Genomic DNA, 72,089 nt, shown 5'->3' on the forward strand with positions numbered 1-72,089 from the left:
TCATCACCATCGAAGCCATCATCATCACCCGCATCCTCTAAAGCCTGTGGAAATGGAGAAGAAGATGCAATGAAGTCACCCATGACAGCCTGTCGTCGTGTGATACAACCAACACGAGTGTTCACCTGACATAACTCATTACTGAGAGTGTCAAGGTGAGCATCCATCTAGTCCTACCAGCACACATGATTTCAACATAGTAAACACACATCTAAAATGCAAATGTGATGCAATGCGTGAACATTGAAGATCATTTAAACAAAACCCACCCCAAAATTTTGCAAACACCTCATCAATTTTGAAAAAACCCCAAAATTTTTCAAAAACCCCAAAAGTTAGGTCAAAAAGAATGAAATGCATGATTAATGTGAGAAGGAAGATCATACTAGAGGAAGAAAACACTCTTGAGGCCGAAGATTGAGTGGGGAAGAGATTTAGAGAGAGAGAAAAGTGTTTGGGGAGGTGAAGAGTCAAAAACTGTCGAGAGAGATCGGAGAAAATGAGAGAAAAATCGCGCTGAGCTTTATATAGGAAACCACGATTCTCAATGGATCAAAAGGTGTCGAGAGGTGTCGAACACTAAATCCCGACAAATGCAGCTGTCGAGGTGCTATCAAGAGGTATCCACAACAAAGTGACCTTGATGGATCGAGAAGCTATCCATCATCTATCGAGGAGACAGAAACTTTCTCGATGGATCGAGAAGATGTCGAGAAGCTATCGAGACAAATTCTCAAAAACTTCGATGGATCGAAATTCCGTTGTCTTCTATCGAGAAAGGAAGATCAAGAGGCTCGATAGATAGCCTAGCTGTTGAGAGGTATCAAGAAGTTGTTAAGATTGCTCAAAAACATTTTCTCAAAAAAGAGAAAAACACAAATATGAATGCAATCAAGCATGCTACTCAATCAAAGATCCAAACAACTTTTTAATCTCTCAAAATCATCTCTTAATAAGAAAAAAAATGACAAGCATTTAGATCCAAAACACAGACACACACACACACACACACACAAAACAAGTTTAACCAATTTTATATTTCAAAAATAAGTCAAGACAGTTTAGTGAGTATACATTAACACATGTATTCCTTATAATGGCCAAATCACATTGTACCTACACATGTATCAAAAGTAACAAAGAATATTGCGTGTTATGTGTGAGAAACATCGCAAGATTGCATAAGTGTGTATATGTTATGATGATTTGAGATATGAGAAAATCACTTTAACTCACACACAATCATAACTGCTTGATGGAGACTATCACCTTCTAGATACATCCTATAACTCCCATATCTCCTAGAAGACACACTTGCCATCATATATAAAGTATTTTGATTCTTTTTGCTTTTATTTTTCTTTGCACATTTTATTTTGTAAAGCATACCATGCATGGGCATACAAGAGAGAGAAAAGAAATACCTAATGATGTTAAGCTTTTGACATTACACTTTTACTTAATCTTACTCATTACAAACACGAGCCACAAAGCTCACTTACTTAGTTGTGCATAGAGATGCTCATCTAAGCTACAAAAGATACAAAGTTTAGAAAACTTTATTTCAATGGTCATCCAAGGTACACAAGTACCAACGTACACAAAATACACACTGTTTTTGTATTTTTCTAATTTTTCAAAAAAAAATTATGAAAAAAATAAAGCAAAAACTGAAAACAAACAAACAAACAAAAACATGTTAAACAAAGCAAAGCATAAAACTAGATGGACACAAAACAAGAAAGCAAAATACGCAAGTAATGGAAGAAAAAATAAGAAAGGGAGAGAGAGAAAATAAAGTAAATCACTTAGAGCCTTTTTCCTTCCATACCTTGGCAGAATCTTTACGTTTAGCAAACCCTTGATCTGGTGGTAAGGGGGAAGAATTGAAACCGTTCAAGTTCAAAAGGAACATGAGGGCTTTAAATAGATCTTCAAGAGGAGCAAGAGAGGATGAAAACTGATTCTGGTTTTCCAATGAGATCATGTTGTTGCTTTATTGAGTGGCTAACCACTTTTAGCAATTAGGTCGAGTCTGTCTAATCGCTTCACATTGATGACAGAGATGTTACTTTTTCTGTTTAGACTTTTAAGTATTGCCCTTCTTAGCCCTAGGGTTTTTAGCCTCTTTCTTATCAAGCTTAGGAGGTGCTTCTAAGATAGATTTACCCTTATCTATGTTCTCACTAGCTAAAGCAGTTTTGACATCATTGTTCTCAAATTTAACATTATTAGTAGGTGAAACAAAAATAGTAGTACTAGTAGAAGAAATATTAGGAGAAGAGAAATCATACCCTATATCGGTTCGATTAGAAGCAAATTTCTAAAAGTTGAGCATCTCGCCAAGCTTTGCACTTGAAGTCCTCTCCAACTAAGCTCTAACTTGGAATAACTCTTCCTCACGCTTCTTGGTCTTCTCAGCTAGGAAATTATTCTCAAATCTTAGTGCTCTAATAGTCTGATTGGCTTTATTAAACTTCGTGGAGATTTCTTCTCGTTCAAGCTCCACATCATTGAGCTTCTTGGTGGCCAACCTATACAACTTCTCATGCTTTTTCGAGACTTTGTATAATTTTGCATAGGCTGTGTGGATGTCATCTCGTTCATCCTTCTTTTCAAACTTGGACTCCACCAAGTCCTCTTTTTCATTCACATCTTCAACAATCCCCTCAGTAGGATTTACAATGGTAGTGAAGGTATTTAGGATTCCATCATCCTCATTATCCAAATCATTCTCAGGCTTAGTTTCACTCAAGTTAGCAGTAAGGGCCTTGCTTTTCTTAATGGTCTTGAGATAAGTTGGGCACTCTTGTTTCATGTGTCCGAAGCCTTGACACCCAAAGCACTTTGGTCTTGAGGGAATAGTGCTTGAGCATCCTTCTTCCCTTTGTCTTGGCTCTTGAACCGAGATGAACTGGACTACTTGCGGTCTTTGTCAAATCCTTTAGCATTGGCATTCTTTTTAAAATTTTTGAATTGCCTTGTAATGTGGGATTTTATTTTAGAATCTTCATTATCTAAAGATTCATCTGTGCCACCGCTCTTGGCTTTCAATGCCATGCTCTTTGCTCAATTTCCCAATCCTTGTCAAACCCAACTCATAGGTTTGAAAAAATTGCCAACTAGCTCTGTCAAAGGAATTTTGTCAATAATCTTTAATTCCTCAATTGCGGTGATCTTGGCATGAAATCTCTCAGATATAGATCTAAGCACCTTTCTAACAATCTTGGGTTCAGGAATAGTTTTCCTAAGATTAAAGGCTAAGTTCACTATGTCCTTGAGTTTGGCATAGAACTCATCGAATGACTTATTCTCCTCCATCTTGATCTCTTCAAAGCTTGTAGTAAGCCTTTGAAGCTTCGAATCCTTGATAGCCTTAGATCCTTTATAGGTTGTCTGGAGGATGGTCCATGCTTCCTTCACAGTTTCAGCAGAGGATATCTTCTTGAACTTCTCATTCATGACCGCACTAAATACAGCATTCAATGCCCTGCTAATGAAGTTAGCCGCCTTGATCTTAGTATCATCCCAATCGGCTGACGCTTCCTTTGGCTTGGTCCAGCCTATCCCTAAAACTTACCACACTTTTTATCTAATGATTGCAAGAAGGCTCTCATGCGTACTTTCTAGTATGCATAGTTATTGTCATCAAATAGAGGTATAATTAGAGACTATCTTCTATGCAGGACAAACAAGGGTCAATGGATCACACAACAAAGATTAACCCTAATCAGAGTGTGCTTGCTTTGATACCACTTGATAGGCCAAACTATATTGACCATTTCTGATGAATTAACCAATTAATTAGCCAAGTTAATTAATTAATCCGATTAATATGCAATACATTTGATAGCACAAAAAAATCACCAACTAAGTTAATATACAATAGAAAATAAACATGACACGATGATTTGTTTACGAATGGGGAAAACCTTTAAGGCAAAAACCCTACCGAGTGATTTTAAGGTCACTACTCCTGAGAATCCACTATTATCACAACAAACGGTTACAAGTAAAGGAATCCTAGTACCTTATACCAACCTACAGTTGAACCTTTACCCCAATACACAATTGAACTTGTTCTGTAGTGACAATCTCTCCTTTCAATGCACGGCTCCCAGTATGTAACTGACCAATCGATGCATAGATCCAAGTACATGATTAACCACCAACTTGAGAAGGATGTTAGCTGCAAAGTTCTTCAATTCATCAACAAGATGAAGATCACGAAACTCCTTGGTTACAAAATCCTATGGTGTACAAACGCAATAGTTTCTTCAAGAGAAAGATGAATTAGGGCAAATTCTATCTCTAGTCACAATTTGCTTAAACAGAACCTTTGCATCAAGTTTCATCCACTTAGACGGCCCTTAAAATAATCCTTATATATGTTTAGGATTGTGAGAAAAGAAAACCTAAACATATACACATGGATATGCGTGAAATCAGATTTGAAAAACTGAGTTTCGTAAATCTTGATAGATAGGTTATCTATCGAGTAGCTATTGAACATCGGACAAAAGCTGCCTTGCAAACCTCGATAGATACCATCTATCAAGGTAGCTGTCAAGCTTTAAAATCCAGGACTTCTTCACTTAATTCTTGGACAGATTTACATGGCTTTAACACTTGGACTTGAACTCTTATTCTTTGAAGTATCAAACACATCTTATATCTATTCAATTACAAGTAAAGTGCGTTTTGTCATAGGATTAGCCAATTCTAAATTACATATGTTCCTAACATGATTCACATATGTCCTAACAACAATCTCTGTTGTATTTGTATAAAATATAGATTTGTTTCAATTTCTTAGAGGCAAGTACATTGCTTTTTACAGTTCCGATCTAGTGAATTTAAGTGAGAGTGCCACTTACCAATACATATATATAAGATAAGAGTTGCACTGGCACTAAAATCTATAAGATAGGAGTTGTAAATGAAAACAGAGATAAGAATACTAGCAAATATATGCATTAGGCGATGACTCGTTCTGCTTTTATTCTACAGAGGGAATAGAAAAGAAACTGCAATTAATGAGAGGAAAAAAGGAATTAGATAAGGCCATATCATGCAACTTTAGTCTCTCTTGTATTTGTATAAAAGACAGATTCTCATCAATTTTTTAGGTGTAAAAAATTAGAAATTGATGGTTTTAAATTTCAAAAGAAACAACTAATATGTATATATTTTTTTATGGTTTTGAAGAAACTATATCTATAGAGCTGGAAAAAATCAAATAGAATGCCTAATAATTTTTCATCATAAATTGATTCATCAATAAATAAATATGAAATAAAATTTGCATAAAACTGTGATTTGGTAAAGATTTACAGCATTAATTCAATTGTTACACATACACAATCAAAGGAAATAAATATGTCATCCAAAAGAAAAAAAAAATCGTAAATACAAAATAAAATAACTTTAGAATAACCTTTTATAACTCATTATCTTTGTTCTTCTTAGTGAATTTTTGTAGGTAAACTTAAAATTTAAGATATTAAAGTATATTTTTATTCACATAGCTATTTTATGTTTCCGTAAAAATATTAATTGTTGAATTTAGTGTGTTAGTTTGTGTATATGCATATGTTAATGTTTATGGTGTTTTTATGCTTTTTTTTTTTTCAGATATGTCAGTGTTTATGTTTATGTTTGGGTGTGCATGTGGCCCTACCACTGGTATTGGATTTTCTTTTAAATTGAAAGCAAAAAGGCTGCTCAAATGATCATAACCTCGAGAATCATAGGCAATGCCACAATGGGAATGCTTTCAAGATGCGTTCAAGAGAGGAATATTCAATGCAATCTCTTCTCAACAGATTTCCTAATCATCTTCTTAGAAATGGTCCTAGGATTCAGCTTAAAAACAGCTTCCTTCTACCATTGACAAAGTAACAAAGTGATCAAATGTGATTAGTAAATAGTTCATAGCAATGTGGGTACCTCAAACTACATTTGGAAACTCCAAACTCTAGATCAGGATATCAATGTCATCTTTCCTACCCTGAAATCATTGAGAAGTCAAGCAAAGATTATTAGTCATGGGTACCCAGCTAGAACCATTACCATGGCTCCAACGATGTAAAAGATATCCACAATTTGAACTGATCTAATCTATCCATACTTATTACTTGTCCACGCTCCAATGACAATCCCTAAAACCGCGGTTATAATAATACAATTGCAATAGGTGCTATGTCATTTTGGAGCCATCTTTCATACATAGAATTAGCAAAATCATTAATTATGTAAAACATAGCCACAAGACTTGTCATACATAGAATTAGCGATAAAATGTTAAAATTTATATTTCACAATTGGATAATATTAATTTGGGGAAGAAAGCAAATGGAGAGAATACATTGAAAATTTTAGATAATAATAATATAATAAGGCCAACAGTGTGCTATTAGGAAATTTGAGGAACCAAAAGCACTCACTTAGCAAACTTTTCAAGTTAGTGCTTTTGGTCCCCAAGTTCAAGTTTTTGTGAGTTCAGTCTTATTTCTCAGAGATTTAATGCCTATAGTATATCCCTTCAAATTGAAGTTTATCATGTGAGCTTTCTAGTTGAAGTAAAATGTTAGTTCATATCATCATATGTTACAGGTAGGTGCGGTATTAATTAGCAATTTTTGGAATTGACCTTAAAGCTTTAATACACCTAAAATTTTGTGCTAAAGAATGTTAAATCATCCTTAAGATGATTTAAGGGTTTTCTTTGACGTAGATAGGACTAATGGTGGACATAAGAGAGAATAGAGGAGTCAGTATTAAAACCATATAACATGCTGGAAATGTCTATTATTTGTACCAATGGTTTGAATATTCATTCTGTTCGTTGAATACAAACAAAAGTTTTAAGATTTTTCTGAAAGTGTTCAAAATGAATAAATAACCACAACATGACTATGTCAATAACACATGCCAACTATCGACCTTGAACCATTGTAACAGTAACATTGTTAACAGAGCATTCTATTTGGCTGCGTTGAGAGGAATCTGTGTCTGATGCAACCTGCCTTTCAATGAAGGCTGGTTTCATTGGAAGAGGTGGATCAACAATCTCACTTCTAAGCATGGAAATAACATCAGATACTGTTGGCCGATCTTGAGCAAATTCTTGCACACACAACAGCCCAACTTGTATGCATCTTAAAATCTCTATTTCAAAGCAGGGCTCATATATCATCGCGTCTATTAATGATATAGCGTTGTCTGTGTTCCACAATTTCCATGCCTAGAAAAGTGAACACATGACAGAAATTATAACCAACAATAAAAAAAACTTATTAAAGAACAAAAAGCAATGATATTTAAAAATAAAAATAAAAATGAGGCAATGAAATGACTTACAAGTCCTAAAAGGCTTTGGGACTGCTCATCATTATAAAAGCTACTGTTTCTTCTTCCACTAACTATCTCTAGTAACAACACTCCAAAGCTAAAGACATCTGATTTCTCTGAAAATCGGCCTTCCATTGCATATTCAGGAGACATATAGCCACTAAATATTAACAACAAAACACATCCAAATCTTGTCATCTCAAATATTAGTATTAGTATCTAATTGAAATGATCAAGTCAAGAGTTACTTACTAAGTTCCAACGACCCTATTAGTATTGGCCTGGTCTTCATTACTTCCAAAAATCCTGGCCATACCAAAATCTGATATTTTTGGATTTAGCTCTTTATCCAACAATATGTTACTTGCCTTTAGATCTCTATGAATAATCCGTAATCTAGAATCCCTATGAAGGTAGAGTAGACCTCGGCCAATTCCTTCAATAATGTTGAAGCGTTTTTTCCAATCTAGCAGTCTTTCTTTGTGTGGATCTAAATAAATTAAACAAAAGAAACGTTAACAGGAGAAAGAAAGTGATGATTAAATCTACAAGGTGATGAACATGAACTTTGCAAAAGTTATTTTGGTGGAAGTCATCAGAAAGCTATTTCAAGTGAAGTCTGTCCAGAAAATTAAAATGTGTAAAATATTTTTGTAATAAAAAATGATACAAAAATTAACTAACCAAAGAGAAATGCATCAAGACTTTTGTTTGGCATGTATTCATATAACAACATCCTCTCTTCTCCTTCAACACAGCAGCCAAGGAGCCTAACAAGATTCCGGTGTTGGAGTTTAGAAATTACCACCACCTCATTCATAAATTCTTCTAACCCCTGTGCAGAGGTTCTGGAAAGTCTTTTTACTGCAATTTCTTGTCCATCTGACAGTTTTCCCTAAAAAAAAAAGGGTGTTCCTAATTTTGCTTGAGGTTTTCTAATTTTTTTTTTAGGGGTAAAAAATATAAAAAATTCAATAATTATTATATATAATTTTTTTTCCATTGTCTCATAATATCCTATTTCTGTCAATACAATTAAAAATATATATAAATATATTTTTGCAATAAAAAATAGTTCAAAATTAACTAACCAAGAGAAATGCATCAGACTTTGTTTGGCATGTATTCATATACAACATCCTCTCTCTCCTTACACACACAGACCAAGAAGCCTAACAATTGATTGTGTTGGAGTTTAGAAATTACCACCACCTCATTCATAAATTCTCTAACCCCTGTGCAGAGGTTCTGAAAGTTTTTTACTGCAATTTCTTGTCCATCTGACAGTTTCCTTTAAAAAAAAAAACCAAATCATTAACTATATATTCATTGAATTCGATAACACACACATGCATAACATTTATTTTGTTATACTCAGTTTACCCACATCATGGACAATCTCATTATTGTTTTTCTTCCCTATTTTTGCTATAGTTTTATTAATATTTAAATTCAGTCACATCATCCCTATCATTAATATTTATGTGTTCTCTCGTTTTCATTTTAAAAATTAAACATATAATATTTTACTTAAATTTAAATAATAAAATTGTCCTCATGAAACGTTGCAATGTATCAAAGGAAAAATGGAACACAAAAAACACATGCCAATTTAGAAACATTAAATTTTAAAAAAAGAATTGATAAGGATATTTAGCCAAAAATAACATAAACAAATTAATAGTTGTGGATATACTAACTTAAAGCATTTCGTTGTGTTCTAATAAGTATTACTGTTACTCAAAAAAAAAAAAAAAAAAAAAACCTTAAGCATGGGTCCATGACTAGTAAATCTTTAGAAGAGAACCATTACCCGCTACACGGGGGAATCCACCCTAACCAAGCTTGTTAGAGAGATTGAAGTTGTTTGTTGCACTCGCTAGCTTCTCAAAATTGAATAGTGGTAGTTCCTGGACTTCAACTTCATTCTTGTTGTCACTAGGAAAAGTTTTCTGTGATTTCCCTTTGTTGAACAACAAGAACCCCTTTTCTTTCTTTTTCCTTGCTGATTTACAGTACAGTTGTGAGTGATTATCCACCTCCACAGTAAGAAAGTGCAAATTGGAATAGAAACTGCTCCTATGATCGCAGTAATTGTGACAACTATTACACTAATTCAGAAATATAGTTAATTAAATATGGTTTTTTTTTCCGGTTTATTTACTTATTTATTTTGGTCAAGTAGATTGTATTTTACAAGGAATTCATTAGATTGGGGAGCTGAGGTGTTATGTGGGTTGGGTTGAAGTTGGAAAACAAAACAACTCCCAAGTTCTGAATAGGCAACACGAACGTTGAAATCAATTCCGGCGCTAGAGAATTTCTGTGCGTCAATTAATCTTCCTGTCCATGACAAACAACCAGTGCCAATATTTAATGCGTAAGCTGTACAAGAGCAATTCTGTAAGCACTGCTGTTTGCAATCAGGTTCAAGAACAGATGAGGAATCTGCAGAGTCTGGGACTTCATCATATTCAATGTCAGAAACCCATCCATTTTACCGATTTCACCACCGGTGGCAACCTCTTCACACTGCAACGGCGTGCTCCTCACACATCCACTAGTCCAATTCCCTCTATTCCATTCTTCTGTGTTATTTGGCTTAAACCCCAGTAAACAGCTGCAAATTGGCGAACTCTGTGAATTGCAGCTACCAAATGCCCCACACCACACTTACCATAAACATCACACTCACTCTGCAAAGCTTTCCACACGACCTCCCAATTGTTCTTGTCATAATTCCAAATTATGTCCTTTGTATTTCATTGCACATTGAGGGATAAATGTATCAAAGAATAGCTCCCATCAGAAAAATAGAAGAAATTGTTCCTTCTTCTTGATCATCGATGAGACTTAATCCGTTCAGAAGTCCTGAAAGCATAGATGGTATCCCAATAAAGAGCTGACCATTCCATGGACCACTCTGCGCCAATATGGGCTACCATCTTTCCAAATGAATACTTGAGGAAGACTAAGAGCTTGAATACTAACCGAGAAGCTTCCAATGGATGGACAGAAAGGCTTTTCCAGGAAGTGAACTGGACTTTGTTACTTGTTATCCGGTTAGTACTCATTTTCATCATGGACAAGAGAGTATCACAAGGACGTTGGAAACTCTGCCATATGATTGTCCCTGTAGTGTTTTGTTGCAAGACAAGGTTCCCTGAATGCAAAAGCTGGGCAGTTGATTTAGGAACAGAGGTTGTAACATTCTTGATCAAATTACCCCCTTTTGTCCATTTAGTAGCACCAGAAGTCCTACCACAGATATAGTAAGAACCCCAGAAGAATCATGGAGGGGTTTGTCTCTGTTAGCTACCCATGCAACAGCGAACACGGAAATATTGTTATACCATATTCCGAGGTAACGATTGGTAGAGCTTACGGGGCTGAAGAATCCCAGTTTGAAACTACTCCCATTGGAGATTATATAGTCAGGGTCTTTGATGGGTTGAGAAGATGTGATAGTCTCTGGCAGAAGCCGCAGAACCAGATTCTAAACAAATGCAACGAAGGATAAACAACAAATTATTCTTGCTAAGAAGTCCCATAACTTGTTCGGGACAGCAGAGTCTTATTCTTATAACAATTTGCAACTTTGGTTCGGTAGTTATCTGAGACACAGGCTACCCAAGTACCCATAATATTACTTTTAAAAGCCTTGCTTCATATAATTTTAAGGAAAAAACCAAAATTACAATAAACAATGATGTAGGTTTATCTGTCATTGTCTCAAGATTAGAAGTTGTACTGCAGATCAGAGAAAAACACACACACACACAGAAAACCTATCGAAAATCTTCTCCGACAATTAGTAATCAAAGCGGTTCGTTCGTTCCATGCAGTATTAAACATGGTTTATCTGTCATTGTCTCAAGATTAGAAGTTGTACAGAGGATTAGAGATTCAGAAAAAGAATTGGTCAACAGGCTAAACTACGTAAGTTGCTTTTATATATTGCTTTTCTGGGTTGTTTACTAGTGAAATTTTTTTCATTTAGTTCAGGATTTTATTGCCTTTGGCTTTGTCAAGCAAGGAATAAGTTGAAGTATTTTATTCTTACTAACAAGTCCCATAACTTGCAGAGTTATCTTTGGATTGTTAGTTATCTGCGACAGAGGCTGTCCTTCAAATAAATTAAATAATAAAAGAATAAAAATAATAATAATAATAAATAAATAAATAAAATCAGAGAACACCTATTAGATTCAGAGTTCTTCTGGGAAAATTAGTAATCAAAGGGGTTGATTCCCTGCAGTATTAAACAAGGTTTATCTGTCACTGTCACAAGATTTGAAGTTGTTTAACATTTTGATATGCGGATCAGAGATTCAGAATCAGAAATAGAATTGGACAATTGGGCAACTAGCCATATGTAAGATAATGTTGATATTTGAAATTGAACATTAGAACATGTACATTATGTGTTTGAAAAAATGTACACACACACACACACACATATATATATATATATATAAGAATTAGAAACCTTAATTGAAAATATCTAAAAAGTTGAAAAAATTTCAAGTGCATTTTCTCCAATCTAGCATTTAATAAATAAATAAACAATTTCCAAGTTTCATATTGTAACATCCCAAAATAAAGAACGTTTCAATAAAAAATTTAAAAACAGTCATTACCATAAATTTTAATCTTGTCAGGTACATAAAATATAATGAATGACATAATATAAAACTATAAACAAATTAGTTCTTTTTTTCTGCTTTTTGGGTAAATATGGACAAATTTTTTCCCAGAAGTAAAAGAGGGACTAGGGCCACTAGGGAACCAAACCTGAAGCCCATTAACATCAATAAGAACCCAATACAAAATAGAGTTCCCAAGTTATACAAAGATAGGCCCAACATGTGCTCAAGTGAACCAGTCTGAGCACAAGATGGGCTTGATAATGGCATAGATTACAACTTTGGCATTACATTCAAAGAGAACAGATTTGCATCCGTGATTAGCAACAATGGTCAATGGAGACCGCTAGTAAAGGCTGCCTTAGCTTCAGCTTGAGCAGGGGAAGATGCGAAAATCTTTTCAGTGACTCTTTTATTAGGCACCTAGATGATGACATCTTCAGATGGGTTTGGTGGAACTTGGATTTTATGAATGGGATTGGCCGTGGAGTGAATTTTTTTGGAAGAGAATAATTGTTCCATTGCTTTGAAGCAAGGAGAAGGAGGATGAGGCCTGTTACTTGGTTGATTTTAACTGTGAAGTGAAGTTGAGGATTTTAGGGACCCGTGAAACAGTCAATATATTAGTATTTGAGCCTGATCCAATGAGGCGGCAAAGACTGTTGTTAAGCAATGGAATAGAGTTTGTGAATTCCTTTCTAGATGGGAGAAGCTGTTTCTTCAATTTTGAAGATTGGAATGGGATACCACTAAAGATATTTGGATTTGAGAATATGAACCCATGTCTTACTCTGCAATAGAAGCTACTGATGACTGATAAGCCAACTTAGAGATCAAGGCTTTCTTTAGATCATCAGTTCTTCTGAGCTGAATAGCTTCAGCTGATTTAGGTTTACAAAGTGAAGACCATGCTCATAGGTGCTATCTTAAAGGCTGAAACCCAGAAAAAATCACGGAGTATGTTTTCTCTTTTGTGTAAGATATTCTACCGAACTAATATGAAAGTTCAATTGCTATTGGTAGGTGCCATATTAATTAGCAATTTTGTGTCAAAGAGAGGTAAATCATAAGTGTTCCAAGAAGAGAATATGGTTTAATGGCTTACTTCTTCATAGATTGGACTAATATTGGAAATCAAAGAGGGAACAAAGGAATCTGTATTAAGTATTAACACCATATAAGATTCTTCCGAAAGTGTCCAAAATGAATATGTAAACACACAATAGTGTCTATTATTTGTACCAATGGTTTTGAATATTCATTCACATTGATGAATATTAGCAAAATGTTTATGATTCTTATGAAAGTATTCAAAATGAATACACAACAAGAACATGATTATGTCGACAATACATGCTAGCTATCGACCGTGAATCATTGTAACAGTAACATTGTTAATAGAGCATTTTGTTTGGCTCAGTTGAGTGGAATCTATAATCTGCCTTTCAGTGAATGTTGGTTTCTTTAGATGAGGCATATCAACAATCTCACTTTTAAGTATGGAAACAACAGTGAATACAGTTGGCCTATCTCGAGCAAATTCTTGCACACACAATAGCCCAACTTGTATGCATCTCAAAATTTCCATTTGAAAGCTGGGTTCAAATATCATTGGGTCTATTAATGTTATAGTGTTGTATGCATTAATTCCACAATTTCCGTGCTTTGAAAAATGAAAACAAGAACATAACTATTACTATCAATACCAAAACTTATTAAAGAACTAAAGGCAGTTGAGGTTTTAAAAAAATGAGGCAATAAGATGACTTACAAGTCCTAAAAGGCTCAGGGACTGCTCATCATTTTAAAAGCTAGTGTTTCTTTTTTCACTGACTATCTCTAGAAACAACACTCCAAAACTAAAGACATCTAATTTCTCTGAAAATTGCACTTCCATTGCATATTTAGGAGACATGTAGCCACTAAATTTCAACAATAAAAAAAAAAAAAAAAATCCAAGTCATGTCATCTCAAATTTTTGTATTAGTAGCTAAATTGAAATAGCCAAACAAAAAGGTACACTTACTAAGTTCCGACAATCCTATTAGTATTGGCCTAGTCTTCTTTACTTCAAAAAATCCAGGCCACAGTGGTGACTCAAGGAATTTTTTTAGGGTGTTCCTTAAAAAGTATAAATTAAACAATCTAATAATTTGGTATATTGTTGTTTCATTAATTATAAAATTATTAATTGTTGTTTAGCCTAACATAATTTAATTTGTTTGTCTTTTATAATATATTGGTTAATTAAATTATTGTTTATTGGTTGCACTAGCACATATTCCACGTGCATTTACTTCCCCCAATTCAAATATCTCACCCAGCCCCATGTGCCCATCCACCCCTCACTCCACTCAACAAACAAGCCTCATGCCCCCAATAAAAAGTTTTCAATTTCTATTAAATAAATTGTTTCCAAATAAATTCTTAATAAACCGTCAACAAGGATTGAACAGAGAAATAAATGCACATATAGAAGAAGAAAAAATATTCATTATTGCACTATGTACACAACACAACACTACAATTCACTAACTTTATTATATCTCAACTCCCAGTTCATTTCAAAGTTTCAAACAAACTCAATTTTTACTTTAAAAAAAAAAAGACACTAACAGACAAACATAACAATTTACCATTAAAAAAAATTGCTATTCATATAAGCACAAAAAGACAAAAAATAAGAAGACAAAAATCAACTCATTCAGCATAAGACGTGGGAGGATATCCATCCACCACTAGACACTTCTAGTATCTTCTTTAAGTCATTGTTTAAGTCTCTTAAAAAGTGAAAGAACTCTCTCTCTCTCTCTATCTGTCTTTGTATCAGACAGTTTAAGCTTTTTCTTTTTGGTGCTCGTTGCTCACTTGCTCATGAGAGAGAGAGAGAGAGAGAGATACTAGATTTGGTGCGTTTGGGCTAGGGGTGGGGCTGGCAGCTCTGCTGCTACCATGCCACTGTTGCCTCTCTCTTCACTGCTTTACTTCAACCATCAGCCGTTGAGTCTCTTGGTTAGGCTTAGAGTTAGGGTTTTATTTGTTTGTTTATGTGTGTGTGTGTGTGTGTGTGTGTGTGTGTGTGTGTGTGTGTGTTTTTTAATCTTTGATGGAATGAGAGATTAGTTTTGTTTTAAATTTTTGAGAGGTCATACTATTTTTTTTTTTTTTGGATAAAATTTGGTTGATTGGGTTAAATTTTCTTTAGTTTTACAATTTTGTGATTTATGTTGTTGTGCTAAATTTTTTGGGCTTGCTAAATTTTCTTTTATAGTTTAGATTCATAAATTCTTTTTATGGCCTTTTAAAGTGCCAGTAATATTGTTGGGCTTTTTTGTGGGCTTGCCTTGTTACAACTTTTTTTTTTTTTTTTTTGCTTGAAAGTAGAACAAATAATTTTATTTTTTATTTTATTTTTTTTGGAGGGTGTTCCTAATTTTGCTTGAGAGTATTTCTAATTTTTTTTTTAGGGGTAAACAAATAAAAAATTCAATAATTATTATATATAATTTTTTTCCATTGTCTCATAATATCCTATTTCTGTCAATACAATTAAAAATATATATAACATATATTTTTGCAATAGAAAAATAGTTTCAAAATTAACTAACCGAAGAGAAATGCATCCAGACATTTGTTTGGCATGTATTCATATATCAACATTCTCTCTTCTCCTTTGACACAACAACCAAGAAGCCTAACAAATTTTGATGTTGGAGTTTAGAAATTACCACCACCTCATTCATAAATTCCTCTAACCCCTGTGCAGAGGTTCTAGAAAGTTTTTTTTTTTTTTTTATTGTAATTTCTTATCCATCTGACAGTGTTCCTTGTAAACAAAACTTAAATCATTAACTATATATTCATTGAATTCGATAACACACACATGCATAACATTTATTATTGTTATACTCTAGTTTACCCACATCATGGACAATCTCATTATTGTTTTTCTTCCCTATTTTTGCTATAGTTTTATTAATATTTAAATTCAGTCACATCATCCCTATCATTAAATTATTTATGTGTTCTCTCGTTTTCATTTTAAAAATTAAACATATAATATTTTACTTAAATTTAAATAATAAAATTGTCCTCATGAAACGTTGCAATGTATCAAAGGAAAAATGGAACACAAAAAACACATGCCAATTTAGAAACATTAAATTTTAAAAAGAATTGATAAGGATATTTAGCCAAAAATAACATAAACAAATTAATAGTTGTGGATATACTAACTTAAAGCATTTCGTGTGTGTTCTAATAAGTATTACTGTTTACTCAAAAAAAAAAAAAAAAAAAACCTTAAGCATGGGTCCATGACTAGTAAATCTTTAGAAGAGCAACCATTACCCGCTACACGGGGTGAATCCACCCTAACCAAGCTTGTTAGAGAGATTGAAGTTGTTTGTTGCACTCGCTAGCTTCTCAAAATTGAATAGTGGTAGTTCCTGGACTTCAACTTCATTCTTGTTGTCACTAGGAAAAGTTTTCTGTGATTTCCCTTTGTTGAACAACAAGAACCCCTTTTCTTTCTTTTTCCTTGCTGATTTACAGTACAGTTGTGAGTGATTATCCACCTCCACAGTAAGAAAGTGCAAATTGGAATAGAAACTGCTCCTATGATCGCAGTAATTGTGACAACTATTACACTAATTCAGAAATATAGTTAATTAAATATGGTTTTTTTTCCGGTTTATTTACTTATTTATTTTGGTCAAGTAGATTGTATTTTACAAGGAATTCATTAGATTGGGGAGCTGAGGTGTTATGTGGGTTGGGTTGAAGTTGGAAAACAAAACAACTCGCCAAGTTCTGAATAGGCAACACGAACGTTGAAATCAATTCCGGCGCTAGAGAATTTCTGTGCGTCAATTAATCTTCCTGTCCATGACAAACAACCAGTGCCAATATTTAATGCGTAAGCTGTACAAGAGCAATTCTGTAAGCACTGCTGTTTGCAATCAGGTTCAAGAACAGATGAGGAATCTGCAGAGTCTGGGATATTCATCATATTCAATGTCAGAAACCCATCCATTTTACCGATTTCACCACCGGTGGCAACCCTTTCACACTGCAACGGCGTGCTCCTCACACATCCACTAGTCCAATTCCCTCTATTCCATTCTTCTGTGTTATTTGGCTTAAACCCCAGTAAACAGCTGCAAATTGGCGAACTCTGTGAATTGCAGCTACCAAATGCCCCACACCACACTTACCATAAACATCACACTCACTCTGCAAAGCTTTCCACACGACCTCCCAATTGTTCTTGTCATAATTCCAAATTATGTCCTTTGTATTTCATTGCACATTGAGGGATAAATGTATCAAAGAATAGCTCCCATCAGAAAACATAGAAGAAATTGTTCCTTCTTCTTGATCATCGATGAGACTTAATCCGTTCAGAAGTCCTGAAAGCATAGATGGTATCCCAATAAAGAGCTGACCATTCCATGGACCACTCTGCGCCAATATGGGCTACCATCTTTCCAAATGAATACTTGAGGAAGACTAAGAGCTTGAATACTAACCGAGAAGCTTCCAATGGATGGATCAGAAAGGCTTTTCCAGGAAGTGAACTGGACTTTGTTACTTGTTATCCGGTTAGTACTCATTTTCATCATGGACAAGAGAGTATCACAAGGACGTTGGAAACTCTGCCATATGATTGTCCCTGTAGTGTTTTGTTGCAAGACAAGGTTCCCTGAATGCAAAAGCTGGGCAGTTGATTTAGGAACAGAGGTTGTAACATTCATTGATCAAATTACCCCCTTTTGTCCATTTAGTAGCACCAGAAGTCCTACCACAGATATAGTAAGAACCCCAGAAGAATCATGGAGGGGTTTGTCTCTGTTAGCTACCCATGCAACAGCGAACACGGAAATATTGTTATACCATATTCCGAGGTAACGATTGGTAGAGCTTACGGGGCTGAAGAATCCCAGTTTGAAACTACTCCCATTGGAGATTATATAGTCAGGGTCTTTGATGGGTTGAGAAGATGTGATAGTCTCTGGCAGAAGCCGCAGAACCAGATTCTAAACAAATGCAACGAAGGATAAACAACAAATTATTCTTGCTAAGAAGTCCCATAACTTGTTCGGGACAGCAGAGTCTTATTCTTATAACAATTTGCAACTTTGGTTCGGTAGTTATCTGAGACACAGGCTACCCAAGTACCCATAATATTACTTTTAAAAGCCTTGCTTCATATAATTTTAAGGAAAAAACCAAAATTACAATAAACAATGATGTAGGTTTATCTGTCATTGTCTCAAGATTAGAAGTTGTACTGCAGATCAGAGACACACACACACACACACACACACACAGAAAACACCTATCGAAAATCTTCTCCGACAATTAGTAATCAAAGCGGTTCGTTCGTTCCATGCAGTATTAAACATGGTTTATCTGTCATTGTCTCAAGATTAGAAGTTGTACAGAGGATTAGAGATTCAGAAAAAGAATTGGTCAACAGGCTAAACTACGTAAGTTGCTTTTATATATTGCTTTTCTGGGTTGTTTACTAGTGAAATTTTTTTCATTTAGTTCAGGTATTTTATTGCCTTTGGCTTTGTCAAGCAAGGAATAAGTTGAAGTATTTTATTCTTACTAACAAGTCCCATAACTTGTTCAGAGTTATCTTTGGATTGTTAGTTATCTGCGACAGAGGCTGTCAGCTACCCAAGTATCCATAACTTATAAAAGCCTTCAAATAATTTTAAAAGAATAAAAAAATAATAATAATAATAAATAAAAAACATAAAATCAGAGAACACCTATTAGATTCAGAGTTCTTCTGGGAAAATTAGTAATCAAAGGGGTTGATTCCCTGCAGTATTAAACAAGGTTTATCTGTCACTGTCACAAGATTTGAAGTTGTTTAACCATTTTGATATGCGGATCAGAGATTCAGAATCAGAAATAGAATTGGACAATTGGGCAACTAGCCATATGTAAGATAATGTTGATATTTGAAATTGAACATTAGAACATGTACATTATGTGTTTGAAAAAATGTACACACACACACACACACACACACACACATATATATATATATATATAAGAATTAGAAACCTTAATTGAAAATATCTAATAAAGTTGAAAAAATTTCAAGTGCATTTTCTCCAATCTAGCATTTAATAAATAAATAAACAATTTCCAAGTTTCATATTGTAACATCCCAAAATAAAGAACGTTTCAATAAAAAATTTAAAAACAGTCATTACCATAAATTTTAATCTTGTCAGGTACATAAAATTATGATGAATGACATAATATAAAACTATAAACAAATTAGTTCTTTTTTTCTGCTTTTTGGGTAAATATGGACAAATTTTTTCCCAGAAGTAAAAGAGGGACTAGGGCCACTAGGGGAACCAAACCTGAAGCCCATTAACATCAATAAGAACCCAATACAAAATAGAGTTCCCAAGTTATACAAAGATAGGCCCAACATGTGCTCAAGTGAACCAGTCTGAGCACAAGATGGGCTTGATAATGGCATAGATTACAACTTTGGCATTACATTCAAAGAGAACAGATTTGCATCCGTGATTAGCAACAATGGTCAATGGAGACCGCTAGTAAAGGCTGCCTTAGCTTCAGCTTGAGCAGGGGAAGATGCGAAAATCTTTTCAGTGACTCTTTTATTAGGCACCCAGATGATGACATCTTCAGATGGGTTTGGTGGAACTTGGATTTTATGAATGGGATTGGCTGTGGAGTGAATTTTTTTGGAAAGAGAATAATTGTTCCATTGCTTTGAAGCAAGGTGAAGGAGGATGAGGCCTGTTACTTGGTTGATTTTAACTGTGAAGTGAAGTTGAGGATTTTAGGGACCCGTGAAACAGTCAATATATTAGTATTTGAGCCTGATCCAATGAGGCGGCAAAGACTGTTGTTAAGCAATGGAATAGAGTTTGTGAATTCCTTTCTAGATGGGAGAAGCTGTTTCTTCAATTTTGAAGATTGGAATGGGATACCACTAAAGATATTTGGATTTGAGAATATGAACCCATGTCTTACTCTGCAATAGAAGCTACTGATGACTGATAAGCCCAACTTAGAGATCAAGGCTTTCTTTAGATCATCAGTTCTTCTGAGCTGAATAGCTTCAGCTGATTTAGGTTTACAAAGTGAAGACCATGCTCATAGGTGCCTATCTTAAAGGCTGAAACCCAGAAAAAATCACGGAGTATGTTTTCTCTTTTGTGTAAGATATTCTACCGAACTAATATGAAAGTTCAATTGCTATTGGTAGGTGCCATATTAATTAGCAATTTTGTGTCAAAGAGAGGTAAATCATAAGTGTTCCAAGAAGAGAATATGGTTTAATGGCTTACTTCTTCATAGATTGGACTAATATTGGAAATCAAAGAGGGAACAAAGGAATCTGTATTAAGTATTAACACCATATAAGATTCTTCCGAAAGTGTCCAAATGAATATGTAAACACACCATGACTATGTCAATAACATATTCTAACTATCTACCTTGTACAAAAGTAACATTGTTAACAGAGAATTTTCTTTGGCTGCTTTGAGTGGACTCTCTGTCTAAGGCAATCTGCCTTTCTGTAAATGCCGGCTGCTTTGGACAAGGAAGATCAACAATCTCACTTTTAAGCATGGAAATAACAACGGATACAGTTGGCCTATCTTTGGCAAATTCTTGCACACACAACAGGCCAACATGTATGGATCTCAAAATTTCTGTTTCAAAGCATGGTTTAGATATCATTGGGTCTATAAAGGCTACAATGTTGTCTGCATTCCACAATTTCCATGCCTGGAAACATAAAAAGAAGATTGAAATTCTTAGCATCAATAATAAAACTTATAAGAAAAAAGCCTTGGAGGTTTCAAAAATAATGCCTATGAGATTAGGATGACTTACATGTCCTAAAAGGTTTATGGACTGCTCATCATGATAAAAGCTAGTGTTTCTTCTTCCACTAATTATCTCTAGTAACATCACCCCAAAGCTAAAGACATCCGACTTCTCTGAAAATCGTCCATCCATTGCATATTCAGGAGACATATAGCCACTAAATTTCAACAACAAAACACAATAAAATCTTGTCATCTCAAATATTAGTATTAGTACCTAATTGAATTGGGCAAACCAAAAGGTACTTACTAAGTTCCGACGACCCTATTAGTGTTGGCTTGGTCTTCATTACTTCCAAAAATTCGGGCCATACCAAAATTTGATATTTTTGGATTTAGCTCTTTATCCAACAAGATGTTACTTGCCTTTAGATCTCTATGAATAATCCTTAATCTAGAATCTCTATGAAGGTAGAGTAGACCTCGACCAATTCCTCCAATAACGTTGAAGCGTTTTCTCCAATCTAGCACATTTTTTTTGTGTGGATCTAATGGGGGAAAAAAAGGAGAGAAGAAGAAGAAGAAAAAGATAGAGAGAAAGAAAGTTAGGATTAAACTTACAAGGTGAATGAACATTAAGTTTGCATAAGAAGTTCATTTGGTGGAAGTCAACAGAAATCTGTTTGAAATGAAGTACACTACAAAGAATAATGTTCCATTGTCTCATAATATACTATTTCTATCCGCAACTAAAAAATGTTATCAAACTTAACTAAGCGAAGAGAAATGCATTCAAACTTTTGTTTGGCATGTATTTATAGATCAACATCCTCTCTTTTCCTTCGACACAACAGCCAAGGAGCCTAACAAGATTCCGATGTTGGAGCTTAGAAATTACTATGACCTCATTCTTAAATTCTTGCAACCCTTGTCCAAAGGTTTTGGAAAGTCTTTTAACTGCAATTTCTTGGCCATCTGACAATTTTCCCTACAAAAAAAAACATCAAATCATCAACTAGATATCCAAATTATCAGACAAGAAACCTCTGGATGAGCAACCATTACCCAGTATACGGGACCAAATCCACCCTGCCCAAGCTTGTTAGATTGCTGGAAATTATTTGTTGCACTCGCCAGCTTCTCAGAATTGTATAGCGGTAGCTCCTAGACTTGAACTTGGTTCAGGTTGTCTCCAAACACATTCTCAGTAGGAACTCTTTGATGTGCTTCCCCTCTGTTGAACAACAAGATCCCCTCTTCTTTCTTTTTCCTTGCTGATTTTCACCACAGTTGTAAGTAATATCTAATAAACAACAACTTTTCTTAGTCCATTGTGTTAATTTTAGTCAGAATATTACCTTTTTGTTTAGCCATCTTTCTCCACAAGAAGTAAGTGCATATTGAAATGGAAACTGTTCCTATGGTCACTGTGATTGTGACAATTTTTATCACATGTCCCTCTGTATCTGCTTTTTTTTTTCAAGAATCTGTCCCCCTGTATCTGTAAATCAGGGAAAAAAAAAGTATTACACTAATTCAAACTGTTACGTGGCTTGAAGCCTTGAAATAAGATCCGTGTACAACACATGAATAAATTAGTTAAGAACTCAACTTCCACCTGGATTCTGAGAGTGCGCACCAAGGCAATTGTGCACTGAGTTATTTATTGGTCTACTCTATTAGTTCTTATATGCGGCATAACATATTCAATATATATAGGATTGGGTTCAAGTTATACTTGATGTATTTTTAAGAAATATTATACAACGTAATAACTCTTTTTTAGATTAATAATTTGAAAATCTCATTGTTCAATTACAAATTCTCTATGTTCTTAACATTTATGTCGAATTTCAAGTATGATATTATTTACTATTTGATCAATAAACTCATCTTTAATAAGGACAAGGAAGATCAACAATCTCACTTTTAAGCATGGAAATAACAACGGATACAGTTGGCCTATCTTTGGCAAATTCTTGCACACACAACAGGCCAACATGTATGGATCTCAAAATTTCTGTTTCAAAGCATGGTTTAGATATCATTGGGTCTATAAAGGCTACAATGTTGTCTGCATTCCACAATTTCCATGCCTGGAAACATAAAAAGAAGATTGAAATTCTTAGCATCAATAATAAAACTTATAAGAAAAAAGCCTTGGAGGTTTCAAAAATAATGCCTATGAGATTAGGATGACTTACATGTCCTAAAAGGTTCATGGACTGCTCATCATGATAAAAGCTAGTGTTTCTTCTTCCACTAATTATCTCTAGTAACATCACCCCAAAGCTAAAGACATCCGACTTCTCTGAAAATCGTCCATCCATTGCATATTCAGGAGACATATAGCCACTAAATTTCAACAACAAAACACAATAAAATCTTGTCATCTCAAATATTAGTATTAGTACCTAATTGAATTGGGCAAACCAAAAGGTACTTACTAAGTTCCGACGACCCTATTAGTGTTGGCTTGGTCTTCATTACTTCCAAAAATTCGGGCCATACCAAAATTTTATATTTTTGGATTTAGCTCTTTATCCAACAAGATGTTACTTGCCTTTAGATCTCTATGAATAATCCTTAATCTAGAATCTCTATGAAGGTAGAGTAGACCTCGACCAATTCCTCCAATAACGTTGAAGCGTTTTCTCCAATCTAGCACATTTTTTTTGTGTGGATCTAATGGGGGAAAAAAAGGAGAGAAGAAGAAGAAGAAAAAGATAGAGAGAAAGAAAGTTAGGATTAAACTTACAAGGTGAATGAACATTAAGTTTGCATAAGAAGTTCATTTGGTGGAAGTCAACAGAAATCTGTTTGAAATGAAGTACACTACAAAGAATAATGTTCCATTGTCTCATAATATACTATTTCTATCCGCAACTAAAAAATGTTATCAAACTTAACTAAGCGAAGAGAAATGCATTCAAACTTTTGTTTGGCATGTATTTATAGATCAACATCCTCTCTTTTCCTTCGACACAACAGCCAAGGAGCCTAACAAGATTCCGATGTTGGAGCTTAGAAATTACTATGACCTCATTCTTAAATTCTTGCAACCCTTGTCCAAAGGTTTTGGAAAGTCTTTTAACTGCAATTTCTTGGCCATCTGACAATTTTCCCTACAAAAAAAAAAAACATCAAATCATTAACTAGATATCCAAATTATCAGACAAGAAACCTCTGGATGAGCAACCATTACCCAGTATACGGGACCAAATCCACCCTGCCCAAGCTTGTTAGATTGCTGGAAATTATTTGTTGCACTCGCCAGCTTCTCAGAATTGTATAGCGGTAGCTCCTAGACTTGAACTTGGTTCAGGTTGTCTCCAAACACATTCTCAGTAGGAACTCTTTGATGTGCTTCCCCTCTGTTGAACAACAAGATCCCCTCTTCTTTCTTTTTCCTTGCTGATTTTCACCACAGTTGTAAGTAATATCTAATAAACAACAACTTTTCTTAGTCCATTGTGTTAATTTTAGTCAGAATATTACCTTTTTGTTTAGCCATCTTTCTCCACAAGAAGTAAGTGCATATTGAAATGGAAACTGTTCCTATGGTCACTGTGATTGTGACAATTTTTATCACATGTCCCTCTGTATCTGCTTTTTTTTTTCAAGAATCTGTCCCCCTGTATCTGTAAATCAGGGAAAAAAAAAGTATTACACTAATTCAAACTGTTACGTGGCTTGAAGCCTTGAAATAAGATCCGTGTACAACACATGAATAAATTAGTTAAGAACTCAACTTCCACCTGGATTCTGAGAGTGCGCACCAAGGCAATTGTGCACTGAGTTATTTATTGGTCTACTCTATTAGTTCTTATATGCGGCATAACATATTCAATATATATAGGATTGGGTTCAAGTTATACTTGATGTATTTTTAAGAAATATTATACAACGTAATAACTCTTTTTTAGATTAATAATTTGAAAATCTCATTGTTCAATTACAAATTCTCTATGTTCTTAACATTTATGTCGAATTTCAAGTATGATATTATTTACTATTTGATCAATAAACTCATCTTTAATACATAATTTTAAACTAAAAAAATTTACATTTCAAATATTTAATTAATGACATAGTTATTGATCTTTGATATCAAAGTTTGTGAACATGGAGAGTATATGAAGATAATATAATTAAACGATGAATTTGTCAAAATTCACACCCAATAAAAAAATATTAAGTAGTGTAACATTGCTTAAAGTTATACTAGGTAATAGGGTTGTAAATGAACCAAGCCGATCATGAACAACTCGAACTTGACTCAATAATATGCTCGTTCATATTTATTTGTTTATAAATAAGCTAGGCTTGAGCTTTAGTTTTAGGCTCATTTAATAAACAAGCCGAGTGTAAACAAAGAAATTTGTTCACGAACAAGCTCATGGGCTATTAGGCTTGATACAAAACAATTTAAGAATAGACTCATTTATAAGTTTATATATGTTAGCTAAATATATTCATTACACCTGTCTTACTAATGACGTGGCCAACATGGGACCACTACACATTACCTTAATTTTTTCATTTCCTCTAAACTGACCAAGAACCACTTTAGATTATAATTACATTTAAAAATTAATTAATTAATTAAGTGGGCCACATATGATCCTTCCCTATCAATCATCTAAAGTAAAGTTATGAATCATGTAAGTATTTTCTCATTCATAATGTTTATCAAAAATTTTCTCATTCATAATAGTTACAAACAAGTATTTTTCTAGTTCTTCTCCATCTAACTTGAATGTAAAAATTGTATTTTGAACAATTGTTGTAAACTTTTAATTTGAATAATGACTAACCATAAGTAGGACATGATGCATGATAAAATTAGTATACTATTTTGTTTTTCTTTTTTCATGATTTTAAAGATTTAACCCTTGATAATGTAATTTTTTAAGATCTCAAGCTCAAAAGCTTGACCTAAGCTCGAGTTTGAGCTTGATATTAAGCTTGAGCTTAGCTTAACTAATTATTAAAGTAAAGCTAAGCCAAGTTCAAGCTTTTTGGCTTTCTCACGAGCTCAAGCTCAAACACTATTTTTAGGCTTGTCACGAGCTCAAGCCAAGCTTGAGCTTTTGACTTTTCCTAACAAGCAAAGCTTGAACATGCACTACTTAACAAAGTTCGGCTCGTTTACAACCCTACCTGGTGATCTACTCTCTTAATTTTTTCTTTTAAAAAAGAGAGATCAATGAACATAATTTTGATCTTTTGCAAACTATATTTTTTTAGTGAAAATTTCCTCTTGATGTTGCCCATGGACGAAGGCAAAGGGCTAAATCACTTCAATTAATTGTAGCATTACATGGGTTAAATCTTGCATAGGGCCAAACTTATTGTAAGGTTGAAATTTATCAACTATCTTGTTGGCTTTATTCCATGCCAATTTGCTTGTAATTTATCACTTAGTAACCCTGTATTTAGGTGAGATTCATGTAAGGGTAGTGTGTGAAGAGAGTGTAAAGAATTGTTCATCTTTATGCAAAGAAGTAGAGACTCGCGGCTAGGACTTGCGACTGACTCACGGCTTGCAAGCCGCTAAATGCTGTGCACATGAAAAGCATGCGGGAAGGTGAAGGGTCACACCAGCTGTCGCACTACAGGACAAAAGTCCCAGGCTAGCTAGGCCGTTACCTCGCGACTTGGACAAGCTGCGAGGCCAAGCACTAACTTACCCTGTTTAGCAAAAACTGACTCTTCGTATTCTAAACACACACCACTATATATAGACCTTTATACCCGCGAAATAAAGAGAGTTTCTAGAGAGAAGTTTGTGAGAAAAACAAGATTGCCTCATCCCCAATCTTCACTAAGAGACTCTACAAATTCCTGTACTCTCTTCCTCTCCATTAATACATCCTTGAGAGGTTATTGACCAAATCCTTTTCTCATCACACCCTTGTCTATGAGAAGGTACATTTGGTGCTAAGGGAAGCAGTTTGGAAGGGACCAATGACTATTGGTTAATGCTACGGTGTATAGTGGAATCCAGTAAGCTAAAGAAGAAATAGGTTCGGCGCAACTTCGTTGGAGCAAGAAGCTTGGAGGGCTTAGGTACACTAGATAGATTAGGCTTGGAGGGTATTCTGCTGTTCATGTATCCCAACTACATTCTTTAGTGGATTATTTACCACTTGGAGGGCGGCGGAGAGGTTTTACACCGAGGGCTTCGGTTTCCTCTTTGATAAAATATCGCGTGTTGTCCTTGTGTTTGCATCTCTCTTCCTTTATCTTTACCTTTTATTTTCTACTGTGGATGTGATTATAATTGGCTTAGATTGTTTATCAATTATGTGTTTGGCTTACGTTCATGTTCCGTACATTAATTGTTTGATAATAAGCTTGAATTGATAATTTGTAATTTGGGGTCTAAACATTCAAGGGTGTTTTATACACATATTGAACTTTCACTTATGAATAGAACACAGCCTTGAAAACTAACTTGTAAGGGATAGGTGTCTAATAGTTTATATACACATGGTTAAACTTACAATTAAGCTATGTAGGATACTAGAATCATAACAACCACCACACTTCACAGCTGACATCCACAACAGCTTACTCTATATATATACTAGTAGCCAAATGGTAGCCCTATCTCTTTTCTAACGGCTCCACTCACCTATCAATTATTCAATGACTTAGTAAGACATTTTAATCTACCCTTTAGGTAACCCTCTTTGAGATTCTACCACAAAGCCGTAACTCATTTGATCCCATACTTAATGAGTTATGTTTAGTTACTTGACGTGATGGTTGGCTCTGATACCAAATAACATAAGCAAATGGATAGAACTCACACTTGAAAGCTAACTTAGAAGGGGAGGGTGCCCAATAACTTATATACACACGGTAAAACTTACACTTAATCCATATGAAACACTATCATAACACAAATCTTGTACACCCTGATCATAGATCAGCCCTACCCAAAACCAAACAACAACCCAGGTCAACCCATCCCAAAACCAAACAACAACACAAATAACAGATCTCTCTCTCTCTCTCTCTCTCTCTCTCGCACTACTCGGTATCTCCCACTCTAAGAGAAATGGCGAATGTTTGTAAGTTGTGAGTGTAAATCTCTTTATTATAAACTAGTCACAAACTCACGCGATGTGTGGTAATATACGATTATTTTGAGATGTGATATAATATATAATTTGTTCTCTAAATTTTATTGTAGATAATTTGTTCTCTCTAAAAATTAAACAATTTATAAAAGTAGTTTCTATCTCTCTATTTTTACAAATATGTAATTTTATCATTTTTGGAATTTTTGAGTGATATTATTGTTTTTTAAGTGGTTCATATTTTCTAACTATTATTATGTTGCATTAGATTTCCTAATTTCTTTTGGCAGAAATAAATTTTTTAAGTTTTAAATTTAGCATTCAAATTATCATTCATTTAAGGAGATTATCATAATAATTAAAACTTATCACATAATTACAATTGATATTACTCAAATAATAGATAGGCACATTCAAATACGTGTCCATGTAGATTATATTTGATATAAATTTTTTCATTTCCTCTAAACTGACCAAGAACCACTTTAGATTATAATTACATTTAAAAATTAATTAATTAATTAAGTGGGCCACATATGATCCTTCCCTATCAATCATCTAAAGTAAAGTTATGAATCATGTAAGTATTTTCTCATTCATAATGTTTATCAAAAATTTTCTCATTCATAATAGTTACAAACAAGTATTTTTCTAGTTCTTCTCCATCTAACTTGAATGTAAAAATTGTATTTTGAACAATTGTTGTAAACTTTTAATTTGAATAATGACTAACCATAAGTAGGACATGATGCATGATAAAATTAGTATACTATTTTGTTTTTCTTTTTTCATGATTTTAAAGATTTAACCCTTGATAATGTAATTTTTTAAGATCTCAAGCTCAAAAGCTTGACCTAAGCTCGAGTTTGAGCTTGATATTAAGCTTGAGCTTAGCTTAACTAATTATTAAAGTAAAGCTAAGCCAAGTTCAAGCTTTTTGGCTTTCTCACGAGCTCAAGCTCAAACACTATTTTTAGGCTTGTCACGAGCTCAAGCCAAGCTTGAGCTTTTGACTTTTCCTAACAAGCAAAGCTTGAACATGCACTACTTAACAAAGTTCGGCTCGTTTACAACCCTACCTGGTGATCTACTCTCTTAATTTTTTCTTTTAAAAAAGAGAGATCAATGAACATAATTTTGATCTTTTGCAAACTATATTTTTTTAGTGAAAATTTCCTCTTGATGTTGCCCATGGACGAAGGCAAAGGGCTAAATCACTTCAATTAATTGTAGCATTACATGGGTTAAATCTTGCATAGGGCCAAACTTATTGTAAGGTTGAAATTTATCAACTATCTTGTTGGCTTTATTCCATGCCAATTTGCTTGTAATTTATCACTTAGTAACCCTGTATTTAGGTGAGATTCATGTAAGGGTAGTGTGTGAAGAGAGTGTAAAGAATTGTTCATCTTTATGCAAAGAAGTAGAGACTCGCGGCTAGGACTTGCGACTGACTCACGGCTTGCAAGCCGCTAAATGCTGTGCACATGAAAAGCATGCGGGAAGGTGAAGGGTCACACCAGCTGTCGCACTACAGGACAAAAGTCCCAGGCTAGCTAGGCCGTTACCTCGCGACTTGGACAAGCTGCGAGGCCAAGCACTAACTTACCCTGTTTAGCAAAAACTGACTCTTCGTATTCTAAACACACACCACTATATATAGACCTTTATACCCGCGAAATAAAGAGAGTTTCTAGAGAGAAGTTTGTGAGAAAAACAAGATTGCCTCATCCCCAATCTTCACTAAGAGACTCTACAAATTCCTGTACTCTCTTCCTCTCCATTAATACATCCTTGAGAGGTTATTGACCAAATCCTTTTCTCATCACACCCTTGTCTATGAGAAGGTACATTTGGTGCTAAGGGAAGCAGTTTGGAAGGGACCAATGACTATTGGTTAATGCTACGGTGTATAGTGGAATCCAGTAAGCTAAAGAAGAAATAGGTTCGGCGCAACTTCGTTGGAGCAAGAAGCTTGGAGGGCTTAGGTACACTAGATAGATTAGGCTTGGAGGGTATTCTGCTGTTCATGTATCCCAACTACATTCTTTAGTGGATTATTTACCACTTGGAGGGCGGCGGAGAGGTTTTACACCGAGGGCTTCGGTTTCCTCTTTGATAAAATATCGCGTGTTGTCCTTGTGTTTGCATCTCTCTTCCTTTATCTTTACCTTTTATTTTCTACTGTGGATGTGATTATAATTGGCTTAGATTGTTTATCAATTATGTGTTTGGCTTACGTTCATGTTCCGTACATTAATTGTTTGATAATAAGCTTGAATTGATAATTTGTAATTTGGGGTCTAAACATTCAAGGGTGTTTTATACACATATTGAACTTTCACTTATGAATAGAACACAGCCTTGAAAACTAACTTGTAAGGGATAGGTGTCTAATAGTTTATATACACATGGTTAAACTTACAATTAAGCTATGTAGGATACTAGAATCATAACAACCACCACACTTCACAGCTGACATCCACAACAGCTTACTCTATATATATACTAGTAGCCAAATGGTAGCCCTATCTCTTTTCTAACGGCTCCACTCACCTATCAATTATTCAATGACTTAGTAAGACATTTTAATCTACCCTTTAGGTAACCCTCTTTGAGATTCTACCACAAAGCCGTAACTCATTTGATCCCATACTTAATGAGTTATGTTTAGTTACTTGACGTGATGGTTGGCTCTGATACCAAATAACATAAGCAAATGGATAGAACTCACACTTGAAAGCTAACTTAGAAGGGGAGGGTGCCCAATAACTTATATACACACGGTAAAACTTACACTTAATCCATATGAAACACTATCATAACACAAATCTTGTACACCCTGATCATAGATCAGCCCTACCCAAAACCAAACAACAACCCAGGTCAACCCATCCCAAAACCAAACAACAACACAAATAACAGATCTCTCTCTCTCTCTCTCTCTCTCTCTCGCACTACTCGGTATCTCCCACTCTAAGAGAAATGGCGAATGTTTGTAAGTTGTGAGTGTAAATCTCTTTATTATAAACTAGTCACAAACTCACGCGATGTGTGGTAATATACGATTATTTTGAGATGTGATATAATATATAATTTGTTCTCTAAATTTTATTGTAGATAATTTGTTCTCTCTAAAAATTAAACAATTTATAAAAGTAGTTTCTATCTCTCTATTTTTACAAATATGTAATTTTATCATTTTTGGAATTTTTGAGTGATATTATTGTTTTTTAAGTGGTTCATATTTTCTAACTATTATTATGTTGCATTAGATTTCCTAATTTCTTTTGGCAGAAATAAATTTTTTAAGTTTTAAATTTAGCATTCAAATTATCATTCATTTAAGGAGATTATCATAATAATTAAAACTTATCACATAATTACAATTGATATTACTCAAATAATAGATAGGCACATTCAAATACGTGTCCATGTAGATTATATTTGATATAAGCTTAAACTCTCTCTTCCAAACTAATGATAGATTAACTAAAAAAAAAAAAGGATCAAACCAAAGCTATAAATGGGAGAGAGAGGACTTGTGATGGAGAACTCAAAAAAACAGAACACCAAAATATATCAACCAAAAGTAAAGATGTTATAAAACATAAAAATCCATCAACCTAAAGTAGAGTTATAAGAAAACAAAAACTTTAAATCTAGAGAGAGAGATAGCATAATCACTTTTTTTTAGGAGAGAATATGAGAGGGAATAGCAAATTAATAGAATAAAATATAATGAGAAGAATATTCAAAATAAAAGGTATAGTTGTAAACACAAAATTGTCAAAGTCTGCTATGAAATAAAATATCATTATATCATATATTATATTTACAATAAAATAGGATCACATCTAACATTCAAAGAAATAAAAGATAACAGCATTATTTATTTTTAGTTTATGCTCACTTGAAAACAATTATATTCCACCACTATATTTATATCTGTATACTAATGTAGCATTCAACTCTAGGTTAAAGGGTCCAATTCCACACCCGCTTTAAAAATCATATGTCATTTTCATAAAATTTAAGAGATAGAGATAGCAAAAACAACAATTTATTTATTTTTAGTTTATACTCACTTGAAATGGACTATATAGACTGATCTAATTGAATCAAATGGACTGAAGTGGACCGAATTAAATTGAATGGACCAAAGTGGACCTAACTAGATTAAATAGACCGAAGTGGATCAAATTGGATTGAAGTGGGTGCTCATTATCTCTATCTCTTGAAGTTGACAAAAATGACATATGGTTCTCTAATTAGGAGTGAAAATGAACCTTTCGACTTGGCATTGAATAAAACATTAGCATACAGATATTAATATAGTGGTAGCATATGATTTTTTTTTTTTTTTTTGGGTGAGTATAAATTAAAAGTAAATAAATGCTACCTCTTATATTACAAGCTGTTTATATTACATACATTTTATATTATAAGTTACATTTGGGCTCAAGAATATATAAAGTCATGGTAGTGAAAAGTGATGGTCTTGTCATGATTGGTAAGTTACAATTAGTTTTGAGAATGTGTTAATGCATAATGCATTTTTGCTTATATTAATATATATAAATATATATATATATATATTAAAAATGATAGAAAGAAAATAATGGCAGTGTCACTGATATGACTTAACAGAAGCGTAATAATAATAAATATTATGATTCAACTTTTAAATAATATATAAGTTTATATATTGTGTGTGTGAATGTGTGTTCGAAACTGATTGAGTGTATTATTATTACTATTATTGTTGTTGTTGTTAAAATGTTATTTGTACGTATGTGTGCATGTGTAGTATATAACATAACTTTATATAATTTAATAATAGATATTTGTTATAAAATTAGTGATTCACGAATAAAAAATAGATATGTTAGTTATTGTTCAAACATCTGATTTGTTGAGTAGACACTTAACATATTATTTATGTATAGTCATACCTACCCCTGTTAACAATAGATAATGTAATGAACTATTATAGAACGATTTTAAAATTTAAAAAATTGTAGAAAGCAATTATAAAATTTAATATATATATATATATATTTGAACCGAAAAAAAAAAAAAAAAAAAAAAAAAAAAAAAACACCACCACCAACCACGGGGCCAGCAGTGAATGATTTGACAAAAAAAAAAAATCACTAAAAAACTCACCAAGTTCTAAAAAGGCAACACGCATGTAAAGATCAACCTGAAAGCAGTGCTAACAGTACTTGTAAGCTTGAGGAAATTGAAGATGAAGCAAGTGTAGTTCCAGACATAAAGAAGGCACAAGTGAAAGACTAAATAGAATGGTGCCGTTTAGTCTTTAGTATATTGATATCTTGAGTTTGGCACGTATGCACGTGTGAGAGGCAGTTAAATTTAAGTCAGTCTGTAACTAACTTTCCCTCCATAATACTGTGTATATATAGTGTACAAGTCTCTGTATTTGGGTGTAATTCATTTTATATCAATACAATTGTTTCTTTCAATAATTCATTCTTTCTTTCTCGCTCTCTCTTCTTTCTCTTGTTTTTACTCTGTTCTTTGTTATTCTCTATAATCTTTCATGGTATCAGAGCTCTGATCTCTATCCATGGCTTCCACATCTGCAACTTCATCTTCAACCTCTGGTTCAACCCCTGCTGTGACTAATACAGCTTTACCTGTCAATACTTCATTGCTTCTGCTATCAAACATGTCTTCGATAATGACTGTCAAGCTCGATTATAACAATTACACTGTTTGGAAGCATCAAATCAAGGTAATTCTTGAAACTTACTCTATGATTGATATTCTTGATGATTCAATCACTGTTCCAGAATGTTTTCTGAAGGATTCTTCTGGCAATCTCACTACTGAGATTAGCCCTAATTTCATTTCTTGGAAGAATCGTGAACAAGCAATGTTCACTTTTATCAATTCTACTTTATCACCTGCAATTCTTGCTCTCACTATTGGGCAAAGATCTGCCAAGGGAGTATGGAAGGTGTTAGAAAAACGATTTGCCTCTGTGTCAAGATCTCATGTTATGAGTCTTCGCAATGAACTGAATGCAATCAAGAAAGGAAATGATTCAATTGATGGATATTTCCAAAGGATCAAATAGATTCGTGATAGATTGACTGCTGTTTCTGTGATCTTGGATGATGAAAAGCTTCTTCACATAGCTCTTGATGGTTTATTTTCAGAGTATGATTCTTTCAGTTCTGCATTCAGAACTCGCAGTGATGTATTGTCTGTTGAGGAGTTAAATACTTTACTTAATGCTGAGGAGAGAGTAATTAAGAAGAGATCTAATGGTCTGGTTCCTCCTTCAATGGCTATGAATGCCAATTTTCAGTCTCAACATCAAGGTTTTTCTAATCAGAGAGGGAGAGGGGGTAGATATTCGAATCAGAGAGGAAGAGGTGGCAGAGGTAATCACAATGGATTTAACAACAATTATGGAGGTTTTGGTAGTTTTGGTCATCACAATTGATTTAACAACAATAACAATGGAGGTTTTGGTAATACTAGTTATCATCCTACCTCAGGGCAACATTCTGAATCACAAAATCCCTCTGGCCAACCTCAGTTAAACAGACCATTTTGCCAAATCTGTGGAAAGGGTGGTCACACAGCCCTTGATTATTACCACAGAATGGACTTTGCATATCAAGGTAAGCATGCTCCAGCTAAGTTAGCTTCAATGGTGGCTAACTCATCTCAAGTCCAGAACTGCAATGGCTGGCTTACTGATACAGGCTGCTCAGATCATGTCACTCCTGATCTGTCACAGCTGAGTCTTCATCAACAACCTATTGTAGGAACTGAAACAGTTACAGTAGGCAATGGTCAGGAGCTTCCAGTCACTCATGTTGGTCATGGTGAGCTTAAAACCTCTTTTCACAACTTTAGGCTTAATAATATACTTAGAGTTCCTGCTCTTGCCTCTAATCTTTTGTCTGTCCACAAGCTGTGTCTCCAAAATAATGCATTTTGTTATTTTGATGCTCACAAGTTCTTAATTCAGGATTTACCTTCGGGGAAGATCCTCTACAAAGGGTTGAGTAAAGATGGAGTGTACCCTATTCCATCTCCTTCCACACTATCATCTTCCTCAGCCTTTAGTTCCAATTCCATCAAGTCTTCCAATTCCATCAAGTCTGATGTCCTTCTGCTGTGGCATTCTAGACTTGGACATCCTAGTTCTAGGTTGCTGTATTCTGCTTTAAAGCATTTCTATCATTCAATCACATTGTCTCAGGTTGTGAACATTTTCTCTTCTTGTGAATATTGTATAAGTGCCAAGATGCACAAATATCCTTTAGCCAAGTCTCCCATTGTATCAAAATCTGTACTTGACATTGTTCATAGTGATGTTTGGGGTCCAGCTCCTTTATCTTCTATTCTTGGTTTTTCATATTATGTGATCTTTGTGGATGACTATACTAGATTTACTTGGTTATTCTTGCTCAAACATAAGAGTGAAGTGTTGTCTGTTTTTAAGCATTTCAAGATTCTTGTTGAAAATGAATTTTTTACTTCCATTAAGGTGCTTAGATCAGACAATGGTACTGAATATACCAATTCTGCTTTTCAAGCATTTTGCTCTTTAAATGGCATTTTGCATCAAACTTCTTGTCCTCATTCTCCTCATCAAAATGGAGTTTCTGAGAGAAAGCACAGGCACATTGTTGAAATTGGTCTCTCTTTAATGTATAGATCACATCTTCCTTACAATTACTGGTCCTATGCTTTCTCTACTGCTGTCTTTCTTATTAACAGATTACCCTCTTCTGTTTTATGCTTCAAATCTCCTTGGGAAGTTCTTTATTCTACACCACCTCCCCTTCAAGCTCTCAAGGCCTTTGGTTGTGCTTGTTATCCTTATCTTAGGCCATATACTAAACACAAGCTTCAGCCAAGGTCTCAAGAGTGCATTTTTCTTGGTTATCCTCCACTATCAAAGGGCTACATTTGCCTTGACCCTACAACCAATAAGATTTACATTGCTTGTTTTGCCCTTTTCAATGAGTCTTTGTTTCCTTTTGCTCAGCCTTCATTCTCTACTGATCCAACCACTCCTTTCTCCACTACTTTCTCTCATTGGTTTCCTCATTCTTCTTCTACTCCTTCTGATACTGTAAATCCTATCTCTTCTATTTTTCCTTCCAAATCTGCCTTTATTCCTTCATCTACCTCTTTAGACCTCACTTCTTCCTTACTTCCTTCTTTAGTATAAGCCTCCATTCCCATTCCTATAGTTCCACATCCTTCTAATCCACCATCTTCCCTCACTGAATCTGTTGACCATTCTACTGCTCTTCCTTCTTCTCATTCTGTGAATCCAAATCCCTCTTCATCTATCCTTGCTTCTCATAACTATCATCCTATGGTTACTAGGTCCAAGCATGGTATATATAAGCCTAATGTTTTACATGTTAAGCTTGACTACTCTGTGACTGAACCTCCTTCCTATGCTGTTGCTGCTAAACACCCTCAATGGGTGGCTGCCATGGACTCAGAATTTCAATCCCTTCAAAAGCAGCACACTTGGTCCTTGGTTCCTTTACCTTCTGACAAGAATGTAGTCACTTGTAAGTGGGTGTATAGGCTGAAGAAGCATGCTGATGGATCCGTAGCTAGATATAAGGCTAGACTAGTAGCAAGGGGCTATCTGCAGCAACATGGTCTTGACTATGATGAAACCTTTAGCCCTGTGGTTAAACCTACTACAGTGAGGCTTCTTCTAGCTTTAGTTGAGCATCATGGTTAGGAATTAAGGCAACTATTTGTAAGTAATGCCTTTCTTCATGGCATTTTGAAGGAAGAAGTGTACATGAGGCAGCCTCAAGGTTATGTTAATTCTCAGTTCCCATCTCATGTTTGTCTTCTTCATAAGGCATTATATGGCCTCAAACAGGCTCCTAAGGCCTGGTTTGACAGATTCACCACTCATCTCTTTCACATTGGCTTCTTGGCTTCTGGGGCTGATGGTAATCTGTTCACATACAGACATGGGAGTCATCTGGTGTTCCTTTTGTTGTATGTAGATGATATTATTTTAACTGGGAATAATAAGGCTTTCACTGCTTCCATTATCAAACTTTTGAGTTCTGCATTTGATCTTAAGGATCTTGGGCTGCTTCATTATTTTCTTGGATTGCAGATTGAGTACACTAATTCAGGTTTGTTTGTGCATCAGACAAAATATGCTACTGATTTGTTAACCAAGTTTGCCATGACAGAATGCAAGCCTTGCAAGACTCCTTGTTCTCCCAATCAACACTTGCTTCCCAATGATAGTTCTCCCTTGTCTGACCCCTTTTCTTATTGAAGTCTTGTTGGTGCCCTTCAATATCTCACATTTACTAGACCTGATTTGTCATTTGCTGTCCAACAAGCCTGCCAATACATGTGTTCTCCCACTCAGAACCACTTACAAGCTGCCAAACGTATTCTGAGATAAATTAGAGGCACTCTTCATTTTAGCATTGCTTTTACCCCTGGTTTTCCTTCCTTGTTTGCCTATTGTGATGCAGATTGGGCTGGAGACCCAGTAGATTGCAGGTCTATCTCTGGCATTGTTGTGTTCTTTGGCAATTGCCCCATTACATGGTCTGCTAAGAAGCAGTCCACAATCTTCAGATCATCCACTGAAGCTGAGTATAGAGCATTGGCCTCTACTGCAACTGAATTATATTGGATACGTATGATTCTTAAAGATTTGGGAATATTTCTCTCTACTCCTCCTTTAATGTGGTGTGATAATGTTAGTGCCTTGGCAATTGCTTCTAACCCAGTATTCCATGCTCGAACAAAGCACATTGAGGTAGACTACCATTTTGTGCGTGAGAAAGTTCTCAGGAAGGATCTCATGGTCAAATTTATTGCTTCCAATGATCAGCTTGCTGACATTTTTACTAAAGGGTTGCCTTCTTCCCGTTTTCACTAGTTAACTTCCAAACTCATGTGGAAATTCCCATTTCGTTTGAGGGGGGATGAAAGCAGTGCTAACAGTACTTGTAAGCTTGAGGAAATTGAAGATGAAGCAAGTGTAGTTCCAAACATAAAGAAGGCACAAGTGAAAGACTAAATAGAACGGTGCCGTTTAGTCTTTAGTATATTGATATCTTGAGTCTAGCACGTATGCACGTGTGAGAGGCAGTTAAATTTAAGTCAGTCTGTAACTAACTTTCCCTCCATAATACTGTGTATATATAGTGTACAAGTCTCTGTATTTGGGTGTAATTCATTTTATATCAATACAATTGTTTCAATTCAATAATTCATTCTTTCTTTCTCTCTTTCTTCTCTCTCTTGTTTTTACTCTGTTTTTCGTTATTCTCTGTAATCTTTCACAACCCCACTGCTGGAGAATTTTTGTGCGTCAATTAGGCTTCTGGTCCATGACAAACAGGTAGTGCCAGTATCGTATGCATACACTATACAGGAACAGTTCTCCAAACACTTCTACCTGCATTCGTCCTTAAGAGTAGAAGAGTAATCTGCAAATTCTGGAACCTTCATCATTTTCAGTTTCAAAAACCCATCCATTTTGCTACCTTTACCGCCAGAAGTATTCACTCTCTCACACTGCAATGGTGTCCTTCTCACACATCCACTGCTCCAATTTCCTCTATTCCATTCTTCTGTATTCCTTAGCTCAAACCCCCCCTAAACAGCTGCAAATTGGCCAGCTTTGTGAATTACAGCTTCCAAATGCCCCACACTTACCATAAAAATCGCACTCACAATGCAAAGCTTTCAACACCACCACCCAATCCTTCTTCTTATCATCCCAAGATCTTTGCTCCATATTTCCATTCGACTTCTGGACTAAATGTATCAAAGATTCGGTCACATAAGAGAAACTTAAAGAAAATGTTCCTTCTTCGTCAGTTTCGATACTATATCCGTTGCCAAATGCAGAATACATATTTGGTACTCCAATAAAGATCCGACCATTCCATTGACCACTGTGCCAATATGGGCTACGGTCTTTCCAAATGAAAGACTGAGGAAGACCAATACGAAGAGGATCAAAACCCGAAGAGAAGCTTCAATGGATGGATCAGAAGGGCTTTTCCATGATGTCAACTAAACTTTCTTACCTGTTCTTGCATTAGCACTTATTTTCATCTTGGGCAACATTGTATAATTTGTATTAGTAGGAAATTGAAACCCTTCCCATATGGTTGTCCTTGTTGTGTTGTCTCGCAAGACCAGGTTCCCTGAATCTAAAAGCTGCGCACTTGGATTGACAACAGAGTTGGTAACATTGGATGACCAAAGAGTCTCCTTTTGTCCATTTAATACTACAAGGTTGCCGTCCTCAGATAGAGTAAGAACCCCTGGATAATCCTTGAGGGGTTTCTCTCTATTCACTACCCATACAACTGTGAATACAGAAATTCTATTATACCATATTCCAAGATATCGATTTGTTGAATTCACAGGGCTGAAGAATCCCAGTTTGAAAGCACTCCCATTGGAGATTATGTACTCAAGAGTCTATGTCTTTGATGGATTGAGAAGATCTAATGGTGTCTATGGCAACGCCAAAGTTTAAACAAAGGCAACAAAGGACAAATAACAGGTTACTCTTGCTAAGAAATCCCCTAACTTATTTGAACCTACTTGGTGTGAGAATGCAGGAAAGGGTTCAGGGAGGCTTTGTTTATTTAACAATTTACGGTGGATCATTTTTATTTCTTCTTTGCTTCATAAAGCAATATTTCTGAAAGGTCCGGTTTTCTAGTAAAAATGCTACTCCAGAATTTCGCAAGTCTAACATCTCAAAAATAATAATAATAATAATAATAATAAAATGCGCCGTCTTTGTTCTTTAGTGTAAAGTAGCAGTCGTTGATAATTCTCATCATCTTTCGTTGGCCAAAAAAGGCAACTGAATACGCCGTCTTTGTTATTTATTATAGACTAGAAGTCAGTTAATAATTCTTATTATCAGAGCCTACCACTTACCTCACTATGCTCTTTTGTAGTGGTATTTTGGGTTAAATAATTTATTTGAACTTGGTAAGAGAGTGTAATTAAAAGTGTGTTTAGCAATTAGTTTGTTTGTCAAAAAAATAAAATAAAAAAAAGTAACCACTCACTACATCACTTTTTAAAACACATCATGTTTTTGCAACACTGATGTTTTAGGGATTATATGTATGTGTGTATATATATATATATATATATATGTATGTATGTATTTTTATTATGTAGATAGATATAGATTGGCAAACGGATATAAATATAGTGTTCTCTATTGTAAGTTACATTTAGGTTTAAGAATGTGTAAAGTCATGGTAGTGAAAAGTGAAGGTCCTATCATGATTGTTAATTGCAATTAGTTTTGAGAATGTATAAAGGCATAATGCATTGTTGCAAACATTGATATTTATATTTTTTAGAAAAAGTTTATCCAAACAAATCTAACAAAGTTTACCCAAACACCTGTAACGTGCATTCATAGACACGCTCAATAAGAATCCTTGTAATGCTTCCTCAAAAAAAGAAAAAAAGAAAAAAAAGAATCCTTGTAATGTGTATTCATAGACACACTCAGCATCTGAACACCATCCACCCTAGGAAGGGCCATTTTTTTTCATCTTTCACCTTCCTCCATAATGCATCCTCTTCTTCACATACCTACACAACCATTGCCAATAAAAGCTTGGTTAAAAGTAATGGTGAAAATAGTACTTTGTGATTGTGATTGTGTTTTCAAGCAATAGCCATAAGCCTCCATCAAATGATACTACAAAAATAAAAATGAATAAGGAAGACATATGTGCTACAATGCTGTGCTTCTACTCATATGTGCTGATCTCGGGAGGGAACCCACCACCAAAGAAATTGAAGTCATCTCCAAGTTTTGCATCATGATGAGAACACCTAAGGTATGATTATTAGATATGAAAGGTTAGGATTTTGTTTGATTTAATGTTGACTTGTGAATTCAATGGGGGTTATTATAGATGAATAATGTTGAGCATACTTAAATTTATTCGATTTAATGTTGAGCATACTTGATAGAATTATGTAATTTGCGTATGGTCCCTAGAATAAGGAAGACATATGAAGTGAAATGCATCAAGAATGAAATTTGGATAGCCATAAAATGCATGATTTTATTTTATTTTTCTGTTTAGGGATAGAGTTTCAACACATGGTGTCCGCTCTTGATAATAGTCATTTATCATCAGACCAAAGCACCTATCAATTTTTGGTGTAAGCAGGGATTGAACTCCAAATCTCTTATTCAACCATCAGAGACTTTACTAGTTGAGCTAACTAGAACCCACATAAACTGCATGATTATAGTTATGGACCTTATGGCTTAGAGATTTTCTTTTTCCCCAATTCCATTAAAAAAGAAATTGGTAATTGTCATTTATTAATGTCTCACTCTCCTAATTAAGTTATCACTAAAATCACAAGTGCACACTTCTCTCCTCACACAAATACACAAGCAAAGACAAACTATGATGCTACTACCAAGTGTCCTAACTCCTAACTATTGCACACTGTAGAGAGAAAAAATTCCCGACTTATCACAAACTGACATATCATATTACCAAGTCCACAAAATATAGCCAATTACAAAGTACCACATACTGCTGTTAGGTTTTGCTATCACTACTCAAAAACCAACAGAAATTTGCTAGGTGTCATTGAAATAGGGGCATAAAATGCATGCAAAAACCAATCACGCATCAGCACATGTAAGTGATGACATAAGCAACCCTACACGTGTAAGTGATGACATAATCAGTCCAGCACGCGTAGACAATGACATAAGCAATCTAGCGTGTGTAAGCAATGACATAAGCAGACCAATCAGGCTATGACATAAGCAGACCAATCAGGCTCTGCCACTTGTCACTCACCTACCCCCAAACTTCTATAAATAGAGCATAAGCCATCTAGAGCACAAGCAGCATCAAAGAAGATTCAGAAGTATTGAAACTCTATTGGAATTAAGCCCTGAAGCCTCCAAGAACTTCAAGAACTTTGACCTTAAATGCAAGGAACATTCAAATCAGAATCATCTAAACTACCTGCCTAGATTTCAAAGGTCACTGGAATCAAGCTCAAAAGCCTCTAGAAACCTCAACAAATCAAAAATTAGCGAAGCTCTACGGATTCAAGCCTCCAAAGCCCCGAAAAACTTCCACCATAAACCTTAAAATACTAAGAACATTTGAAGAGGAATCATCCAAATCATATTCCTAGATCTCAAAGTTCACTGGAATCAAGCTCAAAAGCCTCCAGAAACCTCAACAAATCACAAATTATCAAAGCTCTACGGATTCAAGCCTCTAAAGCCCCGAAGAACTTTCACCACAAACCTTCGAAGATGAAAAATATGAAGAACGTGAAGAAAAAATGATTTCTAACTAGCTCAAAGCCAGAAATTCATTGTAATTTCGTTTCAAAGATCTTCGATCCATTCCTTAACCAAATTGAAGGATATCTTGTTTTTGAGTCAAAATCACATTACCACAATTCCAATCAACAAATCTTTTAAGGAGATCGAATCAGAGAATCACTCTTTTGTAATCACAAAGAATTGTACCACATATTCATCAATACAAATTCGCATTTGCAACACTATTTTACTTGTTTGACTTATTTCAAAACAAGAAATTTAGTCATCCACAAATTCTAACACGCTCAGTGGGACTTCTCTGCCTTTCATCTCATTCTCCTTCAAAGAAAGAAATCTTCATCATCTTGCTACCAACTTCAATGGCCTCTAGTAAGAACATTCAAGCTTCAATAATAGCTACTTCAATTAGACTTGGTACGGCTACCACCAACAACTGCATTGGTCCAATCAATTATAGCCAATCTAAAGCAAATAATCAACTTCAATTTCAATCAACTAAGGAAGCCAAGGTCTAGACAATCATCTCCTTAGACCCTCTTACAAGAAACAAGGTCATCAACAAGGATATCTCCACCTTGGAACACCTCAAGTATGGGGGCAAATCCCATTTTTCCTTCACAAGAAGTTGGTTGCATGATTTCTCTCCTATCAAAGTGAACCCAAAAGATGAGATTTCACGTGCTCACTTCAAATCACTTTCTTCTCCATCATCTTAGGAAGTTGTGTCAATCATGATGACAAACACCTTTACCATGGAAGAAAAGATGGCTGAAATGGAATAAAGGGTCGTCCTTCTCACAAAAGCACTTGAATATAAAGACCTCCAAATTTCAACTTTAATGAACAAACTCGAAGTACAAGATCTTGGTGAATCAAGCCATGGTCATAAATTCACATCTGCGAAGGATGACGTAGGGAGAGAAATTGAAAACACTCCCTGATGAGAACAATCTACTTCAGTTGCTTCATTGTCAGTCCCAAAATTACAAGATATAATAACAAATACCGTTCGAGAACAATATGGAGGTTCTTCTACAAGTTCTCTCACATATTCAAAACCCTACACAAAGCACATCGACAACAAGAGAATGCCAAATGGGTATCAACCCCCTAAGTTCTTACAGTTTGATGGCAAAAGAAATCCTAAGCAACACATTGCTCACTTTGTAGAAACTTGTGAGAACGCAGGAACTCAAGGAGGCCTCCTTGTAAAGCAATTTGTTTTTTTGCTCAAGGGAAATGCCTTTGATTGGTATACAGACTTAGAACCTGAGTCAATCGATAGTTGGGAATAACTAGAAAGAGAATTTCTTGACTGATTATATAGCACGCATCGCACGATGAGCATGATGGAGCTTACTAATACCAAGCAATGGAAAAATGAGCTGGTGGTCGATTATATCAATTGATGGCGTTCTTTGAGTTTGGATTGCAAGGATAGACTTTCTAAAATATTTGTTGTAGAGATGTGCATCCAAGGCATGTATTAGAGACTTCTTTACATCCTTTAAGGGATAAAGCCCTGAACATTTGAAGAGTTAGCAACTCGTGCGCATGACATGGAGTTGAGCATTGCTAGCCATGGAAGTACAAACCCATACTTAAAAGCAAAAAGGAAGTAAGGAAGAATGATAGGAATACAAAAGTCAGCCTCAAAAACCCAATGGCTGTTAACACTGCTAAAGTCAAGTTTCCAAAAAGATGAGCAAATGCAAATGAAAAACAACTTGAAGGATGGCAAAAGAACTAAGTGCATCATTTGACTTTTAAGGAACGTGAGCAAAAAGTATATCCATTCCTTGATGAAGATGTGCCAAACATCTTAGAACAACTATTGTAGTTGAAGCTGATCGAATTGCCAGAATGCGAGCGGCCGAAAGACATGGGGAAAGTTGATGACCCTAACTACTGCAAATATCATCGCATCATTGGCCACCCAATCCAAAAATGTTTCATCTTCAAAGAACAAATCATGAAGCTTGCTAAAGAAAACAAGATTGATCTAGACTTTGATGAAGTTGTCAGGTCAAACCATGTGACCATTGCTTGTGATGTACTTCCAACTCTTAGGCAGGGGGCAAACACCAACCAAGCTCACAAGTTGATCGGCAATGATGATGCAAGGATCGGCCCTTTCAATGGGAAGTTCCTTAAACACTTCTATGCTTAAAAATCGAGGATTGCTTCTTGGTAAGAGCTTAAACTACCCACTACAATGCTGTAAGGGTTCATGATGTCTTCCCATTACCTCTAAAAGCGTACAAATAAAAAAAAACAAAAAAAATCATCAAAAAAAAAATCTTTTGAACTACATGATGACTTGATCCCTCTCTAGGGTATGTAGGCAGCTTAGTACTCTTCACCAAGTTTAGTCACATGAAAAAAGGGAATTGCTTGTCAAGCTTGAAGAGTTTCTCTATAGGCCATCAACATGCTTTCAAGATCCCTTTGATTGGCAGGCTTTGCTTAGGATCAGTCAATTGCTTACTACATGATGCTCAAAGATCAATGTGGTAGAAAATGACAGCTGCAAAGAATTGGTGTTACTCAACTTTCCTTGAACTAATGATAAGCATAAGTTAGTTCTTGGTTATGGAGTAAAATAAAATCTTCAACCTCTTTTGCAAAGAATGAAGTCTACATGACATTGCCCATCTTTTGTGGAAATCCTCCCACATCTCTAAAGTATGCTTTACATCACTTATCTCCTAGAGGCATCTGCTTGTATCTTGCAAGTCTAAGCTACATTGTTTCTCTTCTAGGTTGTGCCACTTCATAGCACTGAAATTTGAACCACATCATCTCCCTTTTGAGTGGTGTCGTTTCACATCATGTCTTTGAAATCTAGATGAGGTCAACTTCCTCTAGAATAATGATAGATTATATATCCGAAGTCGGTGTTGCGTCATCTCTCCTCTATGGGCATGTTTGTACAATGTCAAAATTCTTGGTGGCATGTTTCGACATCTTCAAAGTCTTGGCAACATACTCTGGCATCTTCAAAGTCTTGATAGTGACTCCTTACATCTTCACGATTTTGTTGGCAACTCCTTGCATCTTCAATGTCTTGTTGGCATCGTTGAAATCTTGATGTCTGGCTACAGTGCTATGCATCCTCGACGTCTGAGCTATGTTGCCTCTGAATATTGGTGCAACTTCAATGCGAGTGTAAGTGCTAATGTGAAGTGTTGACGTGGCTTCATGGCAAAGATGAGTATTGGCGTGGTCTCAATGCAAATAAAATTTCAAGGCAGCTTTATGGCAAAAGAAGAGTGCTAGTGCAGCCTCATTACAAAGGTAAACGATGGTGTGACTTCATAGCAAATGCAAGTGCAAATATTGCTTCGGTAGACAAAGTAAGGGTGATGCTTCAATACAAATGCAATTGTTGGCACATCTTCATGACAAAGATAAGTGGTGACGCGAATTCTACGCAAAGAAAGATATGGATGCAGCCTCAATGCAAATGCAAACTTTGCGTGGCTTCATGATAAGAACAATTGGTGTGGCTGCATTGCAAAAACAAGTGCTAGCATAGTTCCATTAACGACCAGCACTAGTATTGCTTCATTGCCAACACCAGAGCCAATATGACTTCAAAGACAAGTACTGGCGATAGCATTATTGTCTAGCTGAATATCCTTATGGAAACGTCATTGCAAAGATGAATATCACTAAAAGATTGTTGTTGCAAGAAAAGAATGTAACATGAAGGCATATGTCACTGCAAGAACGTTGCTGTCAATGAAATACAAAGCCACCAAATGAAGGCAAACACTTCTATGAGAATGTCAGTGTAAAGTTTGATGTCAAAACCCAAAGATCAAGGAAACTGTGCTACAAAACAAAAATAAGCAAAAAAAAAAAAAAATTGTCAGGTAAAAGGTCTCATAGCACGTATAAAAAAATAATAAATAAATAACTAATAATAATAATAATTGAAAGCAGGAGGAGAAAGCTGAAGGTTGAGCATGTGCCTCAGTGATGAAGGAAGGCAATAACATGCCTTTATATAGAAAACTTCTAAGATAACAGGCAAGAAAAATGAAGAAAGTTAGCAAACCACTAAATGGTTCCACCAACTAGCCAGTGGAAAAAACTACCTTCACATTTTAGAAATGTGAAAATGATTGGAGCTCAAAGTGAGATTTTGCAAACTCACAGCACTCAAAGTCAAAGAAGACTGCACTGAATTTTGAAATGAAAGAGGATATTTAGCCATGAAGGCAGAAGATGATGGCTCACTACCTACCTTACAAGTCTAAATCCTAGCATCGTCTTGTTAGAATGGCCACCGTAAAAGTAGGCCAGAAGGCCATAAGTCCAACAATGATCCACTGCTTTCTCACTAGAATCTATGCAAATCCACACACCATTTTAGGAAACTAAGCATACCAGTCAATCCAGCAGAGAAAGATCTACAAAGCCCAAGAAAATTCAACCTAACTGGAGCAAACATGCGCTCCCAGTGCGGCCACAAGCTTACAATGACCGGCGGCTTAGTACTTCAATTCTACGCAAATATCCTCGCAATTTTAGAACACAGACAATGCCAAGAGATTTTGCGGCCTCCGATCTACAAAACCCAAAAATTTTGGGATTAAAAACACTGCCACACGCCTCCACGCGCCACTGAAAAGGCTGGCAGTCACAGCCTTAGTTTCACACACCAACACACGCCACCCTCATCAACTCACAAACTCCTACCGCCATACTCTGACACGCACCTCAGTTGTATGATGTCATGGATGACATCACTAAACTCGGTTTAACCTGCCTGATTAGATCCAACCCGGTTTGACCCATTGATCCTCACCCAGACCGAACCGTCTACCAAGAAAAAAAAAAAGAGAGAAAAAAGAAAAAGAAAAAGAAAAGGGCCTTGATCATGGTTGACTTTAACCAAAAAGTCAAAATTTTCAAAACCATCTTGTCCTACTCAGTTTTTCGAGTACATTCTAGTTTTGGGATACGTTTCTTCATTTGAAACTCGAAAATTGCACAAATGTTCGATTTCCAAAAAATTGACTTTTGCATAAATCTTGACTGAAAGTCAAAATTTTCAAGAAGGACCTATCTTGCTTAGTTTTTCACGTAGATTCCAATTTTGGGATCTATTTATTCATTTGAGAATTCAAAAGTGCTTAGTTAGTGTGATTCTGTAGCTGTTGACTTTAATGTGAACTTTGACCAAGAATTAAGATGTCCGAACAAAACTTGTCCCATTCAGATTTTTGCGAAGATTCTGATTTTGAAATCCTTTTATTTGTTTAGGACTTGAAAACGACCAATCTAACCTACTTCTCCAAAGTACTGGCAGTGTCCAAAACTCAAGCTCCCAAAATCAAAGTTTGAGATTCATCCATTTAGTTTGGATTCCATCAAGGTTATCCTTTAGACTTCATCATGGCTTTTCTTTCAAAGAATAGATAAACTCTCACAAGTGTGTCTCAAACTTGAAATTACATTGGGTCGCTAGTTCAACCTATCATTCTCATTCGATGCCTACCAGTTTTCCACCTACTATTCCTGTTCGATGCCTACCATTCTCAACTAGCATTCCCACCAAAAAAAAAAAAAAATCTCATCCACCATTCTCATCAAATATACCCATCTACCATTCTTCATCTCATTGCTATAAATAAAAGGTTCGGATTCATTGAAGATCATCGAGAAAAACACATTGAATCATGAAATGAATATTTTCTTCTTTCAAATTCTCAAATCCTCATTCTCACAGCCATTTCTCATTATAGCTTCATCATTCTCAACATTTAGCAACCAATATTGCTTCGTAATCAGCTTGAACTCGTCCTTCTCATGGTTCAATAGAAACCCTCCTCACAACATCATTGTAGTTTTGAGATCCAAACAAAATTTGTTTCTCCACTTAACGACCACATTTGTCCATAAAATTTCACATAACATAATCCACATCATAGTCTCGTATAGCCTCAAATCTACATAGCCAAGGGATCTAAGTCTAGCAGATGCACCTGTTTCTAAGCTCAAGGAGCCCCTTAATTGCTTTAGGGACCCCATAGTCTCTCTCCAATTCCTTGGTCTTCCAGCAGAAGCAGTGGTTCGGAACAAATAGCAACTTGGCTAGTTTCTAAAGCCAGGATCACAAGTTAGCTCTATCTTTCATTTTTTGTGATTTTCCAACAAGTGGCATTAGGTGAAGGTGGTAAAAGGTGCTGGGGTATCTTACAAATTTTCCCACATCCAACACTTATGATGACCTCCAAGGTACCAGCTCATCAGAAATCAACCTTTGGTGTCAGTAAATGGTTGCCACAGCCTCATTCCATGTCCCCACCAACGTGGGACCCGAAGGTCATCATTGCTAGTACCTCAAAACACACTTTTCTGGAATTACTCCAACTTAAATTCTGCTAGAAGTATTTTAGAAAGAACTCTTCTAAAATTACTTCAACTTAATGTCCGTCAGCATAGTCCCGTCACACAGGCGCATTTTACAACTTGCCGCCAGTCTCCACCCAACATGCAATCAGTCCCATGTTCCAAAATATACTTCCCAGAAACATCTAAACCAAAAATTCCTTAACCTGTAGGGCCAGCTCCATGGTGTCATATCTTTCACACAATCACCATCTTTGCTTCATCTTCATCGTCTTCTTTTCACAATCACCCCAAACCCAGAACCATGTGCTTCTGAAATGACCTCAACTTAACCTGAGTGAAACAATAACACATGCACACTCAACCACTTTCCCACATGTCTTTGCCGTAATCCAAAGTATATTATTTAGAAATTACTTCACCTGGACTTCTTAAAAATGCGAGGCTAGCCCCATGACCCTACATGCTGTACCCAGCCAACATCCTCGCCTCTTCCCTATCTTCTACACCCTGTGATCATCACCAACAATCCAAGATACTCTTCTGATATTACTTGAACTTAACCTCTGCTGAGAAGGCTCAGTCATGCGAGTACATTCAAATACTTACAGACCCCTTTTCAGTCTCACCAAAGCCTTTCATATGGGTGGGTCTACTCCTCTGAAATTACTTCATCCTACTGAAAGCTTCACCACCTTCAACTACTTCACTTGAAGGGTCAAGTGTAAAAATCCATTTTTGAAACTCGTTCCAACACCACACTACGAAATTGTGTGCATGAATAAGTCTCGATGGGGCATTTGTAGAGAGGGAAAATTCCCGACCTATCACAAGTTGACACATCATACTACTAAGTCCACAAAATACAGCCAATTACAAAGCGCCACGTACTGCTGCTAGGTTTTGCTATCACTACTCAAAAACTAACAAAAATTTGCCAAGTGTCATTGAAATAGGGGCATAAAATGCATGCAAAAACCAATCACGCATCAGCGCATGTAAGCAATGACATAAGCAGCTTCACAAGTATAAACGATGACATCAACAGCCCCGTAAGTGTAAACGATGACATAATCAGTCTAGCACGTGTAGGCAATGACATAAGCAATCCAGTGCGTGTAGACAATGACATAAGCGGACCAATCAGACTGTGACATGTGTCACCAATCAAACTCCACCACATGTCGCTCACCCACCCCTAAACTCCTATAAATAAAAGCCTTCGTAAGGCATTAAGGGAGGAGATCAAGCCATCTAGAGCACAAGCAGCATCAAAGAAGATTCAGAAGTACTGAAACTTTGTTGGAATAAAGCCTTGAAGCCTCCAGGAACTTCAAGAACTTTGACCTCAAATGCAAGGAACATTCAAATTAGAATCATCTAAACTACTTGCCTAGATCTCAAAGATCACTGGAATCAAGCTTAAAAGCCTCAACAAATCACAAATCAACGAAACTCTACGGATTCAAGCCACCAAAGCCCCGAAGAACTTTTACCACAAACCTTCAAATACGAAGAACATTCAAAGAGGAATCATCCAAATCATATTCCTAGATTTCAAAGTTCATTGGAATCAAGCTCAAAAGCCTCCAGAAACCTCAACAAACCATAAATCAGTGAAACTCTACAAATTCAAGCCTCTATAGCCCCGAAGAACTTCCACCACAAACCTTCGAAGATGAAGACAAAGAACACAAAGAACGTGAAGAACAAAGGATTTCTAACAAGTTCATAGCCAGAGATTCATTGTAATTCCATTTCAAAGATCTTCGATCCATTCATCAGCCAAATTGAAGGATATCTTGTGATAGAGTCAAGATCACATTACCACAATTCCAATCAGAGGATCGCTCTTTTGTAATCACAAAGAATTATACTACATATTCATCAATACAAATTCGCATTTGTGAAACTATTTTACTTGTTTGACTCATTTCGAACTAAAAAATTTAGTCATCCACACATACATTTTCTTTTAGATAATTCAATTGTTATTATAAGTGAACAGATTTGAACCTTAGTTCTTCTTATAAAAGAGAAAGGCGAAGCCACTAAAGTAGAAGATTTTTGGCGTACACACCTTTTTTTTTTTTTTTTTTTTTTTTTTTTTTTTTTTTTTTAATACCAAGTAAATATACTCCTTGGTAAGTAAGAAAGTATAATTCTCTTATAAGTTTTATATAACAATATATTACTATTCCCTTTGAGTGGAGAAATATATTACTATTCCTACTACAATTCGGAACAACTATTCGTAACCAATTAGTATTTTGAATTTGATACCCAGACTTTTGTGAGTCTAACATCGCAAAAAATAAGTTAAGTCTTCGTCCCTAGTGTAGACTAAAAGTGTTTATATCTATTTCTCTTATCTTGGCCAAAAAAGGGCGTTGAATAAAGAGTTAAGGATGATGATTTAAAATTAAAATCTTTATATAACATAACAAAAACAAAGTAGTCATATTGAACTCCATGGCTTTTGACAAATTTAAGGAGAGAATACCTCTCGGCTCTCACCAATTATACTACATAAGATGCTAGAATAGAATCACATATCTTTTACATTTCTCTTGACAAAAAAAAAAAACCGCCAAGTCTTTTTTTCGATAAGTCAGTCTTTGTTCTTAGTGTGGACTAGAAGTTTTTTATAATTCTCATAGTCTGCTGTTTGCCGAAAAAGGCAGTTGAATAAAGACTTAGGGGTGAGTAAGGACTACGGCAGAAACTAAGAAGAGATTTTTATTTTTATTTTCTAAGAATAAATGAGAGGGAGGAGGATTTAAATCTAGTTAAAGTAGGTTTTTTTTTATTTTTATTTTTTAAATTTATGAGAAACAAAGTAACTTTAAGGCTCTTGAAAAAATTAAGGAGAATACCACTCAGTTATAAATGCTAGAATAGAATCACATTTCATTTAAAACTTCTCAAATTCCTTCCTTTCTTGTAAATTCCTTTCTTTCAAATTCCTTTTAAAAAAATTCCTTTTTTTCTCTTTGGGCTAGGGGCCCAAATTTTTTTTTTTTCCTTTTTTCTCTTTGGTCCAGGGGGGCCCAGGCCCCCTTGGCCTCCCCCTGTGGGTCCGTCCCTGACCATAACCATCACACACACTCCGCAAAGCTTTCAACACACCTGCCCAAAACCCTCTTCTTATCATCCCAAGATCTTTGTTTAAACTCCTAAGTTTAAACAAAAGGATAGATGACAACAGGGTCTTCTTGCTAACAAAGGATAGACACCCTAAGTTCTCACTCTCACTCTCACCCTCACCCTCACTCTCACTCTCAATGCGTTTCTTCTGCTTATTTTGAGAGCCCGAGGGGCTCCTAGGTCTTAAAGTAGATCCGTCTGGTTCCATTTCATTTTCTTTCTTTCATTTCTTCTCTCACATGCTTAGTAGGACTAGGGAGTACCTATGTGAGTCTCAAGCTTTGTTTGATTGGAGTGATTATAAGGAGGATCGAAAATAAAGGAGAGAAAAATAGGGTGAAAATTGTTTTTGTAGTTGTTTGGTTGACTTGAGGGTAGAAAATGGGAGAGATTTTGATGGGATTCACAAGTTTTCTCTCCTACCCCACCAAAACACAATCATTCCAAATTGGGAGAGAAAAATGGGCAAAACAGGTTTGGACAAAATTGCTCATATTTCACTTTTACTTTTTTGGCTATTAGGCATGAATGTGCGCCTGACAATTCCTTTTCCTTTTTCTTTTTCCTTCTTTTGGGTTTAACTAGAGTACTGTACGTTGTGTTGTTTTTATTTTTTATTTTTATTTTTTAAAGCATGATACATCATATAACATACACTGCGCTTTTAAAAAAAAAAAAAAATTTATTTCTTATTGTATTTTGGGCATGAACTTTATTTTTTAAATAAACTTGGTGATTGCCTCCCATTTTTTTTTTCTCAATTGGGTATCATTTTTAATAAGAATACATGAGTAAATTTATACAAACTCTATTTTTTATTCTCCCGGTTCTCTTTCCAATCAAACAAAAATTTTTACTATCCTTCAATTTTTCCAACATTACAAACTAGGGAAACCAAAATCTTTTCTATCCTCCCACAAAAATCTTGAAAATGAACAATGAAAAAAATAAAGTAACTACGATGAGGAATTCATGTAAAAAATACCTTTAGGGCTTGAAGACAAAGAATTTGTAGAAACAAAATTGCAGAAGTGGGTAAACCACAAAGAGGGTTTGGGTGTGGTTGCTCTGTATATATAGAAGTAGGTTGGTTTTGTTAAAAACTCCACATGTTGCTAACTAGCTAGTACTTGGTTTAAAATTCTTCAATTTGTTGAGTAGTAGTCGGTTTAAAACTCTCATTATGGTATAATAAATAAATTAAGAAAAAAATGATGTGTAAAATTGTGGGACTACAAAAATTATGTGGCAAAATATTAGAAAGTTAAAACCACTATTTTTCGTTTTTCTTTTTAAAAGGGGATGTATTTTTCGGGTTCTTTGGACCAATTTAATTCNAGTCATAAATTCAAGATATATATATATATATATATAACTTCAAATTTCAAATAAATAGCCAATAAAAAAAAATCTAACTATTAATACTATTAAAAAATATTGGAGTATGTATGTGAGTCTCAGTGTTGGTTTATGGTTCCTTCTTTCTAATTTGAGGTCTTGAAAGTTGAAAGAGTCTTGAAACGTCAATACTTGTAGACATTGGACTTGTTAGGTTATCCGATTAAGTTGAGTTGTTAAGTCTCTAAAAGTTCAAATAGCATGTAAAACACTATGAATGTTTAGACCCCCAATTTACAAATTACCAATTCAAGCTTAATATCAAACAATGTACGTGTGAAAAATGAACATAAGCTTATAACAGAATTGATAAACAATCTAAACCAAATAAAGTCACATCCACAGTAGAAATTAAATAGAAAAGATTAAGGGAAGAGAGATGCAAACATAAGGACAACACAACGATGTGTTATCGAAGAGGAAACTGAAACCCTTGACATAAAACCTCTCCGCCGCCCTCCAAGTAGTCAATAATCCACTAAAGAATGAAGTTGGAATACATGAACAGTAGGAGACCCTCCAAGCCTAATCTACCCAGTGTACCTAAGCCCTCCAAGCTTCTTGCTCCAACAAGGTTGCACCGAACCTTTGTCTTTTTTAGCTTACTAGATTCCGCTACAGCCTATAGCATCAACCAATATCCATTGGTTCCTTCCTAACTGCTTCCCAAGCACCAAAAAGCCTTCTTACAGATATGGGTATGGTGAGAAAATGATTTGGGTAATGAACCTCTCAAGGATGTAACAATGGAGATGATGAGAGTAGAGGAATTTGAAGAGTCACTGTGTAAAGATTGTGGATGAGTCAATCTAGTTTTTCTCTTGGGTTTCTCTCTCAAAATTCTCTTTGTAAGCTCTCTACATTTCGAGGATATAAGGGATATTTATATTGGGATAAGAAAGGAATACGAAGAGTCAGTTTTTCCAAAATAGAGCTGGTTGGCGACTTGGCCTAGCGATTTGACTGAGTCGCAAGTTCAAGCCACGAGCTACCTGAATGGCCAATCTTGACTTTTTGTCCTGTAGTGCTATAACTGGCATGACAGTTCAGCTTCTTTGCATGCTTCACTCGTGTGCATCTTTTGGTGGCTTGCCAATCGCGAGCCACCCGCGAGATCCAGTTGCGAGTCCTTGCTTCACTGCATAACCTTGAACATTTCTTCACACTCTCTTACACACTACCCTTACATGATTCACACCTAAATACAGGGTTTCTAAATGCTGAATCACAAGCAACTTTGGCACGGAATACAGCCAACAAGATGGTTAAATAAATTCAACCTTACAATCTCCCCCTTTGGCAATTCCGTGACAAAACCCTATAACAAACTCTAGACTTAACGCGCGAGTTAGGAACAGTTGAACAAAACTCACTCACACCTAACTCTAGAATTTGTGAAGCTCTTGAACCATAAGAACAAGTATCTCCTAAAAAACAACAACACAATATGATCATTGTATGCAGAAAACTTGTAATGCATATGAAACAAGCACAATGCGATCAAGCAAAATGAAATTAAGCAATAGACCATGACTTGACCAAAAATGAACAATCACTATAAAAAGTGACCACAATACTCATTCACACATAGAATGAACATCCGAACATGCAAGCTAATAAGCTCAATTGCAAATTATCATTTGCATGTCCAACACTCAACCAATGCAAAAACACTAGGTAAATGCATCAAGGATAAAAAATCCAACAAGAGCACAAGAGTGATGTACTTAAAGAAAATGCAGAACATTTAACAACAAGTACTAAAGTTACAAAGCATGGGTACAAATCACAAGCTGCATAAGCAAAGGTACAAAATATAAAGTACTTCCCTTATCATAACACTACTCATATCATGAATCATAGAAGTTATGATGAACTTGGAACATATATACCTGTAACCTGAAACGCTTGCATAAAACACATTAGACCCTCAAGGTAAAGCAAGTAATAAGCGAACAAGTATAATGTAACAAGTAAATTGCGATCAAGTAAACATGATGTGAAACATGTGAGCAACTTGATCATTCACCAAAACAATCAAATAGAAATGACTACAATGATCACATAGTAAAGCAAATAATCATCTGAACATGCATTCAATGAAGCACAATAGCAAAAGGATGCATGCACGTTCAACACACAAATACGATGCAATACAAGAAAACAAACATAAAGAGAAACAAACAAAACAAAGTTTTCTTATTAACTCAAAGTCTTCTCCCCCTTTGTATATGCATCTCCCCAATGGAATATCTCTCCTCCTACAAATGTGCACAAGAAATAGAATTTCTCCCCCCTACAAATGTGCATAAGAAATAGAATTTCTCCCCTCAAAGAATGTGCACAAGAGTCATATAGAAATAACAAAAACTCTCCAGTATACTTTAGAGAGTATACTCTCTTCCTTTTTGTCAAAAATAGACAAAGGATCAAGGAGAAACAAGGGTAAAAGATGAAGTTACGAACAATGATAATGATGCATGAGGGATGCAAGATGAATGAGAAAATGAAGCTCAAATAAAAGACAAAATAAAATGCTACAAAGCATAAAGTAAACATGACATGCTAGGATGAAGAAACAAAGTATAGACCAATGCATGACAAGGGTAGTGAATGTGTGTGCAAGAAGTGGCTATGTGCAATGCATGACCCATGCATGGAAGATGCACACGTGGGGTAAGGTGTGTTAAATACACAACCAATGAACCGAACATGATCCCAGTGAGGAAACATGAGAAACCCCAAAGTTTGATACTCATTAGAGTCCAAAAACTAAGAGGCATTTTATCAAACACCTTGCATGCACACTATGAACAACAATATGAAACAATGCATGAACATCTTGAAATCCACCCTTAATACATGTTCTTTTTTCCACAAGGGGCCAATATTCAAAAAAAATCATCAAAAGAAACCAATCTCATTCAAAAATTTGACAAAAATTAAGTTTTTCCCAACCCCTATGATGAAAATCCCAACTAAGAGCACAAAACTCTCTAAAACATAATCTAAGGATAAAAAACAATGAAAAGAGTTTAGAATTACCTTAGATATGTTAATGGAATGAAAAACCATTCAAATTGATTGAGTTTTGATGTAAAAATACTGAAAGAGGGGTTAAGAGAGGATGGGAGAGGTTTAAAATAGGTTTCCCACGAAAAGCTCTTTAAAAAGCTATTTCTGGGCGTTTTGCGAGTTGCGAAAGCTTCTAGATGAACTCGCGACTGGGGTTTCACGACTGATGAGTCACAAGATAAGTTACGAAAAATTTCGCGACTGGTGAGCCAGTTGTGAATAAGTAACGAAAAACTCTGACATCTGTTTTTTAACACAGAACATGTTTAAACAAAGAAAAACAATGTAAGCACTAAAAATGAACACAAAGAGTGATAAAAATCACTTCCAAATACATATAAAATGATCAAAAATCTTTTTGGATTGATCCATATATAGTTGAGCACACACACATCACATTTAAACAAGAACAATGAAACAAATGAATAAGACACTCATTAAACATTAGGCATGTGTGTTGTGTGTGTGTATCAAATGTAGAATAGTCCTTAGTCTAGAATGAAACTTCAATGATCAATTCAATCACGTCATACACAACTAGTACTAAGACAAGTGGTCTATCTCAATTATAGAAATAAACATATATGACCTCCCACAAAAAAAAATGATTACATATCTTTGAAACTTTTCATTTGACTTCTTTACAATTCATAACATTTGATCATTTTTTATCTTTACATCTCTTTTTGAGATCGATGCCTGAAATTTTTGATATTTCAATTTGATGAACAAGCCTTTGGCTTTTTGGGCATCATATATTTTCATAAAAGTTGCTTTACCTTTTTCCTAGTCTTTTTCCTAATATGTGCAACAACTTTTGCAGCTCATTATCTCTTTTCATTTTAAGATTTACATTAGTTGAGCTCTTTAAGCAAAAAAAATATAAAAGTGTGGGAAGATATATAGGCACAAATCTACGTATGTATCAAAACTAACATGATTATTGACTAATCATTTATGACAAGCTTGAAGATCGATTTACAACAATCACACATAGATGTCAAGATTTCTCCCACAATGATAGATGTGTATACATAACAAGCTAAGCTTATAAATGCACTAAGCCATTTGTATGAAGGTACTAGGCCAAACTTACATGAGATATGTGCTCAAACATATACAATAAAACTTTTTGAATTTTTCACTTTTTATGTGGTTTTGAATTTTTTACTCACAAAACTAAAACATAAAAGTAAGATCAAATGCAAAACAACAAAAACAATGCATATATAAAGAGAAGCATGATGCACGAATGCATGACAATGAAACATCTAATGCATGAAGGGTTCTACAAAGATCAAAAGAATTAGATTAAGGACCAAAAGAGCAAAAGCTCAACCACAAGAACCCTTTCTCATCCAAACGGATTGATTTTTTGGAATGAGTATCTCATGAGAAGTGAGATGAGGGTTGGAAGAATGAGAACCAAAGATGCATATAAACAAGGAGTTAAGAGCATTAAACACTTTCTTTAACAACATGATATTTTCACTCAAATCCAATTTATCTTTTTTAGCACAACTTCCACAAACCTCAAGTTTCTCTTTTCTTTTAATTCTTTTAAGAGCATGAAACTTAGAGTAATGAAGTCTTAGATGACCAAAAGCACCACAATAGTGACGAACAATGTGTTTAGGTCCACTAGGCTTTTTGGAAAGGGATCTAGCAACATGGTTTTGTTCTCTCATCAACTTATGACATTGAGGTCTTATATGATCAATCACACCACAATGGTGGCAAGTTGGAACAAACTTAGATCCATCCAAAGCCTTAGGTTGAGATCTAAACGGAAGCTTTGACTTAACAGCCTTTCTCTCCACCTTTTGATTTCTTTTATGTGGAGGAATGTACACCGATTTGTCCTTTGAGGTAAAACACACATTAAGCACAAAATTGAGTACCACAACATGATTGGAACAAATATTTTCATCCCTTTTAGCAATAGGTTCAGCAATCAAACACTTGGCATGCATCTTAAGAGATTTATTTTCACATTTTAGCTCATCAACAAGTTTGTTAGACAGAACAAGTTTAGCATCCAAGTCCATATTCAAACATTCAAACTCTTTTAGCTTTTCAAGAGAAATTTCAGCAAGTTTCTTATATCTCTCAACCAATTTATTAGATTCATTGAGCTTAGCAATCAAATCATCATTTTTCACAAAATAACTTGCTCAAATTCTTTTGAAACTTCTTAGCATTTTTCTTCAAGAGTTTGTCATTTGGACTATCAACAACAGCAAACGATTCAAGTAACATGTCATCACAATCATGATGATATACACTCATAGAGACATTTTCACAAACACGTGGCATGCTACAATCATCAACATCCAAAACATGCATAGAGGCATATAAAGCACTATCTATGGCAAATAAACACAAGGGGTCAAGGATTACACTTAGGTATTTAAACCACAACAAGTGTACCCGCTCTGATATCAATTGAAAGTTCAAATAGCGTGTAAAACACTATGAATGTTTAGACCTCCAATTTACAAATTACCAATTCAAGTTTAATATCAAACAATGTACATGCAGAAAATGAACATAAGCTTATAACAGAATTGATAAACAATTTAAATCAAATAAAATCATGCCCACAGTAGAAATTAATTTGCAAAGATTAAGGGAAGAGAGATGCATACATAAGGACAATGCAATGATGTGTTATCGAAGAGGAAACCGAAGCTCTCAGCATAAAACCTCTCTGCCGCCCTCCCAGTGGTCAATAATTCACTAAAGAATGAAGTTGGGATACATAAACAGCAGAAGACCCTCCAAACCTAATCTACCTAGTGTACCTAAACCCTCTAAGCTTCTTGCTCCAACAAGGTTGTGCTGAACCTTTGTCTTCTTTAGCTGACCGGATTCCGCTATAGCTCATAGCATTAACCAATATTCATTAGTTCCTTCCTAACTGCTACACAAGCACCAAAACGCCTTCTCATAGATATGGGTATGGTGAGAAAAGGATTTGAGTAATGAACCTTTCAAGGATGTAACAATGGAGAGGATGAGAGTAGAGGAATTTGAAGAGTCACTGTGTAAAGATTGTGGATGAGTCAATCTAGTTTTTTCTAGGGTTTCTCTCTCAAAATTCTCTCTAGAAGCTCTTTACATTTCGTGGGTATAAGGGGTATTAATACTGGGGTGAGAAAGGAATGCAAAGAGTCAGTTTTTTCAAAACAGAGCTAGCTAGCGAATTGGCCGCGTGACTTGACTGAGTCATGAGTTCAAGCCGTGAGCTAACTAAATGGCCAGTCTGGACTTTTTATCCTGTAGTGCTACAGCTGGCATGACGGTTTAGCTTCTCTGCATGCTTCACTCATGTGCATCTTCTGGCGGCTTGCCAGTCGCGAGCCACCCGTGAAATCCAATTGTGAGCCCCTGCTTCATTGCACAGTCTTGAACATTTCTTCACACTCTCTCATATACTACACTTACATGATTCCCACCTAAATACAAGGTTTCTAAATGTTGAATTACAAGTAAATTTGGCACGGAATATAGCCAACAAGATGGTTGAATAAATTCAACCTTATAGTCTCACTCAGTAGCCCACATTGTGGGAGGTAGGTCCGGATCTTTAGATTTGTATATAAATTTTAGGGTAAAATACTATTTTGATCCTTAAACTTTACCAAAAGTTTGTTTTTCATCCCTAAACTTTAAAAAGTTTTTTTTTTCCATCCCTAAACTTTGTAAAAAGTTTTTCAATAGTTTAGAGCCAAAAATATGGATGAAAAAAGAACCTTTATTTAATAATTTAGGGATGAAAAATAAAATTTTCGTAAATTTTAAGGACATAAATAAAACATGTTCAATAGTTTAGGGATGAAAAATGAACTTTTCAATAATTTAGGAACAAAAAATGAACTTAAAGTTTAAGGTTGAAAAATGAACTTTTGATAAAATTCAGAGACCAAAATAGTATTTTACATTAAAGTTTAATTTCTTTTGTAAAAACTAAAGAAATTAATGCAACTCATAGTGCATTTGTTGGATCATCCATCATCCATCATTAGAAGACAAAACTGCCTTCGGAATGTGCGATGTCTTGGACTTGGGGAGGCAATTCCTGATGTGTGAGATATGCAATGTGCACAATTCTTCCTTTGGTAAAGATTTGGGATTGTGAATTATTTTCGTGAAAAATTCTCTGACTCTAGACTTATTGTCAGAAATGATATATATTTGAAGTATTTAGTTTCTTATTGTGTCCCCTGTCAATTGTCCTTAAAAATTAGGAATGGCAATGAGTCGGGTTCGGGCCGGGTTTTACATACCCGGACCTCACCCGCGGGTCTAGACCCACAACCCAAACCCAGCCCGATTATTAATCGGGTTTTTTTCACGGGGCCCAGACTCGCCCCGCCGGGCCCCACGGGCCCCGTTTAGCCCGCAGCCCAAATCGTGGCCCAACCAAAAAAAAAAAATTTTTGAATAAAGCCCAAATTCATTTTTGTCTCCCATCTCCGTTTAGGCACTGCATTTACAACAAACACAAAACACAAAATACACAATTTCTTTCACAATATATTACAGGTACACCACAAAGTCTCAAAATTTCAAGTCTTTAAACTACAATAACTAGAAGTAGCACAAGCTGCATAACCCATCTGTTGAAGTCCATAGTTTAAGTAGAAAACACCAAACAAAAAAATTGAAACAAATATCTCATATTCTTAGAGACTCATATTAAAACAAAAAAAATAAATAAAAAATAAATTAAGAGAAGTAGAGAACAGATCCGCGTTGAGAACTTGAGCCAGCGATGAGATTGAGAGTGAGTGAAAACAGATCGGCGTTGGTGAATGCTTGGAACGGCAGTGAGAGGTTGAGATCTTGGGCGGCGCTGCTTGAAAGTGAGTGAGTGAGACTGTGTGAACTGAGATTGAGAGAAAGAGAGAAAACAACTTGATCCTATGCACGTGATGGCCAGTGGGGACAGAGATTAGAGGTTGGGGAGAGCAGAGTGATGTGAGGAGAGTGATAGGGAGTGAGAGCAGCCGATTGGGAGGGGAGAGTGATGTGAGGAGAGTGAGGCTGCTAAAGAGTGAAAAATGAGGGATTAGAGTTAGAATATATGAATATATATATATATATATATATATATAGTTAGGGTACTTTGTAGATTAGAGTTAGAATATATGAATATATATATATATATATATATATATAGTTAGGGTACTTTGTAATTTTAGTTTACCGGGTTTTTATCCTAGTCGAGTTTCAAGCCGGGTCTCGGGTTTTTTGATAAAACCCAAACTTGCTTCGGGTTTTTTTTTTAAACCCATACTCGACCCTATTCCTAATCGGGCCAGGCCGGGTACCCGCGGGTTGGGCAAAAATTGCCATCCCTATTGAAAATTGGTGCACTAAATTAGCTAGATGAAATTGCCAAGTTTGTGCAATTGAAGAAAATAGTCAACACAAATTAATTTTGTGCAATTTCCTTTTATTGTTTTGAAATAATTTATTTGATAAATTAGCAGTAAATTTGTCATTTGATGTTACTAGATGTTTGAGTGATTGTTTTAAGTATTTATGAATATTTTATTTTGGTCTTCATCTTCCTCGTCTCATTATTAGTGATTTTTCTGAGATTTTTAAGAAAATAAATTCATTGAGATTTTTAAGAAAATAAGTTCATTTTTGAGTTAAAAAAATTATTTACTTATTATGTATTCATTATTCATATAATGGATTATATTTTTGCAATATTTACATATTTTGTTTTTCAAAATTTTTCCTCTACATTTTATTTATTTATTATTATTTTTTTTAAAGTTAAAATTATCATGTATAAGGCTACAACCAACACTTCTATTTGGGATTAGCCACCTATTTCCATTGTGTAGCTTCAAAGCCTTATTGAAAATTCTAAACTTAATTATGCATCCTTGCAATTTTGCGTGCAACATAAATTATATTTCCTAATTTTGTTTTATCTATATTTTTATCGATAGATGATATATTCTCAATGAGGAAAAGAATAAGGATCCTGAAATATACTAAAGTTTTTTCCCCCTATTCTTTGTTCTCTTCTCTTATTCCCTCTTCGGTCTTAAAGTCACATAAGAGTTGTTGAAGTAAATCTTTTGGACTTTGATTTCAAACCGCAGTTTTGTTGAATTTTTTTATTAATTTTTTAGATAAGTTTCCAGTGTTTTGGATTGTAGGAAAAAAAAAAATTCCAATTTCTAACAAGGTTTTAAATGATGTACAACATGTTATAAATAATTGTATTAAGAAATTAATATTTTCCCCAACTTACGTTTTGCATTCTTAAGAAAACTTGAACTGTTTTTAGTTTTGCTATCTTTATATAAAACTTTTCTGTGCATTTCGTATATTAGCAACTACTTAATTTTAATAACAACAAACATAAACATAATAATAAACAAAATAAAAATGGAATCATATCTATTCATATAGATACAGAAGAAAAGTTTTTCTATTGATTCAAATGTTGTAACTACAGGATACGAATAGAGAAAGAGGAAAAAAGGGAAAAAAAAAAAAAAATCCAATTTCTAACAAGGTTTTAAATGATGTACAACATGTTATAAATAATTGTATTAAGAAATTAATATTTTCCCCAACTTACGTTTTTCATTCTTAAGAAAGCTTGAACTGTTTTTAGTTTTGCTATCTTTATATAAAACTTGTCTGTGCATTTCGTACATTAGCAACTACTTAATTTTAATAACAACAAGCATAAACATAATAATAAACAAAATAAAAATGGAATGATATCTATTCATATAGATACAGAAGAAAAGTTTTTCTATTGATTCAAACGTTGTACCTACAGGATCTGAATAGAGAAAGAGGGGGAAAAAAAAAATGAAGATTTCACATAGTACTAATTGTAATCAATAAACAAAAACATAATATTAAAACTAATAATGATGGTAATCACGATGGTGATACTTCTTGATTGTGATTTTGGATTTAAAGCAATAACCTTAATCATAAGCCTTCATTATTTATCTTACCCAATAATTATAGGTTGCTAAGGGTGCATCGGAATATGTATAATTAATTATTCTTTCATCATGCACTTTCGTCTTTAATAAATTGGACTTGATATGTTAAACTCAACCAATGTGCTTGCCAATGGCAAATTGTATGGAATGGTTGCATTTGTATTTGAGAAATTAGACACCATGTACAATTAAAATGGATATTTGAAAGCATTGATTTCCAAGACATTTTTTTGAATTTGACGGCAATTGAAAAGCAAGATAATTTTTATGGGACACTATTTTGTAAATTGAGGAAATTCTTTGAATTTTAAAAATGTAAAACAAATATTACAACCCCAGTTCTCATAATGGAGCGGAAATACGATTGGGTTGGTTCAACCAAGAAAGAAATGTGATTCTTTATGTTTAATTGGTCTGAGCTTGTAACTAGATAGTCTTGTCTGCAAGACCCTATTGCAATTACAGTTGCCCTAATTAGCCTAAGTTTTTGAACTCTTAAACGTTCTCATCAACATGAGTGGAGTAACACAATTCATAGAGATCTTCATTGTGGCTGCCTTAAATGATGATGTAATAATTTTCAATGACAAATTCGAAACAATAATTTCCTAAATGAATAGTGTGGACGACTAAATTTCTCAGTTCGAAATAAGTCAAACAAGTAAAATAGTTACACAAATGCGAATTTGTATTGATGATTGTGTGGTACAATTCTCTGTGATTACAAAAGAGTGATCCTCTGATTCGATCTCCTTAAAAGATTTGTTGATTGGAATTGTGGTAATGTGATTTTGATTTGAACACAAGATATCCTTCAATTTGGCTGAAGAATGGATCGAAGATCTTCAAAACGGAATTACAATGGATCTCTGGCTATGAGCTTGTTAGAAATCCTTTGTTCTTCACGTTCTTCGTGTTCTTTGTGTGTTCTTCGTTTCGAAGATTTGTGGTGGAAGTTCTTCGGTGCTTTAGAGGCTTGAATCCATAGAACTTCGTTGATTTATGGTTGGTTGGGTTTCTGGAGGCTTTTGAGCTTGATTCCAGTGAAATTTGAGATCTAGAAATATGATTTGGATGTTTCCGCTTCGAATGTTCTTTGTATTCGAAGGTTTGTGGTGGAAGTTCTTCGAGGCTTTAGAGGCTTGAATCCGTAGAGCTTCACTGATTTGTGATTTGTTGAGGTTTCTGGAGGCTTTTGAGCTTAATTCCAGTGAACTTTGAGATCTAGGCAGGTAGTTTGGATGATTCTGCTTCGAATGTTCTTCGTATTTGAAGGTTGAAGTTCTTGAAGTTACTGAAGGCTTTAGGGCTTAATTCCAGCAGAACTTCTGGACTTCTGAATTTTCAGATGGCTTAGTGTCCTCTCCCCAGATCTCTAGATCTCCTTCAAATGCCTTAGGAAGGCTTCTATTTATAGGAGTTTAGGGGTAGGTAAGCGACACGTGGCGGAGTCTGATTGGTGACACGTGGCAGAGCTTGATTGGTCCGCTTATGTCATCGCTTGCACGTGCTGGATTGATTGTGTCATCGCTTACACGTGCGAGACTGCTTATGTCATCGCTTACACGTGCGCTGATGTGTGATTGGTTTTTGCATGACACTTGGCAAATTTCTATTGGTTTCTGAATAGTGATAGCAAAACCTAGCAACAATATGTGGCGTTTTGTAATTGGCTATATTTTGTGGACTTGGTAGTGTGACGTGTCAGCTTGTGATAGGTCGGGAATTTTCCCTCTCTACAAATAGGAAATGATGAAATACCTTGGCATTTGTCTACTTCACCTTTTGCTACTTCTTCAATATGAAGGATGCCAAGAGGAGGGTAATGACTCAGGGAGCAATCCTATTAAAAATATTAATGAGGTTGATGCATCTCCATAAATGTCCCCCTCATAAACCCCCAACCTTGTATTTTTTGTTTTGTTTTTGTTTTTATCTTTCGAGGAATTTAATTGAACTCTTTTCTTCTACCTACACTTGGATGAACTCTAGTCAACCATAAAATATTTTTCATTGAGACAACAATTTCTCTTATGGTTAGTTCTATTTTTTAATTGATATATATCATTAATGAGTACTTTTTAGGGGACATAGTGCTATCAATAACAATACACATAATCCTATCCAAAAAAAAAAAAAAAAAAACAATACACATAAACACAAACATAAACATAATAAGGGTTATCCTATGAGCTACACGTTGGTGGGGGTTCAAAGTTGGGGTGGGTCAAAGGTTGTATGTTGGTGGGAAATTAATTGTTGGATCAATATTTATGACGTTGGTGGGGGTTCAAAGTTGGGGTGGGTCAAAGGTTGTAACCTTTCAGCTACATGTTGATGGGAAATTAATTGTTGGGTCAATATTTATGGGCTTGGGCTTTCATCTACTTTGACAACGTAGCTATTGTTTTTAGAAGATTACAATTGTTTGGTCATTGATAACCTTAGGCCATACATGTAATAGTAAAAATAAATTACTATAAATTATTTGGTTACAGTTAAAAAATTTAATGTAAAAAAGGTTAAAAAAACTAAATGAAAGTTTAGAGTGCCATATGGCAGGACCTCATGCATTTTCGCATGAGGTCTCTGCTTTTATATATATATTGATTGATTGGTCTGAGCTTGTAACTAGATAGTCTTGTCTGCAAGACCCTATTGCAATTACTGTTGCCCTAATTAGCCTAAGTAAGTTTTTGAACTCTAGAAAGTTCTCATCAACATGAGTGAAGTAACACAATTCATAGAGATCTTCATTGTGGCTGCCTTAAATGATGATGTAATAATTTTCAATGACAAATTCAAAACAAGAATTTCCTAAATGAATAGGAAATGATGAAATTCCTTGGCATTTGTCTGCTTCACCTTTTGCCGCTTCTTCAATATGAAGGATGCCAAGAGGAGGGTAATGACTCAGGGAGCAATCCTATTAAAAATATTAATGAGGCTGATGCATCTCCATAAATGTACCCCTCATAAACCCCCAACCTTGTATTTTTTGTTTTGTTTTTGTTTTTATCTTTCGAGGAATTAAATTGAACTCTTTTCTTCTACCTACACTTGGATGAACTCTAGTCAACCATAAAATATTTTTCATTGAGACAACAATTTCTCTTATGTTTAGTTCTATTTTTTAATTGATATATATCATTAATGAGTACTTTTTAGGGGACATAGCACTATCAATAACAATACACATAAACATAAACATAATAACTATAAAAATCAGTATAAGATAAAAACTATTGATCACCCTAAAATGCCAATTGTTGGCTAATTTATCTTTGATTGTAGAATGAAAATATTATTTTGAGTAAACAAGAATAAAATCAAAAGTAATGATAGTAATAATACTTTGTGATTGTGATTGTTCTTTTAAGCAATGCCCAACAGCCTCCATCAAATGTTATTCCATATATATATAAAGCCAAATTGAGAGAAAATTTAATTAGATTTCAACTGTAGGCTAATTTTGTGCCTTGTGACCACTTAATTTTTTTAATCTTTGTGACAAGTGAGTTAATGAGTGAAAAATACTAAAAGTCTAATATTAATGAACTATAAAAAAAAAAATAAATAAATGAAAACGTATCATATATTTACTTAAGAAAAACCACCTCATGCTCTATCTTATTAAAATTAGAATAAAAATAATCACAAGTAGTAATGTTTAAACTTAAGCAGTAATTTTAACATCCATCAACCTTGAACTTCCTTACCTCACTGTAAGTTCTTCCCAGGCTACTTCAAGGTTAGAGCAATCTAAGAGAGAAAAGAACTAATGAGATCTCTAAAGGTCTTTGCTTTAAGGTTAGAACAAGCTAAGCTAGATAAGAATGTGTATTAGACGTGAGCTCTTTTGTTTCCTTTTGTAGTTGCATGTAGCTCCTTGCTTGTAGTGTTAGAGCACGATGTATTGAATTATAACCCATTACCTTTAGAAGCACTGTTGACATTGAATTGAACCTTCTCAGAGGAGGTCTACTCCATCTTACAGCCATATATCGAAGAGTTTTCGGCTTAACGATTGGAATACCCACCGCTTCTTAACTAACATTTAGTTATTTATTTTTATAATTTGATTAATTATATTTTTTGATAAAAAAATGTGTTTATATTTAAATTCATCCATGTGTATACATGGATTGTAATTTAGATAGTAAAAATGAATAATGAAGATTCAATGTGATATTAACATATCCAGTGAAAAAGCATCAAGAATGAAATTAGATAGATAGAAAATGTACCATTGTAGTAATGGGATATTTTAGAGAATTTTTTTTTTTTTCTTTCCAACTCCATTAAAAACAAAATTGGTGATTGTTACTCATTGTCTCTTTCTCCTAATTAAGCTTGCACCAAAATCACGAGTGCACTATAGTTTGGTTTATAAGATTTATATAACAAATATATTACTGTTCCGTTTGGGTAGAGAAATATATACCATTCCTACTACAATTAATTTGGAACAACTATTCATTAGTATTTTGCATTCCATTAATAATGAAATTGGTAATTGTTACTCATTTTGTTGTTTTGTTTTGGTAAATAAGGATAATTTATTCAGGAGAAGAAAAAGAGGGACTAGGGGACCCTGTCCGTTGGCATTAACTAGTGCCCAATCCAGAATAGAGTTGATGGGTCAGAGACTTTCACTTGCCAAGTTATACAAAGAGATGCCGAGCATGCCCAATTGTGGGCCAAACCATTAAATGAGCGCTCGAATGGACCAGTCTAAGCGTGAGATGGGCTTCATAACACAACCAATTACAACTTCCACATCACCTTCACCGCGAGTAAGGCTACCTTAGCTTGGGCTTGAAGCAGAGGAAGATGTGACAATGTTTATAGTGACTCTTTTATATTGGAGTAAAAACGTTTGGAAAGAAGACCAATATTAAACAAAATATTTCTGTTTTTGGAATTCAATTTTAACAAAATCAAGTTACAAATAGAACTCAACATTAGCAATGTCGAGTTCTATGCATATTTTACTACTTAAATTTTTTTGAAAATTTTAGTGAAACTTGACATTATTAATGTCGAGTTCTACTTAAAAATATACTTAAAACTTGATTTTAAGGATATTGAATTTTACATAGAATTCGATTTTGTTAAAATCGAGCTCCAAAACAAGGGTATTTTGCTAAATAATTTAGAAAGTATGGTATTTTGCTACATAGTTTTAAAATTAAAGGTATTTACCAATTTTGACCTGTTCAGTTGCTTTGAACTTTGAAGCAGGGAGGGTGAGGTCTACTACTTTGAAGCAGTTGATTTCTTCAATCTTGGAGATATTTGGAGTTCAGGAGATGAACCCATGTCTTATCTACCTAAGAGATCAAGGCTTTATTTAGATCATCGGTTCTTCTAAGGCCTAGACCTTCAATTGATTTAAGTTTAAAAAGTGAAGACCATGCTCTCAGGTATGCTGTCTATTTTGTAATATGAAAGTTCATTTGTTGTTGGTATATGTGCCACATATTATTTAGCAATTTTTGGAATAGACGTTAACCCCTAATAAGCCAAAACCTTTGTGTTAGAGAGGTAAATCATCCTTAAGTGTACCAAGTAGAGAGTCTGGTTTAATGGTTTACTTCTTATATTATAGAGAATTTGGTTTAAGTGTACGGAATAATTGGAAATTGGTTATTACCTGCTCGAGCACTGAGGTATAGTATAGAGCCCTCTCCAATAAAACTTATGAACTTCTATGGCTTCATTGGCTCCTAGTTGATGCAAATTGGGTTGGTGATCCTACCACTAGCTATTGTTTTTTGCTTGGTACCTCCCTTCCAAGTGTAGTAAGAAGCAATATATATGCCATTGCCCGCTCCAACATAGAGGTTGCATATAGAGCCCTCGCCAATACCACTTCAAAACTGTTATGGCTTCAATGGCTCTTAGCCCATTCGGATGCTCATCACACGACTAGCACCCATATCGACTATGACAAATGGAGTGCTATCCATATTGCTCCACGAGCCCACCAAACACATTGACATCAATTGCCACTTCATCTGTCACCATCTTCACCATAATAGCATTCACTTGAAATTTGTCTCGTTTGAAGATCAACTTGTTAATGTGTTCACAAAATTTCATCCACCTAGCAGTCTTTGTGATCTCATTTCCAAAAAAAAAAATAATAATAAAAACTGGAATACAGAAATATTTCAGTTAAATTGTGTAATATAAAATTCAATAAATTCTACTGCTTCTCTAATAAAAAGTTCATGTGCAGTGATTTAGAATATTCATTCAGTTCAATTAAATAATCATGACATGATTATGTTTAACACATGCTACCTATCGACCTTGAGCCACTGTAATAGTAACGTTGTTAACAGAGCATATATTTTGGCTGTTTTGAGAAGACTTTGTATCTAAGTCCATCTGCCTTTCAGTGTATGCTGGTTTCTTTGGAAGAGGCAGATCAACAATTTCACTTTTAAGCATAGAAACAAAAACAGATGCAGTCGGCCTATCTTTAGCAAGTTCTTGCACACACAACAGTCCGACATGTATGCATCTCAACATTTCCATTTCAAAGCATGGTTCATATATCATCGGGTCTATTAATGCTACAATGTTGTCTGCATTCCACAATTTCCATGCCTGGAAAATGAAAAAAAGATAGAAATTGTTTGCACAAATACCGAAACTTATTGAAAGAAAAACAAAGCAATGGAGGTTTTTAAAAGTGAGGCAATAAGATGACTTACTAGTCCTAAAAGGGTCAGGGACTGCTCTTCGTCATAAAAGCAAGTAATTCTTCTTCCACTAACTATCTCTAGTAACAACACTCCAAAACTGAAGACATCTGATTTATCTGAAAATCGCCCTTCTATTGCATATTCCGGGGACATATAACCACTAAATTCCAACAATAAAACACATCCAAATCTTATCATCTAATATATTAGTATTGCTAACAAATTAAATTTAACAAATCAAGTGTACTTACTAAGTTCCAACGACCCTTCTAGTATCAGCCTGGTCTTCATTACCTCTAAAAATCCTGGCCGTACCAAAATCTGATATTTTTGGATTTAATTCTTTATCCAACAAGATGTTGCTTGCCTTTAGATCTCTATGAATAATTCTTAATCTAGAATCCCTATGAAGGTATAGCAAACCTCGACCAATTCCTTCAACAATGTTGAAGCGTTTTGTCCAATCTAGCAATTCATTTTTGTGTGGATCTAATGAATTTAATCAAAATGAAACAAGAGAAAGAACGTGAGAATTAAACTTACAAGATGAATGAATATGAAGTTTGCAAAAGTTTATTTGGTAAAATTCATCAGAAAATTATGTTTCAACTGAAGTACCACAGCAAAGAATATTGTTCCATTATCTCATAACACAGTGACAAAATATTTCTATTAAAAAAATAACATCTAATTTGAGTCAAGGCACAAATCTGTTATATAACTCTAGTCCAGGTTCATTGTTTCTAATCGATGCTACATAGAATCTAAGTAATGTAATTATAATTAGTCTTATTTGGAGTGCAAACAAAGAAATCATAATTTAAGTATTGTAACATAGTTTACTTACTGTTAGTTTAGAATTGAGTTTAGTATAAATATTCTTTAATGGTTTCGCTGTAATACATAGAGTTTAATAGCAGAGATTTAGCCATCAAGAGCTTCTGTTGTGGATGTTAGTCTCTAAGGCTAAACCACATTAACTCCAGATTTACTAATACCGTGTAAAAAGAGAGCAAAATTAAATTGATGTATATAAGAAAATATGAAAAAGACAAATAAAGAAAGAAAGAACAACGGGAATTAACACGGTGCACGTACTATAGTAGGATTAGGAGTACTGTACAAGGACTCTGAGTAGGATTGGATATAATAAACTCGTATTAGAGGTTTATAATAGACCTGTGACTAGGATTGGCCCTTAACATCTTTAGCAATTTCTATGCACAAAATTATAAAATTAAAAAATAAAAAGGTGAAATATTCTTGTATAAAAAAAGGGAATCAATTAACTAACCGAATAGAAATGCATCCAGACTTTTGTTTGGCATGTATTCATAGATCAACATCCTCTCTTCTCTTTCAACACAGCCACCAAGGAGCTTAACAAGATTCCGATGTTGGAGTTTAGAAATTACCACCACCTCATTCATAAATTCTTCTAAGCCTTGTCCAGATGTTTTGGAAAGTCTTTTTACAGCAATTTCTTGTCCATCTATTAATTTTCCCTACGAATAAGACTCAAATAAGTAACTACATATTCAAATTATTAACTATATAATTAACTACAAATTCAAATAATTAACCATTACCCAATATACAGGACCAAATCCACCCTGACCAAGCTTGTTAGATTGATGGAAGTTGTTTGTTGCACTCGCCAGCTTCTCAAAATCAAATAGTGGTAGCTCCTGGACTTTAACTTGGTTCAAATTGTCTCCAAGAATGTTTTCTCTTGGAAATTGTTTATGTGCTTCTCTGTTGAATAGTAAAATCCCATTTGCTTTGTTTCTCCTTGCTGATTTTTACTACATTGTGAGTAATTTCTAATATATAGAAACATTTCCTAGTCCATTGTGTTGTTACTTATAGTGGAAATATTACCTTTATGTTTAGCCATCCACCTCCACAATATGAATATGCAGATTGAAATAAAAACTGTTCCTATGATCACGGTGATTCGTACTATTTTTATCACGTCTCCCTGTGTATCTGTAAATCATAAAAAAGTATTAACTCCGCAATACCTAACAACTGGACCAGCAGTACAAAACAACTCACCGAGTTCTGAATAGGCAACACGAA

At 34.8% G+C, this 72,089-nt stretch overlaps 1 protein-coding gene and 2 pseudogenes across 1 annotated transcript in view; all 3 read right to left on the reverse strand.

The window, feature by feature from the left end:
• Positions 1 to 6,768: 6,768 nt before the first annotated feature.
• LOC112012279 (G-type lectin S-receptor-like serine/threonine-protein kinase At1g11330) lies at positions 6,769 to 17,034 on the reverse strand (annotated as a pseudogene).
• A 53-nt stretch (positions 17,035 to 17,087) lies between these two features.
• Positions 17,088 to 42,921, reverse strand: LOC112039521 (G-type lectin S-receptor-like serine/threonine-protein kinase At1g11300; annotated as a pseudogene).
• A 26,500-nt stretch (positions 42,922 to 69,421) lies between these two features.
• Positions 69,422 to 72,089, reverse strand: part of LOC112039522 (G-type lectin S-receptor-like serine/threonine-protein kinase At1g11330) — a 4,137-nt gene continuing 1,469 nt past the window's right edge. Inside the window, exons 1-7 of the mRNA XM_024072393.2 lie at positions 72,066 to 72,089; positions 71,889 to 71,996; positions 71,597 to 71,802; positions 71,302 to 71,512; positions 70,259 to 70,496; positions 70,017 to 70,167; positions 69,422 to 69,909 (exon numbers count right to left, since the gene is read on the reverse strand). The exon at positions 72,066 to 72,089 is cut by the window's right edge and continues 1,469 nt beyond it. Coding sequence (XP_023928161.2) covers positions 69,601 to 69,909; positions 70,017 to 70,167; positions 70,259 to 70,496; positions 71,302 to 71,512; positions 71,597 to 71,802; positions 71,889 to 71,996; positions 72,066 to 72,089 — 1,247 coding nt within the window. The 3' untranslated portion in view covers positions 69,422 to 69,600. The remainder of the gene's footprint in view (positions 69,910 to 70,016; positions 70,168 to 70,258; positions 70,497 to 71,301; positions 71,513 to 71,596; positions 71,803 to 71,888; positions 71,997 to 72,065) is intronic.

This window comes from Quercus suber, unplaced genomic scaffold (genome assembly GCF_002906115.3).
Source record: "Quercus suber isolate HL8 unplaced genomic scaffold, Cork oak 2.0 scaffold_355, whole genome shotgun sequence".
In the NCBI taxonomy this organism is placed as follows: Eukaryota; Viridiplantae; Streptophyta; class Magnoliopsida; order Fagales; family Fagaceae; genus Quercus; species Quercus suber.